At 40.6% G+C, this 72,089-nt stretch overlaps 2 protein-coding genes across 2 annotated transcripts; both read left to right on the top strand.

Moving 5' to 3' along the window:
* The first annotated feature begins 13,626 nt into the window (after positions 1-13,626).
* LOC130106506 (N-acylneuraminate cytidylyltransferase B-like) lies at positions 13,627-25,418 on the top strand. The gene is made up of 8 exons (XM_056272655.1): positions 13,627-13,847; positions 14,342-14,484; positions 15,682-15,837; positions 15,964-16,097; positions 21,227-21,321; positions 21,394-21,565; positions 23,009-23,174; positions 25,166-25,418. Exons 1-8 carry the CDS (start codon positions 13,642-13,644, stop codon positions 25,378-25,380), a joined length of 1,287 nt encoding a protein of 428 aa, XP_056128630.1. The 5' UTR covers positions 13,627-13,641; the 3' UTR covers positions 25,381-25,418.
* Positions 25,419-45,642: 20,224 nt separating this feature from the next.
* Positions 45,643-48,767, top strand: LOC130106510 (sialic acid synthase-like). The gene is made up of 6 exons (XM_056272659.1): positions 45,643-45,898; positions 46,544-46,759; positions 46,876-46,975; positions 47,444-47,598; positions 48,221-48,487; positions 48,574-48,767. Exons 1-6 carry the CDS (start codon positions 45,767-45,769, stop codon positions 48,760-48,762), a joined length of 1,059 nt encoding a protein of 352 aa, XP_056128634.1. The 5' UTR covers positions 45,643-45,766; the 3' UTR covers positions 48,763-48,767.
* The last annotated feature ends 23,322 nt before the right edge of the window (positions 48,768-72,089 follow it).

Below are 72,089 nucleotides of genomic sequence, written 5' to 3'. Positions count from 1 at the left end.
GTGAGACGTACGGCTCGGGCAGATTCGGCTTGAAGTCGTTCATCCTCGGATGCGGCGCCGCGCTCGCTGTTACAAAAACCCCGTGCACACACACAGGTAAGCGAAATGGGGTCTTGCGCACCGAATGCGTCATTTTTGCCCCGCGCACCTTCGCGCTCGTGCGGACGCATCGAGTATAAACAAGGCTTTATTCCGTGTCAGCGCGTGCTCTGATCGGTAAAGGGGGACAGACCTCTCCCGAATCATCTCCAGCACCCAGCCTCCGATCGCACCACTAACTCTGCCTCCGTTTCCCTCGTAAGCTGCTATTAGTATTTAAACATTCTCTATGATAAATGTTTGCGAAAAAATATTTTAATAACATGGTTTTGGCGGTTATAGAGTTCTAATGACGGGTGTAGCGGCAGCCAGTAACCGCTAAGAGGCTGAGTAGAGGGAATAAAGTTGACGCGTTTCCACTGCGAGTCCAGGTGGTTTATTGCAACATTGAAATTGACAGAAACATGATGAATGATGACGGTAAAGTAAGCATAAAACAATTAAATGTAAATAAAATAAATGAAAGGAAAACGGTCAACAGAAAGTGAGCGTCCCAGCTACTCACCCCCTTCCTACATGCTAACCACACGCAAACTAACCAGGTAATATACACATAAACCAAGTGACGTAACAAACTGAAAGTAAAAATTTCAAAATAAAAGACATCACCCAAACCTGGCACCTACACTCCAGCCCCTGATTATTACACCCCAACACTGTAATAATCATAACAATCCAACACAAACTTGCAAATTCTACATTGAATATTTACTTGCATACATAGAAATCGCTAAATCGTATCTCAAATAAACAATACACAAATGTATGTGTCTGTGGGTGTGTGTGAATGTCCAATTCTTCAATGTGCGAACAGTGTCCGTAATCAATCGAAGTAAACATGTCAATCAAACAGTCTTTAGTCAAAGTCTTCAGTATGTCATTTGAGAGCTCTCATAAGTCAGTCAGTCAATTAGTCAGTCGATCATAGAATAGTTAGAAGTCCTCCGTCTCCAGAAGAAGGCAGACTTTAGTAATGGGTCTGGTCAAGCAGGAACTCTTGGTCTTGATTCTTACTTGACGTGTCAATCCCCTTTTATCCTGTGTGATATGAATAATCTTGCCCATTATCCATGAGCTCCTTGGAGCAGTATCATCCACTACAAGCACAATATCTCCCACTTGAAAATTGCGTTTCTTCACCAGCCACTTCTGGCGCTCTTGTAGTTGAAGTAGGTACTCCCCGATCCATCTCTTCCAAAATAGATCCGCCATGTATTGGACCTGTCGCCAACGTCGTCGTGAATACAGATCGTCCCTTTTAAACAGTCCAGGTGATAAAGACGGCTGTGTTTTCAAGAGGAGAAGATGGTTTGGAGTAAGGGCTTCCAAATCATTAACATCCAAAGATGCTCTGGATATTGGACGATTATTAAGGATTGATTCAACTTCACAAAGGAGTGTGTAAAGACCTTCCTCGTCTAAACTTTGTCCTCTAAGGATAGAATTTAAAATCTTCCTTATTGATCTTATAAGCCGTTCCCAAATTCCTCCAAAATGCGAACCAGCCGGGGGATTAAAGTTCCACTTAATTCCCTTTTGAAGCAGAAATGAATTGATTTGATTATGATTCCAGTTTTTCATGGCCTCCTGCAGTTCACGCTGGGCACCAACAAAGTTTGTACCATTGTCTGAACGGATCTCGACAACTTGTCCTCAACGTGCCATAAATCTCCTTAATGCATGGATAAAAGAGTCCGTATCAAGTGAATTTGCTATTTCAAGGTGAACAGCTCTTATAGTCAAACATGTGAATATCAATCCATAACGTTTTACAACGCTCCTTCCTCGTTTTACTTCAAAGGGACCGAAACCGTCTACTCCAACATAAGTGAATGGCGGTTTGTCAGGTGTGACTATCTTGTGGCAAATCTGCCATCTGCTGATGACCCGGGATTCCATGAAGACGTCTGCAGATCACACACCTGGACAGAATTCTTCTTATAGCCGTGCTAGCACCAGGGATCCAATATCTCTGCCGCAAATTAGCCAGCATATAATTACGTCCACAATGTCCAATGTCATGATGAATTTGCCGCAAAATCAAATCTGAAATGTGTAGATCCTTGGCCAGTATTACCGGATGCTTAACTTCTTCAGGCATCATAGCCTTGTCCAGACGCCCACCAACTCTGATGACATCTGAGTGAAGCACAGGATTAAGTCTATAGAGTTCACTATTCCGTTTTACCAATCCATCTTTCCGTAGACTAGCCAGTTCCTCAGAATATCTCCACTTTTGGCAAAGACGGATAATCTCCAATTCAGCTCTTTCCAGCTCATCTGAAGACAACAATTTTGCAGACACATTGGATCTGAATTTTTGTATCTCTTTCTTAACAACAGTCTCTCGTTGCAACTTGTCCATATCAGAATAAGCAGTCATCAACCTTTTCCTTTCCTTGCCGAGATCTTTTAGAATACTCCTGAATCGAAGGATCCAAGCTACGCCTTTTTTCAATCGCATCCATGAAGAGTAATAATTAAAGTATGGCATAAAATCATACTCTTCATGAACTAGCACAGTATTCACAAGAACACTCCTTTTCACTTCTGGGTCACAAGAAGACATCACACCTACATCAGAAGGATCCACGGGCCACAACTCTTGTGGTTGAACAAGAAATGGAGGACCAGAAATCCATATCTGGTTCTTTAAGAATGAATCAACCTTTAGACCTCTAGATGCTAGGTCAGCTGGATTGTTGGAAGAATTCACATACCTCCATTGGCTGATTTCGGAAACACTTCGAATTTCAGCAACTCGGTTGGCTACAAAGCATTTGAATCTAGAAGTTTCATTTTGGATGTACTTGAGAACAGAGGTGCTGTCGGTCCAAAATACCGAATCCTGAAGTTTTATCTTCAGCTCTCTCTTCCACAACTTGTCCATGCGACCAGCCAGTGTGGCTGCTGTGAGCTCCAGACGAGGGATAGTAATAGGTCTTAAAGGAGTCACTCTTGCTTTACTCATTAAAAGAAAGGAATGGGCACATTGTTGATCATTATGAAGTAGTAAATACGACACCATGCCATAACCCTTCTCACTGGCATCCGAAAAGTGATGCAATTGGGCAGATATAGCTTCTCCAAAGTTTTCCGGCTTTAAACACCTACGGACCTCGAATTTCTCCAATTCATGAAGTTTCTCCAACCAACTCGTCCATCGCCGAGTATACACTGTTGGAATAATACTATCCCATCCAATTTTCTCTCGACACAGATCTTGAAGTATAATTTTGGCACGTAGAATCACAGGAGACAGAAAGCCAAGAGGGTCATAGATGGAACTAATGATAGAAAGAATACCTCTTCGAGTAAGAGGTCTATCCTTGATGGTCACCTTGAACTTGAAGACATCCGACTCAGCACACCACTGCACACCTAATGCTCTTTCCAAAGGTAGCGCGTCATGTTCCAAATCCAAGGTCTTAACTTTCTTGTCTCTGTCTTCCTCAGGGATGGCATTTAACACAATGCGGCTGTTGCTTATCCATTTGGTTAATCGGAATCCACCTTTAGCGCACATTTCTGTGAGCTTCTGGTACAATAGAACAGCTTCTGAATCTGTAGGCACAGATACAAGACAGTCGTCTACATAGAAGTTATTAAAGACAATGTCCACGGTCTTGGCATCATACAGATCCTTATGGTCCTCTGCACACTTTCTCAATGCATAGCTAGAGCAACTTGGAGATGACGTTGCTCCAAATAGATGCACAACCATTCTGTATTCTTCCAGATTGGCATCAATGTTTCCTCCAGGCCACCAAAGAAACCTCAAGAGATCACAATCATAAGGATTTACCTTAACCTGATGAAACATCGATTCTATGTCAGCCATCATGGCAACATACTCCATTCTGAATCGCACAAGAACACTCAACAGCGGACTTGTTAAATCTGGACCTTGCAAAAGATGTTCATTCAATGATGTTCCTTGATATGATGCTCCGCAATCAAATACCACTCTGATCTTTTGCTTCTTAGGATGATACACACCGTGGTGAGGTATGTACCATAAACGTCCATCAAGTCGTTCCAGTTCAGCTGTGGGAACCTTTTCAGCATGACCTTTAGTGATAACACTCTCCATAAAGGTAGTATAGTCAGCATGAAAAGAAGCGTTTCTTTGAAGCCTTCTTTGAAGATTCAGAGCCCGTTGTTCCACGATTGCTCTATTCCTTGGCATGACTACCTTTTCGTTTTTAAGTGGAAGACCAATGCAATAATGCCCATTAGTCAGTCTAGCTGACTGTGAAACAAAATCCATGAATTGATGATCTTCCTTCGACAATCCCTGCTGTTCCTCTTGAACCGATTCAGGAAAGTCACCCTTGAACTGTTGCTCCCATAACTCATCCAGTTTCATAACTGTGATCCTATTGACAGTCATGTGAGAATGTTCCTTAACAGCATACTCTTCCTGTCGCTTGATTGGTCCATTAACTGCCCATCCAAACATGGTCTTAATGGCGTATGGGCCACTGTCTTGACAGCGAATAATCTGCCAAGGCTCCAAAGCCTCTGGCACATTAGCACCAATCAACAACTCCACATCAGCATCAATTGAAGGCAAACATAGATTACTTAAATGAGGCCAACAAGCAAGATCGTTTTGTGTGGCGATGTTGGTTTTACCTACAGGCATGGTCTTCTGCGTGTATACCTCTGGCAAAGCACAGTAATGCTCTTGATTCAAACCTGATACTTCCAGATCCTTCAGAACATAACAGCAAATGGATTTGTCCTGACTCATGGTTCTCATTAGAATGTTAACTTTCTTTGCCGAGAGATTGAGCTTGGACATCAAACCCTCTGTGCAGAAAGATGCAGAGCTCCCAGAGTCCAGAAAGGCATAGGTGGTCACAACTTTGCTTCCTTTCTTTGATTTCACACATACCGGAACGATAGACAATGCACAATTCTCTTTACCAGCCCCAGTAAGGGCACTGGACTGCAGCGAGACCAAAGCACTTCCCACCGTTGACTTGGACTCATCTTTATACTGAATGCCTTTTTTTTCTGATGGAAAAATATGAAGAAGACTTGGGTGTTTGAGATGACATATCTTACATATGCTTCTCTCTTTACAATCACGGCTGAAATGTCCTGTACATAAGCAACCGAAACAAATCCCCCTTTGCTTCAGAAAATTCATCTTTTCTGCATGAGATCTTTCAACAAGCCTTTTACAGAAATGCAATGCATGCGCTCCTTCACAGAAGAGACAGGTTCTAGCCTTCCCACCATACTCCTTTGCACCAGTTGCAGTGACTGTGGTGGCAAAACTACTTCTAGGTTTTTGAGGCAATTTGGAATTCAGGTTTCTTCCTCCAATAGGCAGAATATCTTGAATGTTTCCGAATACCGGATCTGTGACCATTTTCACCTGTCTTTCTATGAAGTCCACAATATCAGAAAAGCAAGCTGGATGGTTACGTCTTTCCTGCAAATCATATGCCACCATTCTCCATCTTTCTCTGAGCTTATAAGGAAGTTTTGCAAGAACAATTTGCATATTAGAGGCAAGATTTAACTCATTCATGTAGCAAATATTCTGCATAGCATTGCAGCAACTCCTGAGAAATAAGCTGAAGTCCTGCAGAGCCTTAGCATCCTCGGGTCTTATCACTTGCCATGAGAGCGCTCTTTTCATGTAAGCTGAGGCTATCCTTACTTCATTGCCGAAATGCTCCTTGAGCAAAGCCTTAGCCTGTATATACCCTTGCGAAGGAATCATTAGTTGACAGCTTCGAACCAGATCCTTAGGTTGCCCTCTAGTATACTGCTCCAAAAAATGCAAGCAATCTGCATGGCTACTTGCTTTCTTTTCCACCACCTCTTCGAATGTTCGTATAAAGTTGTGATAACGCAAAGGATCTCCATCAAAGAATGGGACCTCCCTTGGTGGAAGTGAAGATAAGTTGTGTTGCTGAACTAATAGGGCAGCAATTTCATTTTGCTTATCAATAAGCTTAAAGATACTTCCTCCCACCAAACCATCCTGTAAACTCGATCCATGTGCACCCTGCATTCCAAGTCCATGTCCACCATCCTGACTGATGCTGGGAAAAGTAGAATGTGTCAACCTTGTGTTAGAATTTACAATCTGTTGCTGTTGTTGAGCTGACTGCGTTGGAAAACGCATTGGATTCTCTGGTGTTGCTTGAGCCGGTGTATAAGATACAGGTGGCTGTAGTGGCACTGAATGTGAACTTGAAGGTAAAAATGGATCCACATGTGGGTTAAGAGAACTGGTTCCAGTATTCCTTGCCCTTAACGCACTGGCATCAGAAGAACTTGTACAATCACTTTGTTCTGATCTCACGTCACTATACACTTTCATCTTGGCCATGGATACTGCAATTTTAGTGTCCAGTTCCATTTGTTCTTTTCTCCTCCTCAAATCCTCCTCTTCCTTCTCCAATACATGTTTCCGTGATAACATTTTCTGATGTGCCAACAAGGCTGCCGTTTCGGCCTTAACCTTAAGATGAGCAGACACAATGGAAGATCGACTGGTTCGAGATCCATGAGTTGTTGTTGTTTTCCTGCCCACGTTAGAGACACTGTCATTTGGCTGTATTTGACTCTGTACATCACCATCGTCCTTATCACAGTTCGGATGTCCATTTGGAACATGCATATCATGAGATGATGAAACTGGTTCAGCAGAGGATGGAACATTAGAATCACAACTCAGTTGTGGTTCAGCAAAATTATCCATTGCTCTTGAATCATGAATGACAGAAAGTGATGGGGAAAGATTTGCATAACGTTGAGTAGAATTTGATTCTGTTATTTGAACATTTTGCCTTAGATTCTTAGCTTCATTCAACCATCGTTCAACATCTTCCACAAATCCATCATTGTGCTTAGAAACCACATCAAACCACTCATTTTGTTTGTTCTGTTCATCAGGAGGAAGAAAAGGAAGTACTTCTTTGTGCAACACAGATGCATCATCTCTCAAACATTTTAAAGATCCCACCATTGAAGACAATTGAAAAGCATTTTCATCACATTCCATGAGATTTTTCATTGATAAAATCAAGCTCTTAATTTGATTCACCTTAGCCTTGCGATCCTTTTGCAATGCCTCAATTTTAAGCGCCAAGGCCTTTGCCGTAAGCTTAGGCTCTCTTTTGCTGCACACAGCAGCGTGCACAGACTCATCTGCGTCCATTTCTCACAGCACGCAATAATCCCAGTCATCCAAACAGCGCCGTATTCAACGCGTAGATCAAGCCAACAATTTCATGAATGGGCGCAGCTCCACAGCGCTATCACGAATGCATATCTTGCACTTCATTCCACAACCGCAATCCATCCAATACGCGGCACACAAACACTGAACGGCCTGCGACAAGAGTGTCTTCTCATTCAATAAACAGCAATGCTGCAGCCAAACATAGCAAAACCGCTCACATACCTCTTCTGCCGTCAGGATACAGATGCGCGATCTCACTTCAGTGTGTGCGTCAGCGTTTCACATGCGGTGTGCGAAGAAATCCTTTCCAATCCACGATAATCAAAATCCAACAGTAGCCTATTTTCTGTTGACTAAATGTAGCGGCAGCCAGTAACCGCTAAGAGGCTGAGTAGAGGGAATAAAGTTGACGCGTTTCCACTGCGAGTCCAGGTGGTTTATTGCAACATTGAAATTGACAGAAACATGATGAATGATGACGGTAAAGTAAGCATAAAACAATTAAATGTAAATAAAATAAATGAAAGGAAAACGGTCAACAGAAAGTGAGCGTCCCAGCTACTCACCCCCTTCCTACATGCTAACCACACGCAAACTAACCAGGTAATATACACATAAACCAAGTGACGTAACAAACTGAAAGTAAAAATTTCAAAATAAAAGACATCACCCAAACCTGGCACCTACAACGGGTGTTCAACTAAAACCGTCACACATAGTTCCACGGCGGAATCCATCTTTGTAAATGTAAAAAATCTGCTTCACCGTCGCTGCGCTGTCATCATCGTGTAAAGCCCGCCCCAACGTTTCTGATTGGTGCCGCGATTTCGACGGATTGGAAATGGACTTCAATGAGCTCTTTGCCAGACTAACTTTCAGAGCAAATCTAAATTTGCCGGAAGTTGTCTGGGTTTTCCCAGGCTATAACAATACAATAATCAATAACAAAGATAAACCAGAGGAGTTAGTTATTCACTTTTGTTTCTTATCTTATAACTTTTGTTAATTATTTAACTTTGGTTTTTAACCCGTTGCCATTGCTTCTATGATGTCACATAGACAGCGTATGCAAAACAGAATGGCGAAGCACTTTCTTAGCATACTCGATAATATCAACAAATAAATATACACAATAAAAGGCTATTCCAATAATGCTTGATATAAACAACAAGAAAGTACTGTGTAAACAACTATGAACATGCAATAAGATAATATAGGCAGCTCGATCGGATGTAAGACGACTTTAATTAGGCCTATTTAACCTAACAAACAGAATTATGTTGATAACAAATGAAATAAGATCGATAAACCTAAAAACTTACTTTTAGATGCACGCACGCACACAATTAAATAACACCACTTTATAAAAAGAGGCAAACTCGTCCGCTCCGCAGTGCACACTCTTTGGATTTTATCACAAAGAACATTGATGGCTAATTTGTGTTGTTTTGGAAACATCTATTATTTGGTCTTTTGGAAAACTATAGAGACAGTCAGGTTTATATAATACATTTTATTATTTTAATGGAAAAATTCCATGTTCACAAATGTAAATTTTCATGTAAAAAAAACTGTTTTATATAATTTAAGATTTTTTTATAGCTTATATTGAATTATATCAATTCGATTTTCTATGAAGCAAAAAGCAGTTAAAACTTTGTAAATGTTTCCCCCTAGTGTGCAACTCTGTTACTTTTGTTGTGCACTTAAAGTTTAATACTGTTACATATATCGTACACTGAAGCGTATACTTTTATATACTAAAAAGTGGGCCAATTTAGTCCCAAGAAGTATTGAAATAGTACACTTACAAGTACTTGTACATTGGTATTAGTACACTCACCACATAAAATATACATAAAATATACTTGAACATTACTTAAGTTTCATAAAATGAACATGAAGTATACTTCTTTTTGTAAGGGTCACCAAAAACTGCTTGTAAAAGTAAAAATTAAAATGATACACACAATTTAAAGAAAAACAGTAAAATAATAGGGCAAAAGCAAAGTTAATTGATCATATAAATCAATTTTATTTCAAGCACATAAACACTGTTCTGTTTTGATTATGCAAAAACTGTGACACTGCTGCTCTCGTGTGGTGAGAGATGAATGATGATGTGAAGCAAATATCCATTTAGATAGATCATGTTAAAATGTCAAATATGATACAACAGGCTTTTGAGGATCGTTTATCTCTTAATCATGCTTGTTTTAGCCTACTTTGTATTATGTTTTGCCCTACAATTAAAAATACTTTTATCACTAGCATCATCTTACTGACATTTTTAAGAGATATAGATTGGTAACTGATTTTAAGCATTTTATTTAAGAACAGTTGCTATAGCTTACTGTTATAAAAATATCAATAGACATCTAGCCTTTATTATGGATATCTATGATTAGAACAACTAGAGCCATGGTCACATCAACTTCACAGACCTTCTCCCTTTCATCATTTCTAAAAGAGACTCTGCATCCAAGGCACATTCATTTATATACAGCACATGGTTGGGTGTACTCTTTCGATACACATCTGAGTCAGATCGTCCATCTAAAAAAAAAGACAAAAAATTACTAAAATTATTAATATTACAAAAAATATAACTAAGTGCATAATTTAATCGAATGCTGAAGGGTTAAAACAGTTTTCTGTATTTTCAGGTGTCCAACAAGAAAACAATACAACAAGTTGCTCAGCCCTTGTTACCAAATACCAGTTCTTAAGTGACAAGACTGGAAGAAGGTATAGCCTATGTAAGAACATGTCAAAAAGCCTTGCAGTAAACTGTAATATTGTGAGATATTATTACAATTCAAAGAACTGTTTTTTTTTTCTTCTATTTGATTATATGTTAAAATGTAATTTATTCCTGTGATGCAAAGCTGAATTTTCAGCATCATTACGTCAGTGTGTCACATGATCCTTCAGAAATAATTCTAATATGCTGATTTCAATGTTGGCAACAGATGTACTGCTTAGCCTAATATTTTTTTTAGAACATGTGATAGGCTACCTTTTTCAGGATTCTTTGATAAAATAAAACAAAGTTAAAAAATTACAGCATTTTTTTCAAAATTGTAATATTTTGTAACATATGGTGTTATTTTCATTTCTCCGCTCCCGCTGCTTCCGCTTGAACGTTTGTAACGGTTCTTCCGCGTGACCAGCACTGACATCATTGCGCGAGACTTTTGGAGATTCAGTGCATTGCGTTGTGTTGAAGGATTTGTTTATTTCATTTCTTAAAATCGACTAATCTCGTTTACTTTTAGTGAAAATAATGTACTTGTGAATTGCTATCAGTTATTTGTCAATATACTTTTTTTGTAAAAACGTTTAGGCAAGCAATCTCAACACATAATGGCTAATAATTAGTAATAATAATAATAAACTAAATAAAGAAAAAAAATATCTCCCAAGAAACCTTAACACAATTAATAAACGTTTTCTAATAACATTGTATCTAAATGTAAAACATGGGCATAAGCTAATAACAAAATAGTAGCAGAGAAGCCTACATAAAGTTGGAACAGAAGGAGAGCTGATAACATGGCTGTGCATCACAACTGACCCATGATTTCTCCCACAATGCATAGTGTCCTCTTCAATTGGCGAACATTCAAAGGACGTACGGTTGTCTAATCTGAAGATATTGAACAAAGTCTTTCTAGGGCCAAGAATTTCACTTTAGCCTCTCCATTTAACACTGAACAGCCTCTTGTCCATTTATGAACGTAAAACTGAACTTTTTATTTTAGTTATCTTTAATTTGTGCTTAAAAAAAAAAAAAAAAAAAAACATGGTGCCCTTCAAGATTGTCATGCAATTTATAGAAATGTGCGGGCTGGTCGGGGGTACATATGAAACACACTGTATCAATTGAACTCGCAGTAGTTATCACAGAAAGATTCATGATTGAACCTCTAATATGAACCCTGTTACCACAGCAACCCTGTTACCACAGCAAAGGTTCTAAAAATAACTTCCAAATAACCTTTGAACCTTTTGATAGTTAGAAAGTTCATATTTGCACTTTGGAGTTCTTTATTGAACTCCAAAGGTTCTAACTCTTCTAAGAGTGTATGGGTTGTAAACCTGATATACCCAATAAAACATGATAGGCTACACTGTAAAAAAAATCCCGTTGTTTTTACGGAAAAAAACTGGCAGCTGTGGTTACCAGAACTTTACCGTCAAAAATACGGTATCAACGTTTTTGGTTTTACAGACTTAACGTAAAATTTACAGTATTAAACCGTAATTCATTATCTGATATAATGATAAATTACCAACCTATTGAAGTATTAATATCTGTTTTGTACCATTGTAATACACTGACAACCAACAATCATCACAGCAGTGATCAGTCACATGATAAATCAAAGCTCATCACAAGCAATCATCCACAAGAAAGTTAATACTATTATATTGAAGCTGCACAGTGTTATTCGCACAAACATTAAACACCATCATGGTAACACACATGAAATTTTAAAAATGAAATAAACATTAATTTAACAACATTAAATGTAACATAAAACCCTAATGTACATAACTGATTAGAAACGAATTAAGAAAACTAAGAAGAAACAGTTATTTCAACAAAAATAAATCAAATGTGAAGTGTCATGCAGGGAATTGTGGGAATGTCAATTTACGGTTTTTCACTGTAAATTATACAATGAGTTGTTCTTTTCACTTTCAAAAACTGTAAATTTAACGGTATTTTACAGTAAAATTACATTAAATGTACCGTTAGATCTATCACAGTTATTTACCGTATATAGTAAGGAAACTTTCTGTTAACCAATTAACAGTTTTGCACTGTAGCATTTTTACAGTCTTTTACCGTTAAAATCACGATAATTTTTTACAGTGTACTTAAAAACAAAGAACCAGTATGTAAACTTATTTTTATTTTATTTTATATATTTAATCATCTGTTCCATTTCTTACTGTCAGATGATATGTCAGGATTTACAGATTTATTTTATTATCTTTAAGCTTCCGCTAAAAGAAAATGTCCGCCCTAGTGAAACAAAGTATGGCCTACTTTACTGTATTTGAAATATATTCCCTTTTTCAATAGTACATGGCAAATACTAACAAAATTATTCTTTAAATATATTACAATTATATTAGCATCCCAACTTTTAACACACTTTAAAATAATTGTACTTTAGTAGCTGTATTTTCTAAAAAAAATATATTTTAGAAAAATATAGCCTACTTGAAGTGAAAATTCTGTTTATTTTTTAAAAGTGTATTTATTTGCACTTTACTTAAAAATATATTTTAGGTATATTTTTAACTGTGTGCTGAAAATGATTATTGTGTAACAATGCGTTGAAAGTATACTTTCAAAATACATTATAGTATACATTACAATATATTATATAGCCTTACAAAGTAGCCTATAGCTTGTTAATTAATTTGCATTTGTTATTAAAGACAAAGTGTGCAATTTGTAGTATTTGGAATAAGCTAAAGGTATTTCTGAGCATATACAAAATATAATACACTTATGATTGTTTGTATCTTTCGAAGACACCGGTAATGAATTTTTTATGTAGCCTATACTTGTAACGAATAAAGTACACTTTAATATCACTGATCAAGCATGTAATTGGTCCCTACACAGGCATATACTAAGTATAGGCCTACTTGAAGTTGTTCCAAAATAGCAAACGTTAACTAATCATTAACACACTTTAAGTATAATGTAGACCGGCTGCAAGTATAGGCTATACTTAGCCTAAGTAGCAAAACAAAATGAACACGGCAAAATATATAATAATAGTTTATATATAGTAGCCTATTATAAATTAAGCAATTAGAATCGATTATTAGAAACAATATAGCCTACTTATTAAACAATCCAAGTAACTTACTTGTCTACTTATTTGCCGTTCGCTCTCATTCCGCTCTTTGTGTCACTTACATGTTTGTTTTCTTATAGCGATGTTTTTGTTTTATCTCTTTATCCGGATACTCTTCAGCTTCTATCGAGGGTTTAATGTTCACTGTCTGTGACTGTTTTAAAACACAACTCATGTTGTAACGCAGGCTATGTCTCTGGTGAACTAAAGTCAGAGATCGCGGAGTGATACGAGAGATGTAAAAGTAGCACCGGTTGCTTGGCTGAGTGATGAATATCTGGCAGATAAAGACGATCTATTTGAGTATTTGTCATATAGGAAACGCCTCCGATCGTTAAACATAACATATGCTATTAAATCTATCGAACTAATAATCTAACGAGTAAATAAAATGAAAGTAAATAAAAAGTCTCACACTTCTCAGTCCCCTCACTGCGTCTCAGGGCGATGGAGAGCCACAGGTGCGCACAGGCTCAGGCTCAGGTGAGTTCGGGTGTCGGTTCCCCGTCCTCTGGACTCCCTCACCGGGCGGCTCTGATTCTGGCCCGGGGTGGCAGTAAAGGAATCCCTCTGAAGAACATCAAGAATCTGGCCGGTGTTCCTCTCATCGGATGGGTTCTGAGAGCTGCCTTGGACTCAGGAGTCGTTGACAGGCAACTACTTTTGAGCTTTTCTTAACGGTTTTAATATTATCGCTTTAATACTTTTTTATTTTTGTTCTTCAATGTAAAGAAACCAACTTAAATTGGGAGATGAAATTTTTGTGGTGGATATAGCCTAAGTTTGTCGTCATGTTTAAGATTAAATGAGCACAATTAGTCTGCTTTTAAAGGTCATTTCCGCGACGAATAAACAATAGGCTACAATTGTTGGCTAATTGCGGCTCATTAATTAGTTCGCAATTCTAACTCCCTTTTTAAAGCAAATGTTTAGCCTAGCCTATTTCTCACAATTCTGACTTTTTTTATTATTATTATTATTTTTATTTATTTTTTTATTAAGAAGTCGAGAAAATAAGGGCTACTATTTTTTTTTTATTCCGCGGCGAGCTTCCGTCTTCTAAGATTTCTATTAAAATAGTCTTAATGTGTCTTTTGTAAGTAAAAGTGAGGTTTTTTTTAATGACTGATGTCACTATGTGTGTCAGCGTGTGGGTTTCCACAGATCATGATGAAATTGAGCGGGTCGCAAAAGTCTGGGGTGCGAAAGTTCATCGACGCAGTCCTGAAGTTTCCAACGATTATTCCAGCTCTCTGGAGACCATCCAGGAGTTCATCCGACTGAGACCCGGTGAGACACACCTTCATCATCTTACTTTCATTTTATGCCTAAAAATTGATAACTTGCTAACATATGAGGTTTTGCATTGCAAGTAGCCTATGACTTGTAGAGCCTTTTATGAGATAAAAAATACATGTTTTGTCATTTAGCATATGCTATAATTTTCTTGCATAGGCCTATGTGTTTTGAACTGAGGAATGTAGGAGATAAAAATACAAGCTAATAATGTGTGTGTGTGTGTGTGTGTGTGTGTGTGTGTGTGTGTGTGTGTGTGTGTGTGTGTGTGTGTGTGTGTGTGTGTGTGTGTGTGTGTGTGTGTGTACAAATGTGTACAGTTTGTACAGAATAAACCATTAAGTCTAGTTCCCGTAAACCACACATACAGTATACATACAAGGATGGCAATATCCAAAATCCTTGGACATGTTTTGGTCCCCATGCATGAGGAAAACAGCTTGGGGATGTTTTTTGAAAATGTAAAAATGCAGAAAGATTTCTGTGATGGGTAGGTTTATGGATGTATATTGGGAGAGAATATACAGTTTGTACAGTATAAAAAAACATTATTTCTATGGAAAGTCCCTATAAAACATGAAAACACAACACGTGTGTGTGTGTGTGTGTGTGTGTGTGTGTGTGTGTGTGTGTGTGTGTGTGTGTGTGTGTGTGTGTGTGTGTGTGTGTGTGTGTGTGTGTGTGTGTGTGTGTGTGTGTGTGTGAAAAAACCTTGCTGTTGAGCACTGCAGAATTAATTTGAACTTGTATACTATATTTAGTAAGGACATTTATGTAGCCTACTTTAAATAATTTTTTTAATGTAATTTTCATTACACATTGTAAATATTTTTAGTAAGCTGAAAGTGTACTGACTATAGGTTTAGGGTTAGAATTAGGTTGTAGGGTTAGTTGCATGTAATTATGCATAATTTATAGTTATTACTAGGAACAACATGTAACGTGTAACAAGGACACTGCAAAATAAAGTGTTACCTACATTTTTTACAATCTTTGTTAATGTTAAATCAAACTGTTCATGTTAGATCACAGTGGATTAACTAATATCAATAAATGCTGTAAAAGTATTGTTCATTCTTAGTTCATGTTAACTATTGAAACCTTATTGTAAAGTGTTACCAAAACTGTTTACGGCCCAGAAAGGCCTCCATCTTTATTGTATTTGTCATTTGTTTTGTCGCTGTGTTTTAGAGGTGGACATCGTCTGTCATATTCAGGCTACATCTCCATGTCTGCACCCTCATCATATCAGAGAAGCCCTACAGATGATCACGGGACAGGGGTATGACTATGTGTTTTCAGTGGTGCGCAGACACCAGTTTCGGTGGGAGGAGGTGGACAAGAAAGGTACAGTATCACGAAAACATCTCACAAACTCCTATAAGGAAACAATTGTTTAGTGACAGGTAGTTTAGATGGAACTACTTTCCTGCTTCCTTCACTATGTTCTTCACTATCTTTCATTGTAATTAGTGGGTAAGAATCCGACTTCGCCGAACATCGATGTGGCGCACAGACCTCGACGCCAAGACTGGCCTGGGGAACTCTATGAAAATGGCTCTTTCTACTTTTATAAGAGAAAGGACCTGGAAAACGGCCTTACACAGGTGGGTAGTTATCAAAATATGGTGAAAGTCATGGAAAAGATTATAATTAGCCTAGAAACACCATGTAAAGGCATAATGTAAATTGTACATGTTTTTTAATTATTAGTGCCTGAAAAGCCACACCACTTATGATATTTACAGTTATTTATTTGTTCATTTTTATTACCTTTTTTTATATATATATATATATATATATCTGTATTTCTGTATCAGCCGATTATGATAATTTCTAATGTTATCGTTATCGACCCAATAAAAAAATTTGGCCACTATGTTAAAGCCGATGATAGCCTATATATATGACTTATCTCATATAGGATGCGTTTGGTAAAGAATTAATGTGGTAGTAAAGCGCACCAGTGATCATCTTTACGCCGGTGATCATCGCTACACAATAATAACTATAACAAACTAGGCTATTGTATTGTATGTTTATGATTTATGTTGAAGGGCTTAAAAAGTGGCTTTTAATGGTGAGCATTTTGTTTTTGTAATCAGGCTCTCAAAATTTTTATAAAATTTGGATTTAGATTTATCAGCCAATATATCGGTTTTCGGCTTGCAAATTTAAAGAATTATCGGTATCAGCCAAAATTGTAATATCGGTGCATCCCTACCTTTTTTTGCAAGGTTAAGCATTAATTATTTCAAAATTAATCCTTTGCCGAGATAATCCATCCACCTCACAGGTGTGGCATATCAAGATGCTGATTAAACAGCATGATTATTGCACAGGTGTGCCTTAGGCTGGCCACAATAAAAGGCCACTCTAAAATGTGCACTGTATTGGGGGAGGTCTGGGGGGGGGGGTCCGAAAACCAGTCAGTATCTGGTGTGACCACCATTTGCCTCACACAGTGCAACACATCTCCTTCGCATAGTTGATCAGGTTGTTGATTGTGGCCAGTGGAATGTCGGTCCACTCCTCTTCAATGGCTGTGCGAAGTTGCTGGATATTGGCAGGACCCGTATAAGCCGATCCAGAGCATCCCATAAATACTCAATGGGTGACATGTCCAGTGAGTATGCTTGCCATGCAAGAACCTGGATGTTTTCAGCTTCCAGGAATTGTGAACAGATCCTTGCCTCATGGGGCCGTGGATTATCATGCTGCAACATGAGGTGATGGTCGTGGATGAATGGCACAACAATGGGCCTCAGGATCTCGTCACGGTATCTCTGTGCATTCAAAATGCCATCAATATAATGCACCTGTGTTCATTGTCCATAACATACGCCTGCCCATACCATAACCCCACCGCCACCATGGGCCACTCGATCCACAACGTTGACATCAGCAAACCGCTCACCCACACGACGCCATACACGCTGTCTACCATCTGCCCTGTACAGTGAAAACCGGGATTCATCCGTGAAGTCCCTCAAAACTTGGGACATCTGAGGCATTGTGCTGTGTGATAAAACTGCACATTTCAGAGTGGCCTTTTATTGTGGCCAGCCTAAGGCACACCTGCAATAATCATGCTGTCTAATCAGCATCTTGATATGCCACACCTGTGAGGTGGATGGATTATCTCGGCAAAGGAGAAGTGCTCACTAACACAGCTTTAGACAGATTTGTGAACAATATTTGAGAGAAATAGGCCTTTTGTTTACATAGAAAAAGTCTTAGATCTTTGTGTTCAGCTCATGAAAAATGGGGGCAAAAACAAAAGTGCTGCGTTTATAATTTTGTTCAGTGTAATTTGAAAAGAATGCTTGTCCCTTGATTGATTGATTGATTGTCAATTGTTGTTTTCAATATTAAAAACTTTTTTTTTTTAAAGAAAAGAAAACTTTGTTTTTAAAATGCAAAAAGTCGTGGAAAGTACTTCCAAGGTATAAGTTCAGAGTAAGAAGATGCACCACACAAGTTTGCAGGCAATCATCGTTATCTGTAGTGTTTCGTTAATCATTGTCATCTGTGTTTGCATTTAAGTTCCGTCTGTTCAGTCAGTCTTTGTCCGATCTCCGTTGTAAATAGTGACAGTATGGTTGCTTTTATAAAGTAAAACAGGTTGATATTGAAATCCCTTAGATCCTTCATTCTCCACTCTGAATCATTTATGAAAACATTTGATTACATAGATTGATTAAATGCAAGCAAACCTTTGATCATTATCAAAACATTTTAGCTACCTGTTCATGCAGAAATTTAGCTAAATTGTACACTGCTCTACCAGTGTTGTCTGGGATATATGAACAACACTCAGTTGCAATCACTTTGCATGTTCCTTTTCTTCCTTCCCTGGCCGGCTAACTTCTAGAGCCATTTCGTTTTTGTAAAACAACCTTCCTCATTACATTTCAGAGATTGAATTCCTAGTCTGTGTCATAATCCTATCCACTACTTGCATTGCCAGTAATAGATAAGCCAAGTAACATCTACCTTTCCATCCCTTAGAAAAGAATAGATACGCTTTGTTACCAAGTGTGTGGCATTAGAACAACCAATTCTCATTGTTAGAGGAATTTTGTCACATCTAAAATTCACCAGGAAGAATTCCCTTCAGATTTCACATTAAGAGCAAACTGATAGAATCAGTACTGTTGTATGCAGGCAAATACCATTCATGTCTTTTAGTTTATCGTTGTTGTATGGGAAACACAGCCTAGATTGTTTATGCATGCGCTTAAGCGTCATTGGGTCATTTTAAGGTAATATGTAATGTAATCTTGTTAAAACGGATTTCATAATATTGGTATCAAAAAAAAAAAATCGTTCAGGAACTGGTTTCGAAGTCAAGGTACCGGTATCGAAAATTTTTTAGCAATACCCAGCCCTACTTGGCATACCATTGTGGGGTTCCAACCAAATAAGGAATCTGAGTAATCAATCAGTAATGAACCAATACAGTAAAGTATCATGGCAATATGTTAGCTCGATACCATTTAGTGTGATAGTTAACCAGAATTATCCATAGACCTGGCTTTAATCTATATTCAGGCTTAAACCTTTTATGACAGCTATGTGATTTGAACTTTGGTACCCCTGTACTGAGTACACATTGTTAAGAGTCCAACTTAGTCGATCTTCAGGGTGATGTACCCATAAATCATCCTAAACGGATGTAAAGCCCGTTGCTTTTATAGCTCTGTCATATGATCAAAATTTCAGTGTCTGTAATTGTGACCTTAAAGCACAGAATATCCGTTCATGAAATGTCATGCAGTCTGTTTTCCAAAAGAACAATCTTGAAAAATTGAGGATTGTGAAGTTATGTCTCTGAAGTTTCTTTTATTCTGATTGCCAGTGTTGTTGCCACAGAGTGTCCTCGGTATGATATGGCTTGCTTGAACCATCAGTGAACTTCTTGAAGGCCGTCGACAGAGAGAATGAAAAATAGACTCCCTTATAGAGATGTAGACAGCTATCTTAAAGGCCGTGTGGCGACTAAACTCCGGGTGGTGTAATAATAATAATAATAAGTTTAATTTAAATAGCGCCTTTCCCAAGCTCAAGGACGCTTCACAATAACAGTACAAAAAAAACAATCAGTTCACACATGAATGGACAATAGACATTTGCCCAGTCCGAGCGATTGCAGTTGCATATCGCATTACATTTTGAAACAGAGACAAAAAACAACACTATATACAGACAGGAAGGTGGACAGTTGAAGTAAAGATGCAAAAGACTAATGGTACCCAATTTAACATGTAAGCTACCCATTAGCTCCCACCTGCCATATCTTCACCATAGGGTTGAACCCCAAGTCACTAAAAGATAAGGTTCTTATCATGACTCCATCCTATCTGTGTGAAGTTGGCCCCCAACCCAACGCAAAACGTATAAAATATGCTCAATCGTTTGTTCTGGTTTGTGCTGTAAAAAAAAAAAAAAAAAAAAAATTACCGACACAAACCAGCACAAACGAACAAGACTATTTGGGGTAAATTTGGATCATGTGGGGGGGCTGAGTGACCTCAGAATGACCTAAAAATATTCTTTTAATATCTAAAAAACCGAAGCAGCACAATCAACTTTTTACAGCACAAACCAGCACAAACCAGCACAAACAGAGCACAAACGATTAGCATATTTTGATGACGTTTTGCGTTGGGTGGCGGGCCAACTTCACGCAGGTCTCCAACCTACAGCATTTTGCCCTTCTCATTAAACTTATCTATGGTTTGGGAGTATGAGCTAATTTACAATTACAAAATTGTCCATTTAGTGTTGCCTAACAAAGCTTTTTCAGCTGAAGGGGTGACTACTGAAACTATCCATTCCATATTGGTTTTAAACTTAAATGCTGCCATTTCTCAATGTAAATAATTTACCCTGGCACAATACTATTTCCATGTCCCCCCTCTGGAGATAATTTCCATGCTGACATTAAATTCATCTGCCTCAGCAAGATCTGTGTCTGGCAATGATTAATGGACACTACATAAAAATAATGGAAGAGCATTTACTCATGTTAGTCCTGTCGAGGGATGTGCAAGACCAGTCGACTAAACTGTACAGCTGCTACTAGAAGACACTGAAAACAACAGTCGATTACACCAGAAAAAAAATACACAAGATTGTATCGTTCAAATTACTGTGGTTTTAATGTTACGGTGAAGAGCAGGTCGCGAGCCGTGGAAACGGGGTGAGGCCGGTGGCGCGAGTGTTAATGAACGTCACCAGTCTGGAGTCCTAGGAGCTCTGAAAGATAAGAGGAGGAGTGATGACAGTGAAAGATGAGAGAAGACCAGGCCTGGGGCATTTCACATTTACGTTGAGCTGTTTTGGCAGTCGGCGATGAAGCATCTGCCGTTTACTTTCGTCAGAGGTGTAAAGTCCAGGTTCAGAAAGTAAAAGTCTAAAATGTAATTTACTAAATAAAAACAAAGAAAATTATCTTTAAAATAATAAAACTGGTTGTTATTGAAACCCCTTAGATACTTAGAAAAATATTTACTAATCACTGATATCACAACCAGTCCTTCATTTGTAGAAAAAAAAGAAAAAAGAAAAAGTCAAACATAAAGATGTTCATAAATACTTGTAATCAACTTTAATGGGAGAAAAAGTCAACATTTAAAAAAAAATGTCCCATGTGTGAAAGAAACCTCTCCACGAGAGCTCATGGCCGCAAACGCTCTGCATCAGTTATTTTGATCTGTTCTGTGTGTTTTAGCTGGGCAAGATCGCTTACTATGAAATGCTGCCAGAGCACAGCGTTGACATCGACGTGGACATCGACTGGCCTGTCGCTGAGCAGAGAGTTCTGAGGTGGCGATTTCATCAAACTCTGTTTGTGACTAAACACAATAATGCAGATATAAATGCTGGCCTTTTCTGCAGGTTTGGCTACTTCGGCCGAGAGGAGAAAGCGGCGGTCAGGCTGTTTCTGTGTAAAGTGTCTGGCTGTCTGACGAGCAGTCAGATATACACGTCGGTTTCTGGAGAGGATCTTGTGGCCATCAATGCTCGAGACGTGGCAGGCGTACAGATGCTAAAGAGAGAAGATATAGAGGTACGCTTGTGTAGGCTGGGACAAATAACGGGACATAGTACCTTTACACTGTAAAAAAAAATAAAAATTTAGCAGTAAAATACTGTAAAAATACTATGGTTAACACCTGGGCCCGTATTCATAAAGATTCTAAGAATCCTTTTAGAAAACTCTTAATTTAGCTTAAAAAGTTTTACATAGGAGTCTTAGTTTAAGAGTGATTCGGGACCGATCTGAGAGCAACTATGAGTAAGGAAAAGACAAAAACTCTCATCTTAGTGAGGAGGCGGGGTTGACCCCGTTGCTATGTGTGACACAATCTTTTGAAGACTGTGATTGGTTGGTTGTCCAAGAAGGAAAAAAAGAGTGATTTTAAGTATAGGGTCTTTTCTAAGCCTTCACTTGAAATTACATGCGTCATTTTTCCTATTTGAGCGTTCTCTCTCTCTCTCACACACACATTATATATGTGTATATAAATCCTTTTTTTTATTTACCATGCTGTTCATTTCCTATAAGGTATTTGATTGGCTTAGAATGACAAAAAATGTTCCACTCTTTCCAATTACACTGATTGCTGGCATGTCTATTTAAGTGGTGGTTTGAATGTTGGTTTTAATGTAACAAACATGAAATCAAAACCAAGAAGGACGAGAAAGCCCGACTGGAACAGTGTTTACTGTTAGCCCAGTTAGTGGATGAACACAAGGTCATCCTTAAAGGAAAATTCGGGCCGGGTGTCAATCTATAGCGTCTTATTAACTCACTGTCATCATCCATTGTCTGCAACACATTTCTTCTCCCTTTTCGTCTTTCTGCCATTTCTCCTCTGCTAAAGAAACTCTTAAGCCTCTTAAAAGTCCTCGTTCATACTCCTAACAGCTTTGACCTTAAGACCTCTTTTAAGGGTTAAGATGCTTTCTGAATTACGAGTAAACGCCCACATTTCTAAGAATTTTCTTAGACTTTTGTCACTAGGAGCTACTCTTTGCATTAAGATACTTTATGAATACGGGCCCTGATCATTTATTAATGAGAAGTTCCCTTACTATAGTAAAAAAATTTAAATATAACAGGACATTTTAAGTATAATTTTACATTAAAATGTTGTCAAATGTACAGACTTTGGATGTAAAAACATAACAAAAGCATCTTATAATTTACAGTAGTATGTTTCCATCCACCTATTTTGATCAGTGATTTTTATACAAATTGTGGGATATACATAAATGGGATACCATACCACACACATGGGATAAAAAGAAAAGAAGAAAATTCTGGCAACCACAGCTGCTGTTAATTTCCCTTTTTTATGGAGTAGTTACACCTATGGCCATTCACAAACCACTTTATTTGTTCATACATCTATTATTGTCAATAGCATGCAACATTAAGAGCAGAAGAACATGTATTAAGAAAGTAAACGGGGATCATTTGGATTTGATGTTTCCTAACTTTCATCAGGTGATCCTCATATCCAGCGTGAACGAGCTGCTGTCCAGGGCTCTCCTGGAGAAAGTGTCCCAGCAGGCCGGATGTGGCCTCAGGATTGGAGACCAGCAGAAAGGGCTTGATGTGAAGCGGCTGATGGAAAAGAGGAAACTGCGCTGGGATGAAGTGGCCTTCATGGGTGAGGGTGTCATTTTAAAAATCCAGCTAAACCAGTTTTAAGCATGTCAAGTACACTCTAAAAAATGCTGGGTTGTTTTAACCCAATTTTGGGTCAAATATGGACAAACCCAGCTGTTGGGTTAAATTTATAAATTGCATTTTTAATCCAACAATTGGGTTTGTCCATATTTGACCCAAAATTGGGTTAAAACAACCCAGCATTTTTTAGAGTGTATCATTTATTTACGTAGAGGGAAAACGTGGAGGGAAGCGCTTTTGAGTACCAACATTTTTAGGGACACGGACACGTTTACTTACTGGAGTAGGATTTTTCTCCATTTATGGCAGCACGATATATCGTTTTAGCATCGATATCGCGATGTGCGTATCTGCAAAATAATCACATCACAGGATATGCGATGACAGAATGCACGAATGGATCTTAGTTGATCGCTTCGGTTCGGAACGCATGCATTTCACGGATTAATTGCAAAGGTTACCCATCATGGAGTGAAAGTTTATCATTTGCTTGTGTTTTTAAGTCCTGTCAGTTTCAACATCAAGCACAAGAACAAGACTGGAACTCGCGCGCTGTTTTGTTAGAGCCTGTGTTATGTGTGAGATCCCTCATTTGTCTTAAAATATACCAGCAGCTGTTTGTTAACCCAATGTTAATCAAACAACAAAAGAGAAAGAGAAAATCACTTTTATAGCTTTAACACAGATAGATTGTATTAATTACATTAATTATATTTAATTTATTGAGTGAAGACTATAGTCTTATTTTACATTTGATTATTCAAGCTGAATACAATATTACTGAATACAGTTAGACTTGCCTGAAAAACATAAAGCACTAATTTCATTTGTGATGACGACAGCTTGTAGGATAAGTGTGCCGCGTAAAACGTGAATACCACGCAGCATCTCCAGGTGCACCTTTGAGAACCAGACCAAAAAAGTTATGTGCAACCCTGGTTATAAGTTATTAGATAAAGGGTTAGTTCACCCAAAAATGAATTTTCTGAAGCTCCAATTTCTGTCATTAATTACTCACCCTCGTGTCGTTCCAAACCTGTAAGACCTTCGTTCATCTTCGGAACACAAATTAAGATCTTTTTGATGAAATCCGAGAGCTTTCTGATCACTCCATAGACAGCAACTCAACGGCTAAGGCCCAGAAAGGTAATAAAGACATCTTTAAAATAGTCCATGTGACTACAGTGGTTCAACCTTAATGTCATAAAGTGACTAGATTACTTTTTGTGTGCAAAAAACTGCGCTGGGATGAAGTGGCCTTCACGGGTGAGGGTGTCATTTTAAAAATCCAGCTAAATCAGGTTTAAGCATGTCAAGTAACATTTATTTATTTATATAGCACTTTATATATGCAAAACAAATTGTTTCAAAGCAGCTTCACAGTAATAATCAGGAAAATAACAGAATTAATGAGGCAGACTTCATCAAATATGAGACAAATTCAAATTCTGCTAGAAAGACTGATTCAACTCATCAAAATAAAGTTTGCAACTGAAAAGGTTTAATTAACTCTTTCCCCACCATTGACATTTTTTTTTCTTCACTTAAACAATTTATTTAAAAGCAAGATTGGTACTCTATTAAAATGTTAATAGGCTATATTAAATGTACTGTACACCTAATTTATGGATAATTTATTCAATTTCTGAGCTTCTGTATGTTCAAAAGACATCTTAACATGCATAATATATTTTAAAAAATCCATTTTACTCTTTGCCTTGTATTGTATGGTATAACTATGCTAATTTTTACTTGTGAAATTATGAAAATAAATTGGAGCCCTTTATTAATTAATAATCTAGATTTTATGAATCTATGTATGACAGGCTGTCAGTTAAAGCTTCGATCTAGAGCATTCCGCAGTGTTTTACACTGGAAGACACAGGAACGTCCAAACGAATGGTGTAAATAACCCTGGAACCACATGCAAAATAATCAAATTGCTTATTGAGGTGATGTTTTCTCTCACAGGTTCAGAAGCTGAAGACGTAGAGATCCTGTCTAAGGTGGGGCTGAATGGCGTCCCGTGTGACGCACCTGTGGCAGATCTCATCGCAGCGAAATACACCTGTCAGAGACCCGCCGGCCACGGAGCCGTTCGAGAGTTTGCCGAGTACATTCTGATGCTGCAGAAAAAGAGCTCGTCACACGTGAACCAGGATCGCATTGACAGGGCCAATTTTTAAAGCCTATTCCAGTTTAAATTTAAAACAGTCAGTCTGTGTTGCTGTTATAACATGACATTTTAATCTAATTTGAATGAATAAAACACCTGAGTGTCTGTGAGCAAAAAAACAGCGGTGTTCTACTTTATCTCTCTCTATATATATTAACTAATTTCTTCAAATTCAATATTCATTTAAATATTGCAGATTATTTTATGGTTTAATGTTTAATCTTCTGGTATGTGATAAGGAAATGTCCTCATATCAATGTCCTGAAGGACAGTGTTGTGCAGCAGTATAGTCATGTCACTTATAAGTTATTAGATAAAGGGTTAGTTCACCCAAAAATGAATTTTCTGGAGCTCCAATTTCTGTCATTAATTACTCACACTCGTGTCGTTCCAAACCTGTAAGACCTTCGTTCATCTTCGGAACACAAATTAAGATCTTTTTGATGAAATCCGAGAGCTTTCTGATCACTCCAACGACAGCAACGCAACGGCCACTTTCAAGGCCCAGAAAGGTAATAAAGACATCTTTAAAATAGTCCATGTGACTACAGTGGTTCAATCTTAATGTCATGAAGTGACAAGAATACTTTTTGTGCGCAAAAGCAAACAGAAATAACTTCTCTTTTGTGTCAGTCTCCTACGCTGTTGACATTGTAAACACAGTGCAACGCTTCTGGGTTCTACGTCAGAACGCCGGCTCACTATTGGCCGACGCTGGTCAGCATGACACATGCGTGTGATGCTGACGCAGGAGCTGGCCAATACTGAGCCGGGGTTCTGGCGTAGAACCCAGAAGCGGTTTATGCTAATATGTCACATTTGTGACGAAGTGACGTAGACATTTTCAGAGGTAATATCTGGACATCGTTTTAGGCAGGTCTGGAGCAGTGTTCTCGGTTTACAATAAATCCATTTTGTGTAAGACTATGAGCTTTATAACTTTGCAGATCCTATTCATGCACAAACAGACACTAAAGGAAAAGGAAAACATTTAAAGCATCATATGGCCTCTTTTACCATTCGCTGTTAACAGTTTGTAAATGCATTGCGTTGCATTATTAGACTAGAGCAGCAGGACATGGGACACTTTCAAGATACTCTATCAAATCTAATTCATTACATCTAAACTCATTCCAGATGGTCAAAACAGTGCAGAGAAAATGAAGATTTTTAAGGGGGAAAAGAACATTCATATGGAGGGATTATTGGGTCAGATTGAAAACTAAAAGTCTAAAACTAAAAGTCTTAAACGAAAACCAAAAGTCTAAGTCGAAAACTAAAAGTCGAAGTCGAAAATGAATTTGGTATTTAGGATTGGGCATTTGGTATTTAGGATTGGGCATTTGGTATTTAGGATAGGGCATTTCGTATTTAGGATTGGGCATTTGGTCATTTAGCCATTTAGGATTTAGGATTGGGCATTTAGGGATTTAGGATTGGGCATTTAATGATTTAGCCATGTAGGATTGGGCATTTGAGGATTGAGGATTGAGGAGTGTATGCAAATAAGGAGGCGTGGCCCAAATACTGGAGGCTGGGTTTGAAATGGCTGGTGCAGATGCACCTTATGGACAGCAGAGGGAGCTCCAGTGCTAAGGAGCACACTGTAATGAAACCGAACAGAGCGAGTGAGCAGGTCATGGTCTGGAGCGAGGACTGTACTTTATAATGTGATAACTTCAACTTAATGACAGCGTTGTATAGGGGTACTGGAACGGTACATGTATTCCTATTGAACCGAAACGGTAGCCTACGGGCGTCACGGTTCGGTGCACGAATTTACACAGAGAATATACGGTATAAAAATAAATAAAACTCGAAATAGCGGTACATTTCGCTCTATTCGCGTTTGGTGTGAACGCAGCATAATAAACAGGCTGCGATGTCAAGATTGCAATGCTGGAGTGTGTGTGTGCGCGCGCGAGAGAGAGATAGAGAGAGAGAGTGTGTGTGTGTGTATGTGTGTGAGAGAGAGAGGGGGGAGGCGCGGGCGCGATCGAACTAGGTGTGTGTGTGTGTGTGTGTGTGTGTGTGTGTGTGTGAGAGAGAGAGAGTGTGTGTGATTTTGGTTGGGTGACAGTTGTAGGTTACAGTTTGACAAGATTTTAGAGTGTGACAAAGGGACAATGTTGTATTTTATTGCGAGTGTACACAAATATACACACTTTGCAGTTTGAACTTTGCGCACACACTCCAGCATTGCAATCTTGACGTCGCAGCCTGTTTATTATGCTGCCTTCACATCAAACGCGAATAGAGCGAAATGTACCGCTATTTAGAGTTTTGTTCATTTTTATACCGTGTATTCTCCGTGTAAATTCGTGCACCGAACCGTGACGCCCGTAGGCTACCGTTTCGGTTCAATAGGAATACATGTACCGTTCCAGTACCCCTATACAATGCTGTCATTAAGTTGAAGTTATCACATTATAAAGTACAGTCCTCGCTCCAGACCATGACCTGCTCACTCGCTCTGTTCGGTTTCATTACAGTGTGCTCCTTAGCACTGGAGCGCCCTCTGCTGTCCATAAGGTGCATCTGCACCTGCCATTTCAAACCAAGCCTCCAGTATTTGGGCCACGCCTCCTTATTTGCATACACTCCTCAATCCTCAACCCTCAAATGCCCAATCCTAAATGGCTAAATCATTAAATGCCCAATCCTAAATCCCTAAATGCCCAATCCTAAATCCTAAATGACCAAATGCCCAATCCTAAATACGAAATGCCCTATCCTAAATACCAAATGCCCAATCCTAAATACCAAATTCATTTTCGACTTAGACTTTTAGTTTCAAACTTAGACTTTTGGTTTTCGTTTAAGACTTTTAGTTTTAGACTTTTAGTTTTCAATCTGACCCAATAATCCCTCCATACATTCAAGACAATTTGATCAATTCTAAATTCCCTAAATTCTAATTGAATTCTCTGCACTGTTCATCTTTTGTGGACAATGGGGAATGCAAAAGCAGGTTGAGCAAAAACGTCTTAGGGTGTTTTCACACTTAGATCGTTTTCTTTGTCCCAAAACCAACGCATTCTCATCCCAAGGCGTCATATACTGACGCTTTTGCCAAAGCGTCTACATCCGACGCACACGGCACCCTTTAGCGTCAATATAACACGCTTCGGTTATGGGTAGGTTTAGGTCTTGGGTAGTGTTAGGGTTAGACCACTAGGAGGCGCCATATATCTGCGTCTCATATTGACGCTAAAGGGTGCCATGTGCGTTGGATATAGACGCTTTGGCAAAAGCGTCAGTATATGACGCCTTGGGATGAGAACGGGCTGCCCAAAACAGGGAATTAATTTGTAACAATGTTGCATTTTCTTCCTGGTTTGGTTCACTTTTACAAGGCAACATTTTAAAGCGTGTGAGAACATTTTGTGCGTACCCACTAGTTCCCATTTTATGTGTACCCAAAAGCTCATATCAGCCAAATTATGTTTATATTTCAATGTAACGTATGTTTCTGTGATGGTTATGGTTTAGGAGTAGGCCATAAAACAATGGAAGGCTATAAGATGTTCTCACTAGTCAAATAAACGTATGTGTGTGTGTGTGTGTGTGTGTGTGTGTGTGTGTGTGTGTGTGTGTGTGTGTGTGTGTGTGTGTGTGTGTGTGTGTGTGTGTGTGTCTGACCATTGGTGGCAATTGTTCTACGATCAACTTAGGCTTACGATGCTTTTGGGAAATGAGCTCAGAACAAGTCGAGGGAATAGCATGAGTTTAAGTAAGAATTATTGAGAGTTGCTTTCACAGACAGCAACATAGTGTCGTCGGCCCAGATCCGGCCCCCATCTGGGCCGTGTGGAATCCACGTATACCAGATCTGGGCAGAGACTATGTTGCTGTCTGGATTCCAACCCGGTTCCCAGAGGTACACGACATGCAAATGTTCTACTTCTAATCAAACACACTTGATTTATCTTCTCAAAATAAGGGAAACATTGGATATTTGTACTGTTGCTGTGTCACCAAGAACAGGGTAAGCAAACACTGCAAGCTAAAAATGGCTGCCCACTGTTCCGGATGTGTGTGCCCATTGTTTGCAGTGTGTGTGTGTGTGTGTGTGTGTGTGTGTGTGTGTGTTCACTACTCACTGCGCCTAATGTGTGTGCACTCACTTGGATGGGTTAAATGCAGAGAATAATTTCTGAATAGTTACCACACTTGGCCTTCACATGTCACTGTTATGAGTACTGTGAAATAAAAGTATCAAAGAAACTGAAACTTAATAAAAACCATTCAATTTAGAATACCTAACTCAATTCTCTTACATTTTAAACAGAAACCCTTTTAAATTCCAAAAATAACAGATCTCCCCCTATTGATCTTGTGCAAAAAATATAATATAAATAAATAACACGTCATTTCAAAATTTTTACTCTCCTTACAGAGTTTTAAACAATGCATGCTGGGAACTTGAAATCTGTTTTTGAGTTATACTTAACATAATCAGTTACTGAGTTTACAGCTTATGATATCACCATACTTCCCCAGTTGATTGATTGCATTAGGAATTGCAAAAAAAAAAATTGTAATACAAGTTTTCTGAAATGTTAAGTTTAATGCAGATGCACATCATTTGCACTAATTTGCATATTTTCCAAAACAGAAATCTGAATGTTGGATAAAGCCAGGTTCAAAATTTTGTGGATACTAGAGTTGAAGGTTTTTACAGAAGGTATATTTATATCTCTTTTGATATCAGCCCGTAAAGGGAAAACAAACATGTTTTAATGAATAAAATGTTTAAAATCGAACAAATGATATATGAACAAACTCCTCTGGAAATAAAAATGCAAAATAGAGAAATAGGAGTAAAAATGTATGTAAGTGGTGCTGAAGTGGATTTATGGCTCAGTGCAAAAGATATGTACGGCTTTTTTTTAAAGACATGTACACAGTAAAAAGAAAAAAAAGCAACTACAAAATCTTTTGAGTTTCAAATACTACTACATAAAAACATTTTTGCCTGTAGTGTTTTGCCTTAAGTGTATGAACGTTCATTATAGCCTTTACAAGGCCACTGCTGAGACCACAGGTGTTCTGCCTTGAACAATTAAAAAAAAAAGAAAAAAGGGACCAGTCACACAGACTGACACCAGGTCTGCCTGCTGGCCCCATGCTGAGCGCAGTGGTTTTAAGTATCAAGGCCACTCTCAGACCGCACTACGCTGATATCACCAGGTGCTTGCTGCTTTAAATTAAACACCACATCCATCCACCCCCTGCCACCCTAACTGCCCAGAAACCCATAACACCACAACCTTCCTGTACCAGCTCTTTTAGACTGCTACTAAGCCATATCGCTCTTATTATGAAGCAAACACATTTGATACAAGAATAGATCACAATGGTTAAGTAGACATTACAAAACAATTTAGTCTAGGCTACGTTCAGAATGTCAGCCCAAATCCGATTTTTGTGCATATCCGATTGAAATTCGATCAGAATAGCTAATGTGAACAGCAAAAAAATCACATGAAATGCGATTTTTACAAATCCGTTTCAAGCTGCCTCAATAATTTTAGATCAGATTCCAATCAGATACACAAATAATCGGATTTGGACTGACAGTCTGAACGTAGCCTAATTAAGACGTTGCTACTTTAATGAGCGAGCTATACATTGTAAATGGCAACGGTAATCCAAATCAATTTGTACAATTAATTATTTAATATGGTCCGACATCTTCAATATCAACTGATACAATAAATCAAATTTAAAAAATAAAATTACCGATATGGTACTGTTATTTTATGCACCTCTTTAAAGCACAACCACTACAGCCATACTCATGCTGATATGCAAATTTTTTTAAACATTCCACAAAGAGCACTGAATTTTTATGGTGTGTCAAATTAAAATTGTCCAACTTTTAGGAAACATGTCCTGCCGTTTGTGCCATTCTGTTTTCGAACACATCTTGCCTAAACACTCCCAAATGCATCCGATCAGAGTCAGCCTGGTGAACCAGCCTAATTATTCAGTTTCCTTACTCAACTAGCCATTCAGGTAACCACCATCTGGGTAATAAAAAATAAAAAAATAGTTTTGCACACTTCTATTCCAACCCTCTCCAGCTTCAGGTCCACAACCTGACAACAAGTCTTTAAAACAGGGCTTAACACTAGTGGATGTCTTCAGTTGACTGAAATGATGCATTTTCTCGAAGCCATGCAGCACCTTCTTATTCTCAAGATGACAAAGTGTGTGTTTCAGTGTGGTTCTGTGTAGATGTGAAAGGGATGGGCCACTAACAGTTGTGACCACAGATGCTACTCTCTGTCTCACATTGAGGGCCCTATCTTGCACCCAGCGCAATTGACTTTGTACACCGACGCATATCATTCGTATTTTGCACCCGTGCAAAGCGGACTTTTCCCTCCACAGACGCACGCCGGCAAACTAGGGAATGAACTTGCGCTCCCTGGGCGGTTCAGCGCAAAAAAGGAGGCGTGTTCCGGCGCTAACAATCCCTGGTGCTATTTTGCAGTTCCAGAAAACAATTGCGCCAGTGACCAGAAAAAACCTAGTCTAAAGTCAGTGGCGTGTTGCGCGTACATTCAGATGCTATTTTGAGCGCGCATGCTTGGCCACAATACAGAGTGTGAACAACGCGCATACACTGTAGATGATTCTCTCATCTACACAGATGCATTTTACTTTTTGCAAATGATACATTATTATAAGGAAAAATATTAAAACACGAGGGAATTCATTGTTGTGTCCATGACGATGGGAAAAATAGGCATAGCCTAAAGCTTACACATTTACCCCCAAATTATTATATGCATGTTTAACCGAAGCTAATTTGGCTGGGTTTGTCCCATCCCCAATGTCACTTCTCTTTCTTTTACGGCCCTGACGAGAACATCGATCTCCTCGGCTGTGAACCGATTCTGAAGCGCGTCTGTGCGCCGTTACTGTGCGTTCACACCGGACGCAAATAGCGCATCAAATTCGCATCTATCGCGTCTAGTTTGACGCTTGACCACTTTGTGTTAATTCGCGTGTCAATGGCGAAATTGACGCGCGTAAAAACAAAAGTTTGAAGCGAAATTTACGCGCGTCAGAGGCGAAATCCGGAGGCGAAAGTTTCGAAACCCGTTGGCGGCCATCTTTTTAGATGTTTATCGAACATTAGCATTAGCATTATTCGAGAGAGTCACCGCTCGTATATGCTCTGGAGAGCAGAAACAGCTGCGTAGGGGCATCGTCGCTGTACTCGGGTCCACCAGAGCCTCCGGAGGGTTTCAGGAGTTTCACAATTTGCTCCAGGAGCTAGGTTTGGTGGACCTAATGGTGAGGACGCTGACGAGGACAGCGTAGGCCGTATAAGCCCTCGGCCTCGAGTGGTCTATGCCTGTCGAGCCCGCGCTCTACAGCCCGGCGCGAGGTTTACCTTCGCCCGCATCCACCTAATCTGTAATTTATTTTTGTTTTGATAATAAATGAAGCCAGCCTCCAAAAGTGATTAATCTGTCCTGTGATTTTTTTCTCTCTCTCACACATCACTGTCCAGACACGAACTTATATGTTGGTTGTCTTTACATTATAATAATATTTCATATAATCTAGAAATGGAATAAATAGCATTCAATACAAAATGAATATGTCTCATTTATTGAAATCAAGTTTTATGTGATAAAATATTTGCTTTGTTGTGCATTAGAACCACAGTCATATATTACAAAATAATTTATTGAAGCATCCAGATACTTCACCACGTGACAGCAGCAAGCAGCTAGGCTCCTGATTGGTTAACGCGGCGCGAATTGACGCAGAAGTTCAGATTTTTCAACTCGGGCGGCAGACGCGAATTCGCGTCAAACGCGTGAATGCACAAATAGCACTAACTAAATCATTCGCGCGTAACGCGCTTAACGCGCCAGACGCTCAATTCGCCCTATTCGCGCGAACTTGACGCGCGAATGAGGCGTATTCACGTCTACCGCGCCGCGCTCTACGCCTCATTCGCGCCGCAGGAATTTTTTACGCGCGTAACGCGTCTTTGTATTGACTTAACATTGAAATCACTCGCGCCTGACGCGCTATTCGCGTCCGGTGTGAACGCACCATTATAATAGGATTGCGCCATGGAACAAGCGCACCTCGTTCATCATGCTCTTAAAGGGAATGTGATATGACGCTCTTATTGGTTTGTTTCCCGTTACGCCCAAACCACACCTATGAATAATGAAGCTACTTCAGACCAACCCCTTTTAGATTTGCGTCGAGCGCAAGAGTCATTTATCCCGCCGGTTAAATAGCAACAGTGTCGAGATCCGCCCACAAAGTTACTTGCGCTATGCGCTTGACACTTGCGTTTTAGATCGTTAAAATATGAAGGTAAAAGAGTAGCAATACTCGAGAGCACGTAGATGTGAATTTGAGAACTTGTACAATAAATATTCGTACTTGTATGTGAACATTTCTCGGTACCTGGAAGCCTGGCTAGAAGCGCTTCCGGGTCAGTCTCGATGGCTCATCCGCACCATTCGGTTCGGCTATGCAATTCAGTTTGCACGCCGGCCTCCCAGGTTCAGGGGCATCCACTTCACCCGTGTGCGGTCAGTGGATGCCCCTGTCCTGCGGAAAGAGATCGATGTCCTGCTGGCGAAGGACGCGATCGAGCCGGTCCCTCCTGCCGAGATGAGGTCTGGGTTTTACAGCCCCTACTTCATTGTACCTAAGAAAGGCGGTGGGTTACGACCAATCCTGGACCTGCGAGTTTTGAATCGGGCCCTGCACAAACTTCCGTTCAAAATGCTCACGCAGAAGCGCATTTTCGAATGCATCCGTCCCCAGGATTGGTTTGCAGCGATCGACCTGACGGACGCGTACTCTCACGTCTCGATTCTTCCTCGACACAGACCATTTCTACGGTTTGCTTTCGAGGGTCGAGCGTATCAGTACAAAGTCCTACCCTTCGGACTAGCCCTGTCGCCCCGCATCTTCACGAAAGTCGCGGAGGCGGCCATTGTTCCCATGAGAGAACAAGGCGTTCGCATTCTCAACTATCTCGACGACTGGCTCATTCTGGCTCACTCGCGAGATGTGTTGTGCGATCACAGGGACATGGTGCTCCAGCACCTCAGCCGGTTGGGGCTTCAGGTCAACTGGGACAAGAGCAAACTCTGCCCCATGCAGAGGATCTCTTATCTCGGTATGGAGTTGGACTCGGTCGCCCAGACCGCGCGCCTCACGGAGGAGCACGTCCAGTCAGTGCTCACCTGCCTCAGGTCTTTTCGAGGCAGGACAGCGGTTCCACTGAAACAATTTCAGAGGCTCCTGGGGCATATGGCAGCCGCAGCCGCAGTAACGCCGCTCGGCCTGTTACACATGAGACCGCTTCAACGCTGGCTTCACGATCGAGTCCCGAGATGGGCGTGGCAGAGCGGCACGTTCCGGGTCAACATTACCCCGCACTGTCGCCAAACCTTCGGTCCTTGGTCGGACCCTGCGTTTCTACAGGCCGGAGTGTCCTTAGTCCAGGTGTCCAGGCACGCTGTGGTTTTCACAGATGCCTCTGCCAACGGATGGGGGGCCACGTACAACGGGCATGCAGTTTCAGGTCTGTGGACGGGGCCTCAACTGCATTGGCACATCAACTGCCTAGAGTTGCAAGCAGTACGCTTGGCTTTGTGCCGCCTCAAGGGGCTCCTTCTGCACAAAGATGTACTGGTCCGTACGGACAGCACTGCGACCGTTGCGTACATCAACCATCAAGGTGGTCTACGCTCCCGTCGTATGTCGCGACTCGCCCGCCATCTCCTCCTATGGAGTCAGAAGCATCTGAGGCGCTTCGGGCCATTCACATCCCGGGTGTGCTCAACCGTGCAGCCGACGAGCTCTCACGGCAGCCGCCTCTTCCGGGAGAATGGCGACTCCATCCCCAGGCGGTCCAGCTGATTTGGGGAATCTTCGGAGCCGCTCAGATAGATCTGTTTGCCTCTCCGGCAAACAGCAAACTGCCTTGCCTCTACGAGGCGCCTCTATGCGTTGAAGTGGAACCTGTTCGTCGAATGGTGCTCCTCCCGTTAGGAGGACCCCCGAACTTGCTCGGTCAGAGTTGTGCTTTCCTTCCTGCAAGATGGGTTGGAGCGAAGGCTGTCTCCCTCTACCCTCAAAGTGTATGTCGCCGCAGTAGCCGCACATCACGATGCAGTAGAAGGTAAGTCTTTGGGAAAGCACGACCTGATCCTCAGATTCCTTAAGGGTGCTAGGAGGTTGAATCCACCTCGTGTTTTGCACTCTGTACCCTCTTGGGACCTAGCTCTGGTACTTAGAGCTCTTCAGAGTCCTCCCTTTGAGCCCCTGTCGACAGTAGAGCTGAATATCCTGTCCATTAAGACAGCGCTCCTGTTAGCATTGGCTTCTTTCAAGAGGGTCGGGGATCTGCATGCTTTTTCGGTCGACGAATCGTGCCTGGAGTTCGGGCCGGCTTTTTCTCACGTTGTATTGAGACCCCGGCTTGGATATGTGCCCAAGGTTCCTACCACTCCCTTCGCGGACCAGGTAGTGAACCTCTAAGCGCTGCCCCTGGAGGAGGCAGACCCAGCCCTAGCTTTTCTCTGTCCCGTCCGTGCTCTGCGGGTTTATATCGACAGAACGCAAAGCTTCAGAACCTCAGATCAGCTCTTTGTCTGTTACGGAGGCCAGCAGAAGGGGAAGGCCGTCTCCAAGCAGAGGTTAGCCCACTGGCTAGTGGATGCTATCACCAGAGCGTATGAGTCTCTAGGTGAGCCTTGTCCTCCCAGGTTGCGCGCTCACTCTACTAGAGGTGTTGCCGCTTCCTGGGCTTTGGCTCAAGGCGCCTCGCTGACAGACATCTGTAGAGCTGCGGGCTGGGCGACACCTAACACGTTCGCTAGATTTTATAGCCTCCGTGTTGTACCAGTTTCCTCCCGTGTACTTGCTACGGCCAGTAGCGCGAGGAATTAGGTATGTCGGCTTGCTACGCCATTCCCGCCCCAGGGGCCGGATACGTGCGTCTTTTTTGCTCCGTTGGTTCCCCAACAAACGGTTAACCTCGTGAGTTCCTCCATCACCCCTCCGGCGCCAGGCAAGGCGGATCGCCCGGCGCCAGGTCTACTACATCTCGTGTGAGTTGTTATTAGACTGGGTGGCCTTACAGTGGTCCCTTCGGTGACCCATTTTTTCCACGTTCCAGCTACCCTCCGGGTTAGCTCCGTGTCTTCCCCTCGACTGACCCGTTCTGTCATCCTTGCTGAGTACGCTCCCACCCCTCGGGCTGGGACTACCTCAAGGACTGCCGTATGTTTCACTACCCTACGGGTTGGTACATACGTGTATTCCAGTGCCTCCCTTCGGGCGGGCAGGGGCTCCGCAGCGTCCCCTCCTACGGGGCACGCTTCCCCAGTGTTATCCAAAGTCCACTGAGCGGGTCTTGCGGAACAGCAGTGTGACTCTTCCTAGCTAGCTCCCGCCATAAAGAAACTAAGAAACTGCTTAGGCGGGTAGCTAGGCTGGGCGCTGGAAGGGGCCAGCACCATGGCGTTTTATTAGGGATCCCAATTCGTTGGAAACTCCTCCGACGAGATGTAGGAGTTCCCTAACGAAAGGGAACGTCTCGGTTACGTATGGTAACCCTCGTTCCCTGAGTAGGGAACGGAGACGTCTCGTCCCGTCGCCATGCGTGCTGTACCCTCGCGGAGGACTGGACTCCGTTCGGCTCCTCAGCGTAAAGCATTTTGTCTATGCGCTTGCTTCCGCTTTATACCCGCACTGACAGGCGGGGCGCGGAATGCAAGTCTTGCATGCCAATGTTCATTGGCTCGTTTTAATTCACTCGAAGGCAATTGGTCTCCCTAGCGTGATCCCAATTCGTTGGAAACTCCTCCGACGAGACGTCTCCGTTCCCTACTCAGGGAACGAGGGTTACCATACGTAACCGAGACGTTTGTGTCTGTCGTTGTATTTCTGTGAATGGCATTTTACACATTTGTGACTGCTTGTCTGCAGCTTCAGATTCAGAATACAGGTTTGTGACTATTGTCTGCGAGTGCAAATCTCAGCGTTCAAGTTCAGATTTTTATTTTACAGGTTTTCACATCAGAGCTGTGAGTGGTAATGTTCGCGTACACGTACGAATATCTATTGTACAAGTTCTCAAATTCACATCTTCGTGCTCTCGAGTTTTGCTACTAATTTACCTTCAAAGTTAAAATAGGGCCCTGAATGTTCTTTCTGAAAACAGCACGGACTCAGCAGACACCTATAAGACCAGTTACACATGCTGCTTCTGACTGTTTTGTATCATGATGTTGCCGCACTGTGTATTTGGTTTATGTATATTTGCATTGTTATATATTTTTAACAGTTTCTGATATTTTTGCGAGCTAATTAAAGTATTTTAAATTGATCATGTTATGACCAAAAATTCTATTTTAAATAACATTTTATATGTTATGACCGGGTGGATTTCAACAGTGGCGGGTAACGCAGTCACTCCAACTAGCCACTGGCGGGTGGAATTTTGTAACACATACATTTTCAATTGTAGTCTTTTAAAAAGCATTTGAAATAAACTAAGTGCAATGTATGAATGAATGAATGCAATGTATGCATTTTTAAAATACATTCAAAATATACACACGACACCAGCTGCGCTTTCTCAACCTCTCAACTCTCCGACAGTGAGTTGACACAAACCTGCCTCCCCTCACTCACTTGTATCATTTGCTTCGGATGAATATTGTTGGTGTTACAGGGCTTGCATTTTGGTGTGGGAATGCGAGTATTGTGTATAATTTGACTCATTCCCTCAGATTTTGTGCTCACAGTAATATTTGATTGAATTGAACTTGTTTCATTGAATAAAATTGACTGGTTTAACAGTTTAGTCTTGGCTGGACAGACATTTTTAGGGCATTAAAATATAATAGTATCAGTTCCAGTGGTTGAATTAGGGCTGCGATGATCACTGTGAGTACCGGGTCACTGGCGGTGACCACATGTCCATTTGCGTGCAAATATTGCTGCTTTAAGTGCCTATAATACATGTGTAAGGTACAGTTTTGTTTTCAAAAGTAGTAATAGCTTACCAAATGTTATATCGTTAAAATGGAAACGAGATAAAATTGGCCCATAAAATTGGATGAAGACATAGCCTATGTGGACCTTGTAATGTTGACGTTGAAAGTAGTCACAATAAAAGTCAAATTTGTATAACAGATGTTTGCGCTTATCACATCCCTGTCACACTATCCACCATAAAATACGGTTTGTGGTGGATGGACTTTGGAATCTTTAATGATTCTGTGGTCATTAAAAACCCCAGGATGTCCTTCGGAAAAAGAGTAGGGGTGTAACCCCGGCATCCAGGCCAAGTTTGCCCATTGGCCTCTGTCCATCATGGCCTCCTAATCATAAAGAATTGCTATGAGACCAGTGAATAATCAAGATGAATAAAGTTAATATAATAAATAACCAAATTTGAAGCAGTCTCTAGAGTGATCATTGTAGTTGCCACACCTGTGGTGCCCGCAAGGGAAGGGTTGTCTGTCCTTCTGTCTTTAGATCATCAGTCTGTTGAAGCTGCTTGGCCGTCGCTCTACATGTGTCGTCAGCCTGTCACTCAAAGGCCTGGGGCCGGCTTCACAAAGCTATTTTAGACCGGTCTATAGACTCTGTTACCTTGGCAACCAGCAGTAACAATCAGTTACTTTACAAACAGCTGAAAGATAAGGGAAAATGGCTCATAATTTATGGTTTGCTGACGACGTTATGGAGAGAGAGCTTGGAAAGGGTTTTAAAGGGGCCACAGTAACCTACTAGTACCATGTTTTTGTATCTTTTCTGTACGTCTTTAACGCTCCGCTCAACGGTCGGATTAACGCTGTTAACTGTCGTAGCAATCTTTTTCCAAATGAAACATTTCTTCTTGTTACTACATTCTCCGCTAAATTTCCTAAGTAAAATGTCCTTGTGACTGTTATACTCCTCCAACAAACACATATTTTCCGCTGGGGTAAACTGCAATGAGCAGTTGAATGCGCTATGTTTTTTGTTTTGAAAAGTGTCTTATTTTACCCATAATGCATTGCAGTGTAGTCCTACTTTAAGATAGTCAGAGTCTTGAGTGCTTTGTGCAACGGTCTGATTTAGATGTCTATCTGAAGTCTGACTATATACTATATCTAAGAAGTAAATAAAAATATTTTTTAATCACAGAAGATTTGTTTGAAATGTTTTCAACAAGAATTATTATCATTAGGTACACTGTTAAAGGGTTAGTTCACCCAAAAATGAAATTTCTGTCAGTAATTACTCTCCCTCATGTTGTTCCAACCCCGTAAGACTTTCGTTCATCTTCGGAACACGAATTAAGATATTTTTGATGAAATCTGAGAGCTGGATCACTCCTCCATACTAGTCCATAGGCTTCTTCAGGGATTGAACTTGCCGGCCTCGAAAAGTTATTAAAGACATCGTTAAAATAGTCCAAGTGACTACAGTGGCTCAATCTTAAGTTTATCAAGCGACGAGAATACTTTTTGTGCGCAAAACCAAACAAAAATAACGACTTTATTTCAACTATTCATTTCCTTCTCTTTGGGCCTCGAGTCAGTTAACGTAGTGTGATTCCCAACGCTATCTCACGACCAATTCGTCCGAATTTGACGAGTGATTAAAAGATGGCTAATTCGTGCGAATTCGTACGACCTCATTCGTACGAATTTGTACGATTTGTCTAAACCCACGTGATGGGTAGGTTTAGGGGCGGGGTCAGGGGTAGGTCATTCGTACGAATTCATACGAATTGGGCAACTCGTCAAATATGTACGTTTTAGCAAAAATCTTACTAATTCGTACGAGTGAGGTCGTACGAATTGTTACAAATTAGCCATCTTTTAATCACTCGTCAAATTCGGACGAATTGGTCGTGAGATCGGGTTGGTGATTTCGTAGAGCTACGTCACACGTAGGCTCACTATTGGCCGACGCTGGTCATGTGCGTGATGCGTGTGACGTACAACAACAGAAGCTTACGCTATTACACTAGTGAACTGACTCGAGGCCCAAAATATCTTAATTCGTGTTCCGAAGATGAACGAAGGTCTTACGGGGTTGGAACAACATGAGGGTGAGTAATTACTGACATAATTTTCATTTTTGGGTGAACTATCCCTTTAACTAATAGAAAAGTAAAATTTATATTTGCTGTAGGTATATTGCATAAATTCATCTGTTTTATTTTTACTGTAGGAAAACCATAAATTAACAAAAAAAAATCATCTTTTAATTACGGAACAAAGTCCGGGTAATGAGCTGCTAGTACATTTTCTGTTATTTTACGGATTTATTTAATATTTACGTTTTTTTTACTGTAGTTATATCATTAAATGACAGAAAGTGTCCTGTTTTTTTACTAAAGATACACCATTAAATGACAGAAAGTGTCCTGTTTTTTTACTATAGATACACCATTAAATGACAGAAAGTGTCCTGTTTTTTACTATAGATACACCATTAAATGACAGAAAGTGTCCTGTTTTTTTTACTATAGATACACCATTAAATGACAGAAAGTGTCCTGTTTTTTACTATAGATACACCATTAAATGCCAGAAAGTGTCCTGTTTTTTTACTATAAATACACCATTACATTAAATGACAGAAAGTGTCCTGTTTTTTCTATAGATACACCATTAAATGACAGAAAGTGTCCTGTTTTTTTACTATAGATACACCATTAAATGACAGAAAGTGTCCTGTTTTTTTACTATAAATACACCATTACATTAAATGACAGAATGTGTCCTGTTTTTTACTATAGATACACCATTAAATGACAGAAAGTGTCCTGTTTTTTTTAACCATAGATACACCATTAAATGACAGAAAGTGTCATGTTTTTTACTATAGATACACCATTAAATGACAGAAAGTGTCCTGTTTTTTACTATAGATACACCATTAAATGACAGAAAGTGTCCTGTTTTTTTTACTATAGATACACCATTAAATGACACAAAGTGTCCTGTTTTTTACTATAGATACACCATTAAATGACACAAAGTGTCCTGTTTTTTACTATAGATACACCATTAATTGACAGAAAGTGTCCTGTTTTTTACTATAGATACACCATTAAATGACACAAAGTGTCCTGTTTTTTACTATAGATACACCATTAAATGACACAAAGTGTCCTGTTTTTTACTATAGATACACCATTAAATGACAGAAAGTGTCCTGTTTTTACTATAGATACACCATTAAATGACACAACGTGTCCTGTTTTTTACTATAGATACACCATTAAATGACAGAAAGTTGTAGAGTCGAATATAGGCTCTATTGTTTCTCTGCCTCTTCTCAGTTTGGACTTTTGATAGATCCTGCCACAGTTTTGCATCTCAGGATTTTCTCTTTGCCCTCAGGAAAAGTCTCAAGTGAAAGTTTCACCTTTTCCAGCATTAAATCAGTCTTTCTCCATGCTGAGCTTTCAGAAAAAGTCAACTTCAGGAAGGTAGCTGAAAGCCCACTCTCTCTTCTTCTCTCTGCTGTCGTGTCTTTGCCCTTTCCCCACTTGTTGCTTCCATTCGTCAGCACACTTTCATTGAAGCCATCTGAAATTTGAACACTCAGAGATCCGTATGAATCAAATCGAACTTTTATAAATACTAGTTCCAATTGTGCCTGAGCTATAAGCTCTTTATCTAAATTCCACTTTTTGACCATCTTTTTCACTAATTCTTTTATATAAAAAATCTCACTGGTTGACAACAGCAGTTCCCCCATTCTCTTTTTAGTAAAGCAAGTTCTTTGTTGCAGGAAAAAGCAAGCTATTTCTGTTTTACAATATCAGCAATAATCTAATTTATGATTATCTGAGTATAATTGAATAATTTCCCCTATATCATAAAATCAGACTTCTTCTATATTTGCATGCTGGGTTCAAAATAATAGCATGGTGAATAAAATTTTCCTCAACCAACATCAAGGAATTCCTCTTTTTTTTTTTATTGAATCAAAAATTCCCATTAACTAAGATTCTAAGATTGCTGTAAATTATTTATGACTGTTGGAACTTGGTCACCCAATTTTGCTCACCTTCAGCACACTGCACAAGTGATCTTAACACAAACTTAATGATCTGCAATGGAATAATTGTTTTCCATTCTGCATGTCCTCAGATATAAAATATAATATATTAAGCACGTGCAATCTTATATATATTTGTCTATTAATATATATCATTACATTTATTGATTGAATATATATTTTATTATTTTAACTTATTTCATACTACAATAATCTGCAAAGTTACTATCTTGAAACAATTGTTTTCCTTTACCGTTCACACATTCTTTGTCCCTTTCAAGTGACCAGGGTTGGGGATCACTATTTTTAACCGCGGGCACAGTCGAGCAAGACACAGGAACACACACACACACACACATATAGAGTCTCCATTTAGACCTCTGCGTTTCTCTTCCTCAACACATCAGTGTGGTATAGGACTCTACCCGAGCAAACCTGCACTAAAACTTTATTAACTTTATCTGTGCGCATGCCTTTTGCTTATCATCCGTCAAGGCCCTCTTGACAAGCAAACACAGATCAATAACTGATGTCCTTATCAGTAAATACAAATCCTCTGTGTGAATTCTTTTGCTTATCATCCTTCGAGGCCCTCATGATAAGCAAACACGGATCCTTGTGTATACAAAACCCATAGCGCCAAATCAGCAGCATTCATACAATCCACATCAGATTACATAAACACTGGAAAACACTAAATTACAAATTACTTGATATCATCAAAGACAATGCATGCAATTATTTCTGGAAACAAAATAATCTGAATCTTTTATTTTTTTTTAGTTCTTTAAATTTGAAGAAGCTTTTCTTACCACTTCCGGGCAACCGGTGACCAACACAAACTTTAAGCGAAAGCAAAAACTGCTCACCTCAAAGTACATTGGCCACTGTTGCTTGTGCCGGTCACCAGTGGTGCCCTTCGTGGTTCCTTCTGCTCCTAAGCAAAGTCCCATCTGGGGTGCCATTTGTAGTGGTTTCTCTCTTTCGTGAAATCACTTCTCAGAGATCTTTGATGCCAGAAATATTAGACTTCATTCTACAAAAAGCCAAGCATCTTCTGCAGAAGGTTGCTCCAGATTTTTGCTCGGCTTACACATATATACCATACATCCTTTCCCAAAAATGGTAACATACCCTATAGATATTTGGGGTAAAGGTCTTGTACCATGTGACTTCTCAGAATAGAATTTTCTTTCGCAGGCGATTCCAGCCTTCCAAGCGTCAAACCAAAGTCACACACAGAGGAAATAATAGTGTACAAATATATAGCTAAATTACTTATTTTCTAAATAATAAAATCTTCAACATTACCCAAGTAACCCCGTAAACAAAGCAGCTGCGGTTACGTTCAGAGTGCCGCTATTCCACCGTCGGGCCGAACCGTCGGGTAATCATTTCATTCACACTAAAAAAACAGATGTATTCTGTCAAATTGATGAAAGCAGAACAAATAATCTAGGAGAGAATGTTGAAATGTCTGAAACAGAGGAAGTTCATCAGAGCAGTTTAAATCTAGCGGACTATGCTGCTACTTTTGCTGCCCGCATGTATGCTTCTGCTAATGTAACTTATACTGATGTCCAAAAAAGTATAACCTGCACAAAGGAAATCCTAGATCGTTCCTTAGGTCATTTCAAACACATTCTCATCCTTTGGCGTCATATAGGTGACGCCATATGACATTTCGTCGAAATCTTACGCACATGGCATCCTTTAGCGTCAATATAACACGCACTGTTATGGGTAGGTTTAGGTCTGGTGTCGGGTTACGGTTGTGATGCCTTGGGATCTGCGTCTCATATTGACGCTAAAGGATGCCATGTGCGGAAGATTTCGACGAAATGTCAAAAGCGTCACATGTATGACGCCTTGGGATGAGAACGGGCTGGTCATTTACAAGAAAAGATTACTTATATTTTAGAACAAGCTGAGAAAGTTTGGTCTTATTTTGAAAATAGTTTCAGACTTTGTTCTATTTGACATTGTATTTTACAGCATCTAACATATGAGTTTTATAATATTTGATCTGTTGTTATTTAAAGTGTTTTATATGATTCATGTTTTGAAATGCTTATTTTTTTATCAACAGTATTTTTTACAGTACCATGTTAAAACCAGAAAAAATGCTAAATAAACACAGCATGTGAACCGTATTCAATGCTTGAGTGTGATTTCATGATAACTGTACATATTGTATTCTGATCTAGCTTTTTCAATAATGTTTTATAATAAAATAGATCTATAACACACAGTTGTGTTAGATGTATACAAAAAAGACACATTAATGTGTTAACTAAAGTAACACATTTGTCTGTGTGTTTTCACAACACATATTCTGTGTTGTATTTTAACACAATATGTGTTGTCCCTGAGCACACTCGACATGTTGTATTGTTTTCAACACATTTGTTTTAAGAGTGAGAAAAGTGACAGATTCTGAGTTGCAACGTCACTTCATGGGTTCTACTTTAGTGGCTTCAGCAATTATCATTAAATGAAGATTGTCACATGCCTATTTACAGTTTAACTTTAAACTATTTACACGTTTAAAGTTTACAGAAAAAGTCACATGCCTATTTACAGTTTAAAGTATAGGACTAAATAATTATATGATTATTGAAAACAGTTTGAAGCAGCAATATTTAAACACATTTTTGTATTCTTCTAATAATGTCTCTTCATATCCTCTTAAACACATTTGAAAAATCCATTGCATTTGCATCGCAGCCCTAAAGTTTTTAATGTGCTCCTAAATTTTTCAACTTACGAGCACATGTGCTCCTTGGGAAAAAACTTAAGTAAGCGGCAAGCCCTGACTAACCCTTTGACTTTTTACTGGAAGGTTTCTAATCATTCTTTCATTTCTAATTTCTTCTCATATACTCTGATCTAATCTGATACAATGGCCATTGTTAAGCAATAAATTTACTAGGGCACATTTTTTATTGCACTTTGTCAAATACGTTTTTGTCCTGAAGTCACCTGTGGGCCTGTAAAGGTGCTGGTGTACGTGGCACTGCTAAATAGTTTGCTGGCTTTTGCTGCTAAATACATAATGGCCTTACGTGTTCAAAATTCAACGACATCTGAATTAATTCTTGGCTTCTTAACCCGGTTTAACATCTATATAAATGTATAAACATATATTTGAGATATGCGGATGGTTGGGGGCTGGCAATGGTTAGGGTGGAGCACATGAACGTCTTTAAATGGCAGCGTGACCTTCTTTCCGGCCCCTTTGCTTGATGCCAGAACGCTAGTGATCACATCTCCAGCCTCTTAATCATAAATCTGTTAAACAATTCGTTTATAAAATGTCTGCGGAGTTTGAACTTTGTCCTGGAAGAAAAATCGGGGGCTCCAACCCCTGTTTTATCATTGCTGAGATTGGACAGAACCATCAGGGAGACTTAGAAATCGCCAAACAAATGATCCGAATGGCCAAGGTAAAGTATAAAGTACTGCTTTATCAGATGTGAAGTCTGACACTGTGTTGATGTCAGTTCTTTTCATGGGGGTGGGGGGATGGGGGAGGGGGAAGTGAGATAGCCTATATAGATATCAACGTTAGCAAGAGCAGGGAAACCACAAAACCACAGTTTGCATATAGAAAAAAAATGACAAATTAATTAGAATTTGAGAAAATAGAGAAAAAAAGTTAATTTTTTTTCTTTATTAATTACTTATATATATATATATATATAAACAGAAGAATTGACCTGGAAACATCCCGAGGGCCATTCACACAGAACACGTTTTCCATTCCACTGAGCTACTTTCCCTTTGTTGTATAATTTAAACACGACGGACGTGTTTGACCATTTGCAGCATTTTTTAACTGCAAAAACGTGTTCTGTGCGAACCGGGCCAAAACCCCATCTGTTTAGTAACCATGGTAATTTCACTCCAGAAATATATATTTTTTCAAATATTGGGTCAATAACGAAGAGTGTACGTTTCTGTAATAGAGCTTTAATAATAATTTAATAATTTAAAAATCACATTAAATTAACTTTTAGATTTCTTATATAGTGAAACTCATTTTTGTTGTCAACAAATCCACTTCTACTTCCTACTTTAACTTCACACAGGACTGTGGAGCTGATTGTGCCAAGTTTCAAAAGAGCGAGATCGAACACAGATTCACCAAGCTCGCTCTGGAGCGTGCCTATACGTCCCCTCACGCCTGGGGCCCGACCTACGGGGCCCATAAACACCATCTGGAGTTCAGTCACCAGCAGTACAGAGAGCTGCAACAGTTCGCCAATGAAGTTGGCATCTTCTTTACTGCATCAGGGATGGATGAGGTGAACACATGAAAGAGGGTCTCACTGTTTATTATATATATCAAGAGAATATACACATTTTAAACCCAGTATACTGAAATGCATTTCATAACTTTTCCTCTCCCTACCCCAATCAGATGGCTGTAGAATTTCTTCATGAAATCAATGTGCCGTTTTTTAAAGTTGCCTCAGCTGACACCAACAATATCCCTTACCTGGAGAAAACCGCCAAAAAAGGTAAAACTCACTGACGTTGACACCCATTTCAAATGAAAAGTCCAGAAGCTGTTGTTACATAATCTCAAAAGTGTTGTTGCTGAAAACTCGTTCTGCTTTGACGGAGGTTTGTCAGATTCACTGCCAAGGTCACAATGTTCCTCTATTTACAAAATTTCAGACAGTGAGTACACATGAGAAAAGTACAAGCCCAACCGATAACTGAATCTGAGAAGCTTCTTTTGTGCGCTTGAAGTCAGTTATTCTGGAGTGCCTGAGAAATTATGTATTGACAGTGCTGATTGGCCAGAGAGCAGAGCCAATGAAACCTAGAAATCCTGGTGTGGATTTTCTGGAGTTTCATGTTGCTGGCTTTGAGTCTACAGATAATTTGTAATGTGTGTAATGTGATAATGACTAAAACTTTGACCTGATTTTCTCCCAGAAGCAGCCATGTCTTGAAGCTGATGTTTTGGTGTATTTGTGTAGGTCGCCCCATGGTGATTTCTAGTGGGATGCAGTCTATGGAGACCATGCGCTGTGTTTACCAAACCGTAAAGAAGCACAATCCCAATTTCACGCTCCTGCAGTGTACAAGCGCTTATCCGCTGCCATTAGAGCACGTCAACCTCAGCCTGATCCCTGTAAGACACAAATCACTTATTCTCATCTTCATAAATTACTGTAGAAAATATTCATTAACCAAGGGTTTTTTTTATTTCACCATGGATAGAAGGCAAGACAAATGTGCATGATGACGATTCATTCAATTATTTAATTTTTAACATTGAGTTGACTAAATTGTTTGTTTTAATTGTATAATTTAATTGTTTGTTTTGTTAAAATATATATTTAAAAAACTAATTCAAAATCTTTAAAAAAAAACAATAGTAGGCTATATCACTGACACTAAAACAAAACTGGTTCATTCATTGTTATATTTTGTTTAATTTTGGCAAAAAAATAATTGTAATGTTATGTCAGGATATTTTTGAGATATATATGATAGAATCATATATAAAGTGTTTGAACATTTGGTTAATTTTGCATTTCTCATCTAAATTGTTATTGTGATATAATAAAGTTAGATGCCATTTCAGTCAGAGAATTATTGACTGAAATGAATTAATATGAGATATTGACTAAATTTAGAGAAAATTTTCATCAAAAAAAAAAAAAAAACACTGTTCTGGAGTTTACACTCGTTCTACAACAAGATTTTTAGTGAGTAGTGTGAAGTCCGTCTGTTACCCTTTTCCTACACAGGAGTTCCAGAAGGAGTTTCCGGACATTCCCATCGGCTACTCCGGACACGAGGCGGGCATCCATGTGTCTGTGGCCGCTGTGGCACTCGGGGCAAAGGTCCTGGAGCGTCATGTGTCCCTGGATAAGAGCTGGAAAGGCAGTGACCACGCAGCATCACTGGAGCCGGCGGAGCTTGCGGAGCTGGTGAAAGCCATCAGGACGGTTGAGATGGCGATGGGTTCTCCGGTCAAACAGATGCTGCCCTGTGAAGCCTCCTGTCACAGCAAGGTCAGATAAAACGCTCATTCTGACAGATTATAAAACCAAAAAATGATCAAACGTCATTCAATCAATGGTTATGTTCTTTCTTGCAGTTGGGTAAGTCAGTGGTGGCCCGGAAACCATTGAAGAAGGGTGAGATATTAACTCTCGACATGCTGACAGTAAAAGTGGCCGAACCGCACGGCATGAGACCAGAGAACATCTTCAAACTGGTTGGCAAGAAAATCACTGTGGACCTGGAGGAAGATGCCACCATTACTGATGCCATGATAAAAGGCTGATGATATCTATCTATGCAATTTTTTTATTGCAGTCTTATTGTTTTGACATCAGAAATTAATGTAAATATGACATCTTGTATTGATTTTGCAAATGCCGAATGTCCTGTCATGCTCTAGGCTATGTTGTAAACTGTCTCACACACTATTGCTTTTGTCATTGTTGTGAACAAACACTTTGTCCAATAAAATGTCTCTCAATTGATTTCAGCTCAACTTATTGGTCTCTCAAGCTACGTTTCCCAAAAGCAAGATGTTTTTTTTTTATAATTGTTTATTCAATGATACAGGGCTGCCAACTTTTGAGTTTAGCGTGGCAAAGCGAGGGTTATAGGACGGGGCGGAGCACTAATGATACCCGTGCTCAAAGAACAGATTGCAATAATCAAGTTGATATTACTTTCCGACTACGCCACCTTGGTAATTTCACCTATAGAATTAAACGCGCCCTCTACAGGTTCTAATCACCATGCACATTTTTATGGCCTGTAATTCAGCATGTTTGAACATTTAAAGGCACACTGCGGAACTTTTGGCCACTAGTGGCGCTCGACCTGTAACTTTCACGTCTAGCGTCCCTAGAGGCCACAAGCTCCGCAGCACTGTCGCAAAAGTCAACAAACAGTCAACCGGTCCGCCCATAGACAGTGGGTCAGCTTCCCGTGTCTTTAGATTGTGTGTGCTTGCAGTGTTTGAGGCGGGCAGCCTGGCCGCGCTCGATTCCCTTATAGCAGTCTGCTGAGAGAGAGCGAGCGGCTTAGTGCTAACATGTCTGTGAGTGAATGTGGGCGCGGGACGGCGGGCCGGGCACATTTACTGCACTAAAAACACCGTCGGCCTGAGCTGACTGTAACTTACGTGTGTTGGTTTCGTTTTACAGAAACCGTGGGACATGTTGTGTGTAGTGTTTGTGGGCACTGAGTCGTGGGAACGTTCACTACATTTAATGTACATTTGACATGAGTCGATTTTATTTGTTCGAGCCCTGCACTGTGGCGGGCTGTGTTTGTGTGTAGAAATGAACAATGGGCTGTGGGCATTTTATTACACTCATAACACCATCGGCTGTGGCCGGAATACCAGAAAATACCACACTGCTTATATGATTTATCTGTGTCACCTTGGAAACGGCATTTGTGTGCAGGCAAGCGTTAGCATCGGTCGGGCACCCATCCTCCTCCTGTAGCTCACGCCAGCGAGCGAACGCTGGACCAATGGCGATCCTCGTCCTGGCTTTTCATTTGTCACTATGCCTTTTTCTTTTTTTTAGTGTCCTCTGACAAAACCTTTGCCTTCTTCCTTGTAGCTGTTGGTTCGGCCATGACGAAAACATACAGACGGCAATCAAACGCGAGTTGAGCACTCACGTCAGAATCTGAGGAAGTGGTGGGGGAAGTGACGTATGCCGTAAAGCGGTCGAATTTTGTAGTTCTTTTTGTGCTCGGGTTCCTACCCGAACCCGAAGTTACATAGTGCTAGGAAAAGCGATACAGACACCTTCAGGCTACGGCAGACGTGTCATTCAACCTATTGTAAGTCGATGTACCATCTCAATGGGTTTTGGTAATATATTATAAAGGTTGAAAAGTTCCACAGTGTGCCTTTAAGCTGTGAATAAACTGTGAATATTTCAAACACATTTTCATTATTAAAAATTCAATAATCCATATTCACCTTTCATATTTCACTTCCAAAATATTCAAACTGTTTAAAAATACAACCTATAATATTCAACAGGCAATTTTCGGTCCATTTTATTTCGCTTTGCAAATTCGCTTCCACAAATTCAGTGGTTCAGATTCGACAGTGAATTCAACGTTGGCATCCAGGAACAGTAGTTTACCGAGCAAACTCTCCATCTGCTGTTAGTGACCTCACCAGCAGGGGGTGCAAGCGCGTGTTGTTGAAGACCAGAGCAACAGTTAGAGCAAGCCATTCATTCATAAAAACTCATTTACAGCAATGTAAGTGTATTTGTGATTATTATGAAGGCTGTTTTATGTTAAATTCAGTGTCTTCACGGTTACTTTTCATGTGTAGCCTATGCATCTTTCTCTACCGTGAACAAGATTAGGCTATACTGTTATTCCCCTGATGCGGATGTACAGATCCAAGGATGTACATTTGAGGTTGACATATATTTCTCTTGGTTGTTTAGTTACAAGTAACTTTTAAGTTTTATGTGCACATAACGTTACATTTACCTTAGGAAATCCATTTAATGACCATATAGCACGTTGGCTAGAAAAAATAACTATTGAGAGGAGTATTTTGTTAGATATGTGCACTATATTACATATTTATTGTATTTCTACTTATTTCATTAAATATTATAACGTTGTTATTATATTAAAAAACGCATTATATTAGTATGTAACAAATTAAAGGAACTGTAATTTCTACCATCACCTTTTTTTTACTGTTAATACTTTTTGTAACCTCTATTTGCCTAAATAGATAAACTATATACATGGAACTAAGCATGAATAGAATAACTACGGCGACGTGCCAACAGATTTTGTGTGAGAATTATTATTTTTTTGTTTAAAGGGCACCTATTATGGAATTTTGAAAATGACCTTTCATGAAGTGTGTAACATAGATCTAAGTGAACAAAAACTTCCTGCAAAGTTGTATCCCTCTATGGTACGCAATATGATATCAGTGAAGAAAAAAATATTTGTTATGTTTTTCCTGCTTAAAATTGGACACTATAACAATATCAATAAACATTATCATTATTTTTTTATTTATTTATTAATTAAAAGTTTGTTGCCTCAAGGCAACATTGTACCACAATGGACAAATTGAAACATTTGACATTTTCATGAAGAAAAAAATTATAAATTTATTGAAAACATCAATTTCTTTAACTAAACACTTGAACAAACAGATTTATCAAGTTTTTAATGAATTACACATTTCATATTTTATAAAAAGTAACATTTATTATCCAGCTGTTGCCCTCAGGCAACATTGTACCATCGTGGAACGCAAGTACTACAAACCATCATATTAAGATATCATATCAAAATATTACAATCGGTGTTGTTTCAAGGTAAAGCATTAACAATCACCATAACCTTATCGTAATATGAAGGCCAGGCCTCAACAACAGCAAGATCAAACATGTGGAAGACCTCCCCGGCCGACCTAATGACCCGTGTGAGGTCAGGGGGGACTGACCCCCCCAGGGGCCCGACGGGAGCACCCCAAAATCCGAGAACCTCAGAAGCAGCGCCGCCTTCATCCTGTGTGGCGCCACACGCCCCTGTCCCACTCACCCACTATTTGTCCAATTGCCCACTATAGTGGCCAAATGTCCTGTTGACCCCCCCCCCCCCGACCACTCACAAGCCACGCCCCCATCCCACAAACCCACTATTTGTCCGATTGCCCGCTATAGTGGCCAAATGTCCCGTCAACCCACGCTGACCACTCACAAGCCACACGCCCCCGTCCCACGAACCCACTATTTGTCCGATTACCCACTATAGTGGCCAAATGTCCTGTCGACCCCTCTGACCAGGCCCAAGCCACGCCCCCATCCCACAAACCCACTATTTGTCAGATGCGGGGGTTCATAGTGGCCAAATATCCCGTCAACCCCCGCTGACCACTCACAAGCCACACGCCCCCATCCCACGAACCCAATATTTGTCAGATAACCCATAGTGGCCAAATATCCCGTCGACCCCCGCTGACCACTCACAAGCCACACGCCCCCGTCCCATGAACCCACTATTTGTCCGATTACTCACTATAGTGGCCAAATGTCCCGCCGACCACCCTGACCGGTCCCAAGCCACGCTCCCATCCCACAAACCCACTATTTGTCCGATTACCAATAGTGGCCAAATGTCCCGTCGACCCCTGGTGACCACTCACTAGCCACGCCCCGTCCCACGAACCCACTATTTGTCTGATTACTCACTATAGTGGCCAAATGTCCTGTCGACCCCCGCTGACCACTCACTAGCCACGCCCCCGTCCCACGAACCCACTATTTGTCCGATTACCCATTATAGTGGCCAAATGTCCCGTCGACCCCCGCTGACCACTCACTAGCCAAGCCCCCGTCCCACGAACCCACTATTTGTCCGATTACCCATAGTGGCCAAATGTCCTGTCGACCCCCGCTGACAACTCACTAGCCACGCCCCCGTCCCACGAACCCACTATTTGTCCGATTACCCATAGTGGCCAAATGTATCGTCGACCCCCGCTGACCACTCACTAGCAACCCCCCGTCCCACGAACCCACTATTTGTCCGATTACCCACTATAGTGGCCAAATGTCCCGTCGACCCCCTGACCGGTCCCAAGCCACGATCCCATCCCACAAACCCACTATTTGTCCGATTACCCATAGTGGCCAAATGTCCCGTCGACCCCTGCTGACCACTCACTAGCCACGCCCCCATCCCACTATTTGTCCGATTACCCACTATAGTGGCCAAATGTCCCGTCGACCCCCGCTGACCACTCACTAGCCACGCCCCCGTCCCACGAACCCACTATTTGTCCGATTACCTGTCACCGGGTGACGAACCAAGCGGAACTATTGTTCCCGGAAATGTTCCCTAGTGGGAGCGGATTTGGTGCGACACCAGGCTGGTTCCGGGGTTTTCCCCATGTATTGCGTCCGGGCGTAACTTCTAAATGAAGAGACGAGCGTCAGCTGTGCGAGAGGAGGAAGGCTAACGGCGATTGGGACACGAATCCTTTACAGGGATTATAAAAAGGCCATTCTGGCGTGTAGGAGAAGGAGGAACAGAACGGGAAGGATTAACGTGAGAAGGCAGCCCTTTATGCTCGGCGCTTCGGGAGACTGGAAGAATGGATTCATAACGTAAGAGTGACAAGGATTAAAGAAGGGCTGAGCATCCACATCGTCCAAGCAGCATCGTAATCTTCACTGTGCTGTATATTAGATCCATCAATGGGAGAGGACGCTGGCCGGGACCGCGAGTGGGAGCCTTATTCACTCTGAGTTGATGTGTACTGCAGTGCTTAGTGTGAAGTGAACACGTGTGACTCTTTGAAGTGACTTATTGCGTGCACAAGTGTGGGTGTATAATTATGCTCCCACCCGTTAGCCCCAGTGGGCAAGTCTGCGAGGTTGGAGCTGGAGAGCCCATCTAACCATTGTTGATTCAGCTTGTGTTGTGTAGGAACTACTGTAAGGATTTATTGTCATCGACTGTTGCTGTCTGTTCCGAAGGGAAGCTGTTGAGTGAAGATTTGTTCCCATTAATTGTTTCTCTATCCTATCTGCTGTCTGCTCCATCGCCTGCTCTGAAGTTAAGCTGCTGTATGAAAGACCATACCACAGTTTGTTGCTGTGTGTTCCGAAGAGAAGCTGCGGGGTGAAGATTTGTTTACCATTATCTGATTGTCTAACTCATCTGCTGTCTGTTCCACTGCCTGCTCTGAAGTTAAGCTGCTGTATGAAAGACCCCATCCCAGTTGTTGCTGTTTGCTCAGAAGAGAAGCCGCTGGTTTACCATTAATTGTTTCTCTATCCTATCTTTTGTCTGTTCCACTGCCTGCTCTGAAGTTAAGCTGCTGTAAGAAAGACCGCACCACCGTTGTGGCTGTTTCAAAGAGAAGCTGCTGGGTGAAGATTTGTTTACCATTATCTGTTTCTCCATCCTATCTGCTGTCTGCTCTACTGCCTGCTCTGAAGTCAAGCTGCTGCATGAAAGTGTCTTACCACAGTCTGTTCCAGTGTCTGTCGCTGTCTGCTCCGAAGAGAAGCGGCTGGGTGAGGATCCCCGACCAACGTCTGTTCCATTATCTGCTCTCTGTTCTCCAGCCTGCTCTGACGTTAAGCTGCTGTATGAAAGTCCTTACCACCGCCTGTCGCTGTCCGTTCTGAGGAGGAGCCGCTGGGTGAAGATCTTTTACTACTATATGTTCCTCTATCGTACCTACTGTCCGCTCCATCGCCTGTTCTGAAGTTAAGCTGCCGTACGGAAGTGTCTTACCACAGTCTGTTCCATTGTCTGCTGTCTGTTCCCCAGCCTGCTCTGACGTTAAGTTGCTGTATGAAAGTCCTTACCACCGCCTGTCGCTGTCTGTTCTGAGGAGGAGCCGCTGGCCTGCTCTGAAGTTAAGCTGCTGTACAAAAGTGTCTTACCACAGTCTGTTCCATTGTCTGCTGTCTGTTCCCCAGCCTGCTCTGACGTTAAGCTGCTGTATGAAAGTCCTTATCACCGCCTGTCGCTGTCTGTTCTGAGGAGGAGCCGCTGGCCTGCTCTGACGTTAAGCTGCTGTACGAAGGTCCTTACCACAGTCTGTCACTGTCTGTTCGGAGGAGGAATTGCTGTGAGAATCTCGTGCTGTCGTTGCTGCAGCCTGCTCTGACGTTAAGCTGCTGTATGAAAGTCCTTGCCACCGCCTGTCGCTGTCTGTTCTGAGGAGGAGCCGCTGGCCTGCTCTGAAGTTAAGCTGCTGTACAAAAGTGTCTTACCACAGTCTGTGCCATTTTTCTGCTGTCTGTTCTCCAGCCTGTTCCGACGTTAAGCTGCTGTATGAAAGTCCTTACCACAGTCTGTCGCTGTCCGTTCTGAGGAGGAGCCGCTGGGTGAAGATCTTTTTACTACTATCTGTTCCTCTATCGTACCTACTGTCCGCTCCATCGCCTGTTCTGAAGTTAAGCTGCCGTACGGAAGTGTCTTACCACAGTCTGTTCCATTGTCTGCTGTCTGTTCCCCAGCCTGCTCTGACGTTAAGTTGCTGTATGAAAGTCCTTACCACCGCCTGTCGCTGTCTGTTCTGAGGAGGAGCCGCTGGCCTGCTCTGAAGTTAAGCTGCTGTACAAAAGTGTCTTACCACAGTCTGTTCCATTGTCTGCTGTCTGTTCCCCAGCCTGCTCTGACGTTAAGCTGCTGTATGAAAGTCCTTATCACCGCCTGTCGCTGTCTGTTCTGAGGAGGAGCCGCTGGCCTGCTCTGACGTTAAGCTGCTGTACGAAGGTCCTTACCACAGTCTGTCACTGTCTGTTCGGAGGAGGAATTGCTGTGAGAATCTCGTGCTGTCGTTGCTGCAGCCTGCTCTGACGTTAAGCTGCTGTATGAAAGTCCTTGCCACCGCCTGTCGCTGTCTGTTCTGAGGAGGAGCCGCTGGCCTGCTCTGAAGTTAAGCTGCTGTACAAAAGTGTCTTACCACAGTCTGTGCCATTTTTCTGCTGTCTGTTCTCCAGCCTGTTCCGACGTTAAGCTGCTGTATGAAAGTCCTTACCACAGTCTGTCGCTGTCCGTTCTGAGGAGGAGCCGCTGGGTGAAGATCTTTTTACTACTATCTGTTCCTCTATCGTACCTACTGTCCGCTCCATCGCCTGTTCTGAAGTTAAGCTGCCGTACGGAAGTGTCTTACCACCGCCTGTTCCATTGTCTGCTGTCTGTTCCCCAGCCTGCTCTGACGTTAAGCTGTTGTGTGAAAGTCCTTATCACCGCCTGTCGCTGTTTGTTCTGAGGAGGAGCCGCTGGCCTGCTCTGACGTTAAGCTGCTGTACGAAGGTCCTTACCACAGTCTGTCGCTGTCTGTTCGGAGGAGGAATTGCTGTGAGAATCCCGTGCTGTCGTTGCTGCAGGTATTGACCACTGGCTGGTCGGCAGAGGAACCACCATACCCATCATCGACCGCCTCTAGGAAGGAATTGCGGAGACCTCGTAGCACTAACCGTCCCACTCCGTACCATCGCCTGCTCCGAGGAAGACCCATTGTGGGACACCCCTTCTCCTCCTTACCGTTGCCTAAAAGGCTACTTACCAGTCCTCACGGAAGATGAACGATTGCACCGACTTCCCTGTTTCGTTACCCGTTGGGTCGCGACTGTGGCATCAAGTCCTCCCCACCCTTGCTTCACAGAGGGGAATCTAGTTGGAATTCCTCCACTAAGTGTTTTAGTAAATAGGATTTTAATTCAATAAAATTGAACTTTTGTTACTTACCTTGTTGTCCGTCTGTGGTGCCCCTGGGTAAACTCCTCGAGGTGGTATATAAACAGGGGGGCCTGTACAAGTCCCCGTGACATACCCATAGTGGTCAAATGTCCCGTCGACCCCCGCTGACCACTCACTAGCCACGCCCCCGTCCCACAATTTGTCCGATACCCACTATAGTGGCCGAATGTCCCGTCGACCCCCCTGACCGGTCCCAACCCACGATCCCATCCCACAAACCCACTATTTGTCCGATTACCCATAGAGGCCAAATGTCCCATCGACCCCCGCTGAGCACTCACTAGCCATCCCCCCATCCCACGAACCAACTATTTGTCCGATTGCCCCCTATATTGGCCAAATGTCCTGTCGAACCAAGCTGAGTTTTCAGATTGTAAAAATGCAGATATATTTAGATAATTCAAACTCTTTTCCTTACAAATAAAATATACTTGTGTTCAAACCTAGTATGCCTGGTATGGCCTTATGTGATTCCATTAAGGTACAATGTTGCCTCGAGGCAACATGCAGTTTTATGTAATTTCCTATGATACATTTGATACATTCTCAAAAAATTAGCATATTGTGATAAAGTTCATTATTTTCCATAATGTAATGATAAAAATTAAACTTTCATATATTTTAGATTCATTGCACACCAACTGAAATATTTCAGGTCTTTTATTGTTTTAATACTGATGATTTTGGCATACAGCTCATGAAAACCCAAAATTCCTGTCTCAAAAAATTAGCATATTTCATCCGACCAATAAAATAAGTGTTTTTAATACAAAAAAAAGTCAACCTTCAAATAATTATGTTCAGTTATGCACTCAATAGTCAATACTTGGTCGGGAATCCTTTTGCAGAAATGACTGCTTCAATGCGGCGTGGCATGGAGGCAATCAGCCTGTGGCACTGCTGAGGTGTTATGGAGGCCCAGGATGCTTCGATAGCGGCCTTAAGCTCATCCAGAGTGTTAGGTCTTGCGTCTCTCAACTTTCTCTTCACAATATCCCACAGATTCTCTATGGGGTTCAGGTCAGGAGAGTTGGCAGGCCAATTGAGCACAGTAATACCATGGTCAGTAAACCATTTACCAGTGGTTTTGGCACTGTGAGCAGGTGCCAGGGCGTGCTGAAAAATGAAATCTTCATCTCCATAAAGCTTTTCAGCAGATGGAAGCATGAAGTGCTCCAAAATCTCCTGATAGCTAGCTGGATTGACCCTGCCCTTGATAAAACACAGTGGACCAACACCAGCAGCTGACATGGCACCCCAGAGACCATCACTGACTGTGGGTACTTGAGACTGGACTTCAGGCATTTTGGCATTTCCTTCTCCCCAGTCTTCCTCCAGACTCTGGCACCTTGATTTCCGAATGACATGCAAAACTGAGCAACAGTCCAGTGCTGCTTCTCTGTAGCCCAGGTCAGGCGCTTCTGCCGCTGTTTCTGGTTCAAAAGTGGCTTGACCTGGGGAATGCGGCACCTGTAGCCCATTTCCTGCACACGCCTGTGCACGGTGGCTCTGGATGTTTCTACTCCAGACTCAGTCCACTGCTTCCGCAGGTCCCCCAAGGTCTGGAATCGGTCCTTCTCCACAATCTTCCTCAGGGTCCGGTCATCTCTTCTCGTTGTGCAGCGTTTTTTGCCACACTTTTTCCTTCCCTCAGACTTCCCACTGAGGTGCCTTGATACAGCACTCTGGGAACAGCCTATTTGTTCAGAAATTTCTTTCTGTATTACCCTCTTGCTTGAGGGTGTCAATGATGGCCTTCTGGACAGCAGTCAGGTCGGCAGTCTTACCCATGATTGCGGTTTTGAGTAATGAAACAGGCTGGGAGTTTTTAAAAGCCTCAGGAATCTTTTGCAGGTGTTTAGAGTAAAGTTAATTCAGATGATTAGGTTAATAGCTAGTTTAGAGACCCTTTTCATGATATGCTAATTTTTTGAGACAGGAATTTTGGGTTTTCATGAGCTGTATGCCAAAGTCATCAGTATTAAAACAATAAAAGACCTGAAATATTTCAGTTGGTGTGCAATGAATCTAAAATATATGAAAGTTTAATTTTTATCATTACATTATGGAAAATAATGAACTTTATCACAATATGCTAATTTTTTTAGAAGGACCTGTAATGTTTTTGAAAATATTTCTTTACTTACCAATGAAGGTGACTAAGATTTTTTGTAGTTGATTATCTGGACAGAAATTTGTGAAAAATGCCCTTTTCAGTGGAGAAAATATGGAGCCATGTGACATGTGCACATGTGCTGAAAGAGGGAACACAATGGACCCCTGTGGGTCACGTGTCCACTCTTTTGCACTTTCATTGGTTAGTATTTGAGTTCCCCTCCCCTTAGAGAGCATTGACCAATAAAATTGTATTAATTTTTATTTTAAAAAAGCTAAAATAGACTATGTTGCCTGGAGGCAACACCGTACCATAGAGGGTTAAATATGAAAGTTCGCCGTAAAGTTAGTCTCTCAAAAGTGACTCTCAAGAGTCAATTAATAAATCGTTTTTCCAATGAGTCATTTTCCTTTTTGTTCATTTTCAAGACGAAAAATTATCAAATTGGCCGCGCCCACTCACTCATTGCGCGCGCAGACACCACCAGGGCAAACAACTTGAAAACATCATATCGACAACAAGACGCTGTGTTCTGAAGTGCGAATCAAAAGCGACCTTTTTTCACTGCCCAGGGACGAGCATGTAAAGAATCAATGGCTGGAGTTTATATTTACGACTATAAGTTACCACACAAGTACAGGCCGAATCTTGTGCTGTGTTCACGTCATTTTAATGACGATTGCTTTACAAACATAAATGCTTTCAAGTGTGGATTCGCGAGCCGGTTGATACTGAAGGAAGGTTCAGTACCAATTTTATTTGGATCAGCTTCCTCCTCCGAATCACAACCTGTGAGTATTATTAATAATTGTAGCTTTTATGTGTTTTGTAGCATGGTCAATAAGTAAGTTATTTGTGTGTGTTGTGTAACTAAGTTACGCTCAGCGCAGCTTCTATCTCCAATGTCCATTTTTTTTTAAATATGTGAAATGTATGTCATTGTTATTGGAGTTGTCATAAAGAATAGAGCAATACCTTGTAGTGCTGCAATGCTTTATCAATATGTTAATGTGTTGGGCTAACGCAAACAATAACTGATTGGGTCATCTGACCAATCACCGCAGATTAGCGTCACGCAAAGGAGGGGTTTGAAAAAATTAGTCGTTGAACGAATCATTTGGGAGTCTGTGAGCAAATCCGGTACAAATAAGTGCATATTATAAGACAATAAAAGTGTTTTTTGTCATTGCATGCATGTAAAACTGTTGTTGGGGACTCCCAAAACAATATTAGGAACATTTTAAATAATAGGTGCCCTTTAAAAAATTCTTCAGCTAAAATAATGTTTTTAGTAATGTCTAAGTTAATGCTTGTTCAAAACAATCACTTTAGCAAAGTTTATACTATTATTGGTTTATTTTAAGTTGCAGTCCGCAGTTTTTCCTCTTTGTCGCCATCTCTGTTCGAAATCTGCAATTGCAGTTATTTTTGGAATTATCAACTTTACATGATTTGTACTTCGACACCCTCGACATGGCACAGCGCGGATGAACACGTTTGAGGAGAATGTGCAGCTGTCAGTCACCATGCCGGTGTGGATCATAGACTCTGTGGATACCGTCATTCAGAATCACAGATTAATGTTAAAGGGGTCATATAATGGTACATGCACTTTTACAAGTTGATTGTACTGAAATGTGTGTTGGCAGTGCCTGTACACAACCATCATAAAATGATAAAAATCCATCCAGTGTTTTTGTTTTAATCTCCTTATATATTTTCCCCAGTCTCAAATCAAGCCGTTCGACCTTGTGACGTCACACGCTCGGAAGCCCCTCCCACGATTGTTGATTGACAGGAGCGTTTCAACACAGACCCGCCCTCGCTCGTGAGCCAGCTGTCAATCATAGTCTGCGCGGACCGGCGCGGTCATTGTTAATATGCTGGAGCACTGTCTATGAGCAGAATGGCGTCTAAGCGATTGTGGTGTTCTGTTCTTGGGTGTAATAACGAACACAGTCATTTTAATGTTCCTAAATCCGAACCGCTGAAGACGCAGTGGCTGAGTTTGTTTTCGAAGGGAATATTCCCCACGAGCAACGTCAATGCTCTCATGTTTGCGCAAATCATTTCTCATCAGACTGCTTTATAAACGAGGGTCAGTATAAAGCTGGATTTGCTAAGAAGCTGCTCATGAAAAAAGGATCGGTACCAGCTATTAGTGTTCCTGCTGAACCTCTAGAACAACTGAAGTGAGTGTAACGTTTTATTAAACTTTATATTAATATTTATATTAATCTTTGCAAATCGCTAGCTGCACGCTTCACAATGAATGCGTCTAAGGTTTACACTAAGGGTATTACGGCATGTTTTCTATGCATGATGTTCTCCATATAATTAATAATCCCACGTTTATACTGAACAACGCGTTATGGTTATTGTGTTATTGTGTTACACACTGTGTACACACAGAACAGAGAGGCGGGGTGAGCAAAGCTCATGATCATTTAAAGGCATATGCACTGAAACGGCGTGCTGAAAACAGAGCTGCTTTTGACCAGGTAAAATACGTGTTTTCTTACAATACTAATGAGAATTTTTAATTAAAGTTTTAATTAATCAAACTTTTAATTTAGACCCTAAAGAATCATATTAGCTTGTACAAAAATAGCATTATATGACCCCTTTAACAACGTCAGCATTGCGTGACTACATGTAATGTCCTTCCGATATGTATCCTTGTTTTCGCATGGGTCCGGTTGCAGTCTCTTTTTTTCTGTAGCCACTCCGAAGTCCGAACGAAGTCTTGTGCGTTTTACAGCGGGTGAATCTGTTGTCACTGGTGATTGTCATTTGAACCTTTCTGGATCCGCCATCAAATTGATAAGTTTAATTATATCAAGTGCTGTGAGAAAAGGCTATAAATCTCCACCTCCAGCATCCTCACACGCAACATAGCTTATACTAGCCGAGACTCTTCTTTATGTGTACAGAGATGTGTGTGTGCAGATGTGTGTGTGCAGATGTGACGTAATGACGCAAAGACATGCTCGAATCTCCCGCGGAAATCCACCAGCAGATAGTTTTGAACACTGGCTGGTTATGTATTTTCTCAAATATGTATTATAGATAATTTTTAACCCCAAAAAAGCTACGGACTGCAGCTTTAAAATACAAGACAACACAGTCAGTTATGTTTAAGTGAACGTTAACAGTTGAGAAAGAAAACGCATGGTAACACATTTTTTTTAAAATACAGAAACAAAGTTATTTATAAAAGTAAAAGTTCAAAAAAAAAGTTTACAGTAGTGACAAATAAATATGATATTTTATTATTTGATATGATTAATAGCATGATGGTTTCATTATAAATGGGATCATCTCCAAGGTGGACAATTATAGAAATTGAATTAGACAACAACATAGTTCAGCTTTAAAGCCTTACAATTGTATTTACAATATGATTGTAAAAGGTTTGTTATTCAATCTCTATATTAAGATGATAGTGTCTCAGTCAACCCCCTTCTATAGTGCCCTTTTCTTGGTTTGGGCCACTGCCCCTCAAAATATCTGTGCACGGCCCTGAAGATTGTTGCGTGAGGCAGACCTCGCATTAGAAAAACGTCAAATCAGATAAACATGTTAGTTGAAGAAATAGATGTGAACAAAATACGAAGTGTCAAAAACACAAAGACAAGAGGAGGCAAAATAATGCAAAGTGAACAAAAAACTAAACCGTAAAGTAGTGCCCAGGTAATAAACAAACTTGCAAGACATGCAACAAAAGAAAACACTCTGTGAAGAAAAATGTGCAGAACGCAAGCCTCCACCAAGATACAGGCAATAGAACAAGGGGATCAAAGATGATTTCTTAGTTGGAACCATTGATGTGCAAACAGCCCAAACAATGAAAAACGTGCACACTGAAACGATTACGAAGACGAAGACAAATGGGCTGAAAGCCTGAAAATGAACAACAAGAACGTTACATTTAAATTAGAGACAAGGGCTGCATGTAATGTAATACCAGATGTGTTCAAGTCACTAGAGAAAAAAATCACCTGTCACTTAACTACATATTCTGGCCACAAGATGTCACCAGTGCGACAAGTTCAACTTACCTTCACCTCCAGAAACCAAAAGCACAAAATCCAATTTTAAATGGTTGACTGCAATGAAGGCTATCTTGGACGCACAACCTGTGAAAAATTAGGGATGATGAGAAGAATAAATGAAATAAAGGCTAAAGATGACCCATTAAAAGACTTTATTTGACAACCTGTTTTCGGGTCTTGGTTGCTTGCCAATTGAGCATCACATCAAAACGGACCCCAGTGATTCATCCACCAAGAAAGGTTCAATTTCTGTAGGACAAAATAGTTGAAGAGCTACTCAACATGGAAAGCATATGGGTTCAAACAGAACCAACAGAGTGAACAGCATGGTAACAGTGGTGAAACAGAACAAGATATAGGCTATGTGGATCCAGACAACCTTAATAAAGCAATAAAGCGTGAACATTACCCTCTAATGACAGTGGAAGAAGTGGTCTCCAGCATGACAAATGCAAAGATATTGTCAGTCCTGGACGCTAATCAAGGATTCTGGCAAATAAAACTGGATGATTGTCATTCTTCACTTAATGTATATAAAATACATAACACTTGTACAAGGAAATTTTGAGTGAGTGTGTGGTAATTTGGACCTGACAACATTACAAAACCAGTTATTCTAATTACAGAGACAAGGTTGCTGTTTTTGCGGACTCGCGCGCAAAAAGACGCGCCTAAACTGACGCAAATGACTATGTATTTTCCTTTTTTTAATAAAAACGCACCTGGCGCCATTTTGCGTCTCTGTCATCGACGACAGTAGTGGAAACAGCCATAGGAGAAACTAGTTGTTTCGAATCGCTTGGAACTCAGCACGGTGGTGAGTGACACCAGCTGGTCAAAACTGTGTAAATGCAATGAGAACGCAGACCATTCACAAACAGTGATTTCGAGATAATATAACTTTTTTCACCAAAACTATATTTTGTTGTTTAAAAATTAGCGGTTAAAATCATTTAACCTATGTTAGATTGTATGTTATTTTCTTTTAAAACTAATTTCAAACCATTATGCTTATATGGCTATACAGTACATGGCTGACAGAGGGATGGGTTGTAACACATCTTTAAAAAGTGTATCTTCTTACATTATGATACCTCATTGAGCCATTTGGCAACTAAAGTAAGCAGTAAGTATTACAACCTACACTGGTGGTGGGATTGTAACAAAGGCACAACATGTTTTTATTAGGCTACATTAACTCATTCATTAGGGCTGTGATATTCTTACAGAGGTTTGAAATGGCTTTTGTAGTAAACAAATGTGGCTGCTTTGTATAAGTTTGAGCATTCTTGGTCAAAAATTTTGTTATTTACAGATGCTAAAGCAAAAAGTGTTACTTACAACCATACCCAGTCTCCCCCTATATGATGTTTTATTAACAAAGTTCGGGAGGAGCACTGTTACGTTCCACGTGGGGGTTTGTTTTGTTTTCACTAGTCTGTGCACGCTGGTATACTTCGCACGTGTTGATAGTGTATGCTCATTATCTGTTTCTGTTTCTAGCTCACTCTTGGCTGGCAGGCTGCTGTGATTGGCCTAGCGGGACGTCACTCATCGTTGGGGCGGCGCCCGGGAGCCAATCAGAGTTGACCAGCTGGGTTCAGAAGGATGGCGTTTTCATTTATGCGATCTCTCGGAAGCGGCCATGAGCTCGTGTAGCGTTGTGAGGTTACTAAACCTGTGACTGGAGATTCATATAGTGATGACTGACTCTTTGTAGTGGAATGAGTTGGGTGCTGTATGCTTTGTTTATATGTACCTTGATATTCAGTATGTTTTAGTTGTAGAGATCATAGTTTCAATGTGTATCCCAGTGTGACGCTGTGGGGTCCTGTAATTCGACTCTCTCTCTGGGAAAGAGAACGACAGGTCAGTATGCCGCGGTATACATAATGCCCGTAGTGTTTATGTGTTAGATACACTAGGTTAGGAGTGAGCGCCACTCTGTGTATGTTTTGTTTAATAGTTAGTTTATTTAGGTGCCGAATGCACTGAAGATTTCGGTTTTCTTTTCACCTTTTCCAGTATAAGGCTTTTTGTTATATTCTGTTCTTTTCTTTGGCGCCACTTTTTGGTTCTCTTTCCTATTATTTGATTATTGTAATATTTTGTAAACATTGTAAATAGCACACTCATTTTTCATCCAAACTGGAACTAGTGGCTTCGGCTTTGTGACAATAAAATCCAGTTTGTTTCTCTTCAAGTTGAGTCTGTCATGGTTTTCTCCCACCGTATTCCTCCATCAGCAGTACTAATAAAACAAATGTTGCGTAACATCTCCTAGACTTTAAAAGATCGTAACAAGCACGTTCAGGTAATTAACACGAGTGGAGTGCACTCAGCAATCAATGATAAGAGGTGTATAGATTCAGCTCACCTCACTCCATTAATAGTTTAGCAGCCAGCATCCCTCCACCGCCCCTTCTCCACACTTCCAGTCCTAAACACTTACATAGGGGGAGTACTCTGGGTTCGGGCCAAACCCCGAACTCGGAGCCGACCCCCCGGACAGCACGCCAAATACTCATTAAATCTATCTTATCCACTCTAGTTATATGTAAGTGTGAACTCATGAAATCCCCAAAGGGATATTTGTGTCAAATCTGTTCTTGAGTCAAGCGATCTTTGAATACATGTGACTCAGTGTCTTTAAATTCAAACATATTAAGCAATCATTTTGACAGTAAAGACTGGTGCTGGCAGGAAATTCATAAGAAACAATGACGCCTGTAACTGTATACTCTGTGACAAGCCCTCATTCTGTGCGTATACACTAGCGCATATACAAATTATTTACTGGTGACTGTAATTTCGAATGTTTTGTAAGCTGCATGTCATTTTACATATTTTTTTGACAACTGATTTATGAAATGAACTCATTCAATAATTCCTTGCACAACCCCATAGCTGTCGGCGGTTAGTAGTTTGGGAAGCAGTTTTTTGCCCCGTTTATAGTAGAAACAGGTCTGTCAGGTTAATGGTGAAGGGCCCTTCATTTATATAAGCACATTTGCAAGTTAATAGGGTTTCACACCTCACACAGAAGTAATTTTCACATCAAACAGCTGCCTGTTGGTCAACGTGGCGAATTCGCATGAGCAACTGAACCCGATGGGAAATCTGGGTGGAGAAATCTTTCACCCATTCCCAAGATAATAAAGAACTCTGGACTCCCCTCACATCCAGGCCACTTCCCCTGTTGCCATCTGGTCAACACTACAGATCACTGAGCGCCAGAACAGCCAGGCACAAGAAAGGTTTTTCTTCCTCATAAACTCAATCCATACCGTAACCGGTGATGCTCCTTGAGTAGCCAACCGATCAAACGGCTTATAGTTGTCACTAAACATCGCAAAATAATGTTTAAATTTTTTTTTAAAAGCTGCAGTCCGCAGTTTTTCCTCTTTGTCGCCATCTCTGTTCGAAATCTGCAATTGCAGTCATTCGCGGAATTATCAACTTTACGTGAGTTGTACTTCGACACCCTCGACACGGCACAGCGCGGATGAACACAGTGTTTGAGGAGACTGTAAGGCTGTCAGTCGCCGCGCCGGTGTGGATACTGGCATTCAGAATCACAGACTATTCTTTTGGGAAGTGTGACCAACATAAGAATTTTTACCGGAAAATGTCAAATAAACTAGTAAGAACATCCACTTTTGTTCTGGTTCTGACATTGCAGTAAATCGCGCTGATTAAATCTAACAATCGCTTATAAGTTTTCATATCACGCAAAACTGTGCAAATTATACTTTGTTCTCAAATTGTTAATGTTAACAACGTCAGCATTGCGTGACTACATGTAATGTCCTTCCGATATGTATCCTTGTTTTCGCATGGGTCCGGTTGCAGTCTCTTTTTTTCTGTAGCCACTCCGAAGTCCGAACGAAGTCTTGTGCATTTTACAGCGGGTGAATCTGTTGTCACTGGTGATCGTCATTTGAACCTTTCTGGATCCGCCATCAAATTGATAAGTTTAATTATATCAAGTGCTGTGAGAAAAGGCTATAAATCTCCACCTCCAGCATCCTCACACGCAACATATCTTATACTAGCCGAGACTCTTCTTTATGTGTACAGATGTGTGTGTGTAGATGTGTGTGTACAGATGTGTGTGTGCAGATGTGACATAATGACGCAAAGACATGCTCGAATCTCCCGCGGAAATCCAGCAGTACCACTGGAATTAAAAACATTATTACAAGCTTACCGCTTTGAATCGAGCTAAGGCAAGCAGATAGTTTTGAACACTGGCTGGTTATGTATTTTCTCAAATATGTATTTTGGATAATTTTTAACCCCAAAAAAGCTACGGGCTGCAGCTTTAAAGGGGTCATATAATGCCATTTTCATTCAAGTTAATTTGATTCTTTAGGGTCTAAATGAAAAGTTTGTAATATACTTTAATTAAAAATTCTGAGTGTAAACCTTAGCTGCATTCATCGTGAAGCGTGCAAGCGATTTGCAAAGCTTAATATAAAATACACAATTTAACACTCACTTCTCTGGAGGTGCAGCAGGGACATGAATAGTTGGTACCGATTCTTTTTTCAGGAGCAGCTTCTTAGCAAAACCAGCTTATACTGATCCTCGTTTATAAGGCATTTCTGGTGAGAAAAGATTTGCGAATCGCGCAAACATGAGAGCATTGACGTTGCTCGTGGGAATATTCCCTTCAAGAACAAAACTCAGCCACTGTGTCTTCAGCGGTTCGGATTTAGGAACATCAAAATGACTGTGTTCGTTATTACACCCAAGAACAGAACACCACAATCGCTTAGACGCCATTCTGCTCCAGCCTATCAACAATGGCGGACTATGATGACAGCTCGCTCAGGGCAGGTCTGTGTTGAAACGCTGCTGTCAATCAACAATCGTGGGAGGGGCGTCCGAGCGTGTGACGTCACACGGTCGAACGGCTCGATTTGAGACTGGGGAAAATATATAAGGAGATTAAAACAAAAACACTGGATGGATTTTTATCATTATATGATGGTTGTGTACAGGCACTGCCAACACACATTTCAGTACAATCAACTTGAAAAAGTGCATGTACCATTATATGACCCCTTTAGGTTATTAAAAATGCCACAGCATGTTCATTTATATTTTCATTGCAAAGCACAAATGTATGGAGGACCAACTCTACCATATTTAAAAATAAATACAGAAATAAATAAATGCTCAATAAATAAATAAGCATACAATTAATTGCCCCAAAAAATACAATAAACAAATAAATGTAGGTAGAAATTACAGTGAGACATAAATGTATATATCTCTTTTAATTAGCTTCTTTATTTATTCACCTTTGTAATAATTACATTATTTATTTATTGTCCGTTATAATCTTCAACTTTATTTATTAATTACTTATTTTTTTAAGTATTTATTTATGTGCATGTTATAATATTTTTGTCTGTTTTATTCTTCCTTTGTATTTTTTTACCCTATTTATTTCTTCAATGCTATTTATTTCTGCCTGTCGTTTTTACATTTCTGTATGCATTTCTGCCTCATTATGTAAATGATTTAATATATCATAATCCTCTTGCGCAGCAATGTCTTCTCAACAACTTATTTGTAGAGATACTATATTTGTTAGCCCATTTAAGCTATATTATGATAAACGGTCAAAAGCTTTGTGTTCTCCCACTGTGCGTCAAAATTTGTGTGCTCTACAAACTAAACATGCACATCAAAGTCCCCGTGAACCGGAAGTTGCAAACGACTTTTCTCCAGTGTTGTGATGTAGGCTATTTCCGAGAGAAACGGAATACTAAATGAGGCAAAATGGTGGGCGTGGCTTTTTCCCCAACTAGCACCTGATTGGATCTAGAAAAGTAGGTGTTTTCATTCAGCCTGTCTACTGGCAGTTGGAGGGGCGTGATTACGGATGTTAAGAAGACGCCCAAACCGTGAAACCTACGTCATCAGGCAAGGTCCTCCAACACAAAGGGGAGGGGAAATTTCAGATTTTGATTAAAGATTACGAAGCCAAACAATTTTTTTGTGTGGATTGACTTGCATGGATGAATTGTTCACCACAAAACGATCAATTTAGGCAAACAAAGTAAGTATGGTCAATTTTGAATTCATGGGGACTTTAAGAACAAATATAAACCAAAGAAATATATACAATGGCAAATGACTAATTAACAAAAATAATTATTATACCAAATTCCTATGATAAAAATGTTAAAATAGAAATTTTGAAATATGTTTTTTACATTTCCGGCCCCTAATTGACTGTTCACAAAGACCCGCCCCCTTTAGTTACTGTTGCTATGTCCGACAAGCCACGCCGCTCACGCTACACAATGTTCTCATGCAGTGAAAAATACATCGCGAGATATACAGCAGAGAGGACACTGTCGACGCGCTGACAGACAGGACAGACCAGGTTACTTTTGATATGAAACAAAGTCTCAACTTTCAAATGTGGTCCTTTTTAAAGAAATGTGAACTATACCGTTTTGTGGCTCTTTAATGTGTCGTGACAGATCGCTGCCTCTTAAAGCTGCTCATGAACCGATCATCTCTTCCTTCTAGTTAATCTATAGCATCAAATAAACATGAAAGAACTGGAATGAGGAATGTTGTTTTAACACGGAAATACGTTAGTAGGGGCACGCTAAGATAGCAAACAGTAATTGAAACTGTTAAATCAACATTCCGTTGTCAACATTAAGTCATTACATCGAACTCTGAACTCTGATGTTGATTCATCATTTTGCACCCTGTTTTAAAACTGAAACAACGTTGAAATCCTGTCCATAGATCAATGTAATTTCAATGCTATTTCAATTATCAGGAATATGGAAACAATGTTGAAATTTCAACTGAACTAAGGATCAACGTGATTTCAAAGGAATTTCAATCATTGTTAAGCCATAGAAAATGATTGCTATGCATACAAAATGTAATGCCCTAAATATCATATAATGAATATCCTGCTTTATCTACAGCCAGGATGTTAAAAAGTGATGGAACATTTGAAAGCTTGTATAGCCTAAAACACTGACCACACCACACTATTTAAGCTAAAAACAAATTCATTTTATTAGCCTATCTTATTTCATATTTGTTCTCTTTAGCCTATTTACAGTTAATGGTCCTCTGACGTCTGAATGGTTTGTCGTCCAGTCCCTCCTGCTGTCCGGTCTAGCGCATAGCGCAGCCACTTTTGCACAGCCTGGGCAAAAGTAAATTGGGTGACGGCGGCTGTCCCCATCTGCTGTGTAAGAGCATCTAAAACAGAAAATACAAGCACAATGCAAACAATTAGCATTTAAGTTAAACAGAACACCCATATTTGCACACTTGGAAACAAATTCAGATGCAAAAGATAAAGTCTAGTTATCAGGCGCTGTTTGACAGTGCACGCGCGCTTCGGGCTTATATGCTACGTGGTCAGAAAAAGTGTATCATGTCAGAACAGAACGCCAATGAAATGTCTAACCGGCAAAGCTTTAAAGCACGAGCAAATAATAAACTTTTGTGATTGCGAATAAGTGCAGTGTCCTGTGAGTGTAACTCTACCGCTGCGTTAACCTTGTGCATTGACTAAAGTAAGGTAAATCAGGTTTTGGGTGTAATTCTGGCCCGCCGCGGTCACATCTGCACTAGGTGCAGCACTATGCTAGCGTTGATGCCGGTGTTCACCGGGGGTCAGAAGAAATAGCGGTGCTGTGTTAATAGATTTCACGACATAGGCTACATCCTCCCCCAATGTATCTGCCTATTTAGCAATTGGTACAGACATGTATTTCGAGCTAGCTATTAAAAAAATAGACTGGACTCTGAGGTTTTGCTAACTTTGTAACCCGTTGGAAGTGAACCACGATAGCCATCAGCACAAAGTTAGCACAAATCTATTTCAATGACTGCAGCACTGCGTCGGTTACTACACTATAACCATCATGTTAACGAGTTGGCTACAGTATTTGATTTGGTACAATTCATCGAACATTAAGCAAGCTTACCTGATCGTATAGGTCCCAAGGGTCCAGAAATGAGCTGTGTCCGGTGCAGTACATTTGGTCTATCACCCGTTGATCTGCCGGTCAACCAAAAATCGCTGGATTTTCAATCATATTTCCCGGGCTAGGCTATACATTGATGCATTTTCAACTATATTTCCCGGTCAACTATCGATGACTTTTCAACAACAGGTTGTTTCCCGGTCAATTATCAATGTTAGATCAATGTTGTTCCAATTTAAGTGAATTATTTCGTGCGGTACTTTTTTTTGACTGACAAGTTGTATTTATTGTTTCATGTGCCATTGTAATGATAATACGGCAGTTGAAACAAAGCACAACTACCGTTCAAAGTAAATTTCTACTTAAATCATTCTATATTTCTACCGAATAATACATGATAGTAAGAGATATGTCCTGGCTCTCTCCTACACTCCGTTTTTCAAGTTCAAATCCTCCAACGTTAATCTTATAGACAGTAAAAGAAATGGACACAGCGACCCCATAGACTTCAACGGAGAAAAGTGAAGTCAATTAGAAGCACTCACTTCCTCATGGCTGAGCGACTGCGCAGGCTCAAACTGAGCTTGACGACGGAGATGTGACGTGAGCAACCTGTCTGACAGCTGTGAGTCTGCTAGTAGCTGTGCCAAGAGGAATCTGAATCATTCCCTTCCGAATCTTGCTGAGACTGAGAGCGTGAGTAGGAGCTGTCCATGAGCTAGCAGCAGGAGACACTTTATGACTCTCTATGGTGGGCTTCTCGCTTGACGTTATGCCTCCACGTCTCCCCGATTGCCTGCGAGCTTCTCCTCCTGTCTATACGGTAATTTCTCTACTGTGCGACAGAAAGTCCCGTGGTTATGACGCCATCGTTAGTTAGCCTATTTTTACAAAAATGGCTTCTACTGGGCCATAACATAAGATACAAGGTAATGGAGCCTTTTTTACATTGTCGTGTTTCTTTAGAAATAAATAATGGACAAATGGAGTCTTTGGACGTCTCAGATGTAAAGTTATTCGCCGTCAAAGTGACGCCAAAATGAATGGGAGTCAATGGAATGCTAACAGCAGGTGATGGTCTGCTATAATGGCGGCCCCCAAGTAAAGCTTCAGTTTCCGGCTTATGGATTAACCCCTTGGTTAATCTACTAACTCTCCTGACTGCTTTGTCGGACAAAAATGGCGGATGGTGGATTATGATTGG

This window comes from Rhinichthys klamathensis, unplaced genomic scaffold (genome assembly GCF_029890125.1).
Source record: "Rhinichthys klamathensis goyatoka isolate OS25496 unplaced genomic scaffold, OSU_Roscu_1.1 h1tg000341l_1, whole genome shotgun sequence".
Classification (NCBI taxonomy): domain Eukaryota; kingdom Metazoa; phylum Chordata; class Actinopteri; order Cypriniformes; family Leuciscidae; genus Rhinichthys; species Rhinichthys klamathensis.
The sequence above is the reverse complement of the archived record's forward strand: the minus strand, read 5'-3'. Positions and strand labels throughout refer to the sequence as shown.

Coding starts and splice junctions, on each gene's coding strand:
- LOC130106510 (XM_056272659.1), top strand. CDS start 45,767: ATGTCTGCGGAGTTTGAACTTTGTCCTGGAAGAAAAATCGGGGGCTCC. Junction 46,760..46,875: donor CTGCATCAGGGATGGATGAG/GTGAACACATGA, acceptor TACCCCAATCAG/ATGGCTGTAGAATTTCTTCA. Junction 46,976..47,443: donor GGAGAAAACCGCCAAAAAAG/GTAAAACTCACT, acceptor GTATTTGTGTAG/GTCGCCCCATGGTGATTTCT.
- LOC130106506 (XM_056272655.1), top strand. CDS start 13,642: ATGGAGAGCCACAGGTGCGCACAGGCTCAGGCTCAGGTGAGTTCGGGT. Junction 13,848..14,341: donor GACTCAGGAGTCGTTGACAG/GCAACTACTTTT, acceptor TATGTGTGTCAG/CGTGTGGGTTTCCACAGATC. Junction 14,485..15,681: donor GTTCATCCGACTGAGACCCG/GTGAGACACACC, acceptor GCTGTGTTTTAG/AGGTGGACATCGTCTGTCAT.